General features: G+C 35.5%; 1 protein-coding gene across 3 annotated transcripts; it reads left to right on the plus strand.

The window, feature by feature from the left end:
• The first annotated feature begins 35,755 nt into the window (after nucleotides 1–35,755).
• Nucleotides 35,756–43,722, plus strand: LOC149774958 (uncharacterized). Of its 3 annotated transcripts, XM_089944615.1 has the most exons (8): nucleotides 35,756–35,860; nucleotides 39,180–39,195; nucleotides 39,802–39,843; nucleotides 40,508–40,552; nucleotides 41,084–41,116; nucleotides 41,674–41,760; nucleotides 42,264–42,412; nucleotides 43,560–43,722. In XM_089944615.1, exons 1-7 carry the CDS (start codon nucleotides 35,813–35,815, stop codon nucleotides 42,392–42,394), a joined length of 402 nt encoding a protein of 133 aa, XP_089800741.1. In that variant the 5' UTR covers nucleotides 35,756–35,812; the 3' UTR covers nucleotides 42,395–42,412; nucleotides 43,560–43,722. The 3 variants fall into 3 exon arrangements, with proteins under 3 accessions (XP_089800741.1, XP_089800742.1, XP_089800743.1); XM_089944616.1 differs by lacking the exon at nucleotides 41,084–41,116; XM_089944617.1 differs by lacking the exons at nucleotides 40,508–40,552; nucleotides 41,084–41,116.
• Nucleotides 43,723–72,089: the final 28,367 nt, after the last annotated feature.

Here is a 72,089-nt window from a genome sequence, read left to right on the forward strand (position 1 = left end):
CTCTTCATCAGGATTGTACGTACTAAATCCATAATGACAGGTTGAAATGCTGCTAATGGATGCCGCTGAAATTCTGTATCTCAAATGTATGGTGATGACGAGTCAATCGAAATTGTGGTGTCAAGCTTATCTCTAATGTTTTGTACTTTGTCACGGAAGAAATTTGCAAACATGTCTGAAAGGTCGACTGGAGAGAGGGTAGTTGGAAGTGGTGTACATTTGTTTCTTGACATTAGCTTGTTAGTAATCTCGAAGAGCTCTTTGCAGCTGAAACTTTCCATGATCTTAGTAATCTAGTGGGCTGATTTTGCTGCATGGACTATATTTGTGACATTCTTTTTAGCAGCTTCATAGATTTGCTTATGAATAGTGAGTCTGGTGGAATGCCAAAGCCTCTCCGCTTTAGAGCGGTCTCTTTTAGCAGTGCGAAGCTGGTCCCTAACACTGTTATACCATGGAGAACACTTTACTTTTGAATTGATACTCTGCACTTGGTAGCTGGGGCATGTTTGTCGAGCAATGAACACTGGCAGTTATCGAGTTGTTCTGCTGTAGGAGGTAAGCAAGTTGTTAGGTTGGCTTGGATGTCATGCAATAGTTTGGTTCTATTTATCATACGGAGGTTTCTCTTAGCAGCAGATAAAGGTGGAGGGTTAGAGACTGATACGTGAAGATGGCATATAATGCAGAGGTGATCTGATGCAAGTTCGTGGGATACCAGGGATGACCGTAGAATGTTATCATCAGGTCTATGAAGAATCCAGTCTAAATTATGACCATGTTTATGGGTGGGTTGGTTAACTGACTCTTTATGGTTGAAAACTTAAATGGAATCTAGGAGTTTTTATGTGTCTGGGTTTCCGGGACAGTCAAAGTGAAAGTTGAAATCTCCAAGAATAATCAGGTTGCCACCTATCAAATTTCCATACTCTAGCAGATTCGGAAACTGCTCCAAATAGTTTCAGTCATCTTGCTTTTACTACTAGGAGGAAGGCGGTATAGGCAGAAAAATAGGACTGACCTTTGCTCCAGTATGAGTGTGGTTTGGACTAGCTGAAACGATTTGTGGTCGAAATTGAATATTGTAGTGTGATTAAGACGTTTGATCATGGAGTTCTTTGTGATTACAGCAATTCCACCTACGCGAGAGTGGAGGGGAACGACTTGATGAAGTAACAAGTGAGTGTGAGATCCGCGCACTTGGGCCCTCGCCTGATGTTTTTAGCCATGTCTCTTCAGGAAAAAGACGTCGTTGATAAAATTAATTATTTGTGTGCGCTTTTCCGTGGTCCTACTGATTGGACATTGAATAATGCAAAACGCAGAGGTATCTTTTGGATAGTTAACACACAGGTTGACGATTTAATAAAGATTTGAATTAGGTTATCTAAATTAACTGTCGATTTTTAAAATTTTTATAATCATCAGAATATATTACTACACTTATTATTGTTGTAACAACATCAACGTCCTTTTGAATATTTTCAATATTTCTTCCATCAGTCATATATGTAACACTGTCAAACAATGCCATAATATCATAACAAATGCTTCGGCGGGTTAGAAATATCTACTTGTATGTTGAACTTGTAATTCGATTCTTCCAGGCTGGTTTGGTTGTCTTGCGTCGTAAGAATAAAATTGATGATCACGTATAGATTCATCCTTGAGAACTGGTGCGTCTATATCGAACGCTGGATCGGATATACATTTAAACATTTTATTATATTTATCATCGTCTAAAACGAAGACCACTTCATGCTATCATACTAGCAGTTATATTTTTTTCTGCTTCACCAGCCACCTCTGATCCCATCTCCCTAAGTTGCTTTATAGGTTTAGGGCCATATATTTATGGATGACGTCCCTGAGATTTGTATGTGGGAAGTATATATTTATGGTGAAATGTCACCTAGCTCTGTGTACATATAATATATATTCATGGCACAGGACAGTGACGTCTTCTGATGTCAAATCTAGGCCAACTATTAATCGTGTGCTAATAATAGCAGGGAGATAGCACATGTAATAGTCCATAGCTCTGTATTACTGTAACAGATTATCAGTGAAACAAATATTACAACAGATTTTTTTGCCCAAGGAAGCTGTTGTCAACACTGTACGTTCATGTGAGCAATATGGTGGCCGTTAATTATAGTTGCAGTCTCACAGCTGACTCATAACCAGTTGCTGCTGACTAACGTACATATGTATGGATAGTACTAAGTGGAATAAAGTTCGATAGAGCTTTGTGTGGAAGTGTAGAAGTATAAATAGCAATATGCAGAGTTTTCCAAATTTTTCAAGAATTAATTTTCTGCAGGAATATACGTGTTGATATGAAAGTGTTCTGACATATCACATATTTACATGTCGTTCCCATTCAGTAACATCAAGTTTCACAAAATCGAGCTTAAACTAGAGTCTGAATATACCTCCCCGTTTGTTTGTAATTCCCCCTTTCAATTTAAAAAGCAAAAGGCACAAATGGGATCAAATATGCTCAGAACGTAATCAGTTCATTTATTAATTTATAATTTCAAACCTTATTATGCCCAGGGGTCCCCATCACAGTTGTGATCTGCGCGTTTCACTTAAAACGAAGTTTTCAGTTTTAAAGACGACCATGCTTGTCAGTCATTTGCGGTTCCTGGACAAGTCCATTTTCAGCGAAGTGGTATAGGCAGGACTACACATGCATGTACATAGAAGGAAAATACTATGTTGTCTGCTTCCGATATTTACTATGTCGAATCAAGCAAACTAAAAGAATGACAAATACAAATTTGCCTTTCCCTTGGATTTAGCATGCAGTGTAATTTCTATATTCATGAGTGGAAAGAGAAATAAAACTAAACTCTCAATATTATGGTAATTTACGCAATTATGAGGCAGTTACCGAATTTGATGAACTACATCACAGTGCTGTCTAAGGAAAAGAGACTCCCCCATAGTGTGTGCAATATGCTGCCGTGATAGTATGGAAAGACCGTTAAGCTTGAAAGGTGCGGAGGACGTTAGTATTATTGCCACTTGGGTCACAGTCAGGTTAGAAATTCAATGAATGAAATGACTAAGTTCTGTGCACTTTCTTATCACATTAAAGGTTTATGTTACTGAAATCGATGGCGGGGTACAAACAAACGGTGAGCTATAACTGTCTATTAATACGCTGACAGAGTCACACTTGATTATTAGGCAACGGAGGGTGTGTGGTCAAATATAAAGTAAAGACGGAAGTGATAGGACAGTCAGAAGAGTGATGATAGGAAAGGCAAAAATAAGTAAATGAGTGTCAGGGTACATTTTCGTCCTTTCATATTCAGACCAATCCGGCTACCATAGCGTCGATGAGATAAGGGACCTCAACCGGCATAGCCCTGAGAATCACTAGGTCTTACTTGTAGCTGACTAGTTAATTAGAACGTGATTTTGGAATGCTCCTCCTCGTGAGATACCAAGTCAGGATTCAGACTATAGTAAACAAGTTCTTTTATCAACGAGAATGTCATGTATAGAGCCTTATCTTCTGCTGGGGGATATATTGTATCATCAAGAGTGAGAACTGTACTAACTTGAAAGGGACTAGGCCGATAAATCAGCCCTTCACCCGAGATGATATTGATTTTCGGGTGAGGGCCTGATATCACCTATTCATTAAAAGCTGCAGTTATCTTCATCCAAATTTGGCTGCATACATTGGTGTACATGTTATACACTTACCGGTATTTCTCGTGGCTGTGTAGCCACCGTCGGCTGAAGGGTTCTTCTGGTGTCATGCAGATTATATTTCCTGAGCAAATCATGTGTTTGGTGACTTGTAAATCCACCTGGAATAGCACAACCATCTGTCCTGTGGCCATTCTGAATTTCTCGCGAGATATGGCTGTTACCAATTACCTGTATATGTTTAACGTGTACGCGGGTTTGTTCCGGAACAATTTGATTGCAGCGAAATTGCACATTTTAATAAATAGGTGACATCAAACCCACAACATCGTCCATCAGTATCAACACAGATTTGTGGGGTTGATTTATAGGACTAGAAAGGGACGATCAATTTACTTTTCGAGGGTATCAGGAACTGACACAGACGTATTTAATTTTCCTTTCCTTGCCTATCTGATTTTGAAAAAAGGGAATCTTTTTATTTTCGTTCTCTGTATGGAATAATAAACAAAACAAGAAAAAGCACAATATCCTTGTACTATAAAGTTGATCTTACTCTTCTGGTCTCTCAACACTGAATTTGTTGAAAAGGAAATGGAAGAGAGAGAGAGAGAGAGAGAGAGAGAGAGAGAGAGAGAGAGAGAGAGAAGCGAGCGATCTACTTCTTCGTTAACCCACTCTTTAATGACATTAGTGTGAACTGTTTGTGACATGGGACTATAATAGTCAATACCGTCGCATAAGGGCTGGTATCGTTGCTTACAATTAAACTGTCAGTCATAATATTATTTTATACTATGTGTATGACTGATCAACAGTCATACGATGCCCTGTGCATCAAGCTCATTGGTGGAACGGGATAGAAGCAAGTTGTCACAGAAGATTACGAATGAAAGAACGAACAGCTGTTTTGGACGAATATAATAAACAACTTTATAAAGAATCCTTTTGATTCTTACCAGTTTGATAGAGTACGTCTTGCCATCTTCCAAAAGTTAGGTCACAGGTGCATTAAGTCTCGAAGCAATAAAATCCATATACACACCAAATTAAGCACCAAAACACCGCACTATATCAGTCGCACCGGGCTTAAAATATTGCACTTCTGCTGGCATCACCAGTTTACCCTTACTACAATTTTTTAAAATTAAAAATCACTAATAAAACTAGTAATTATTTTTATGAGTCGTGTTTATAGGTATACGAAATTTACAGTGATACTGCACAGAAGAGATGTCCTCATTAGATGACAAACAATCAGAAGTAACGCGCCTCCTGATTGGCTAAGAGTTTGAACGCCAGTCTGAAGCCCAAACAAGACCGCAAATTGTGTGTACTATACACACTGAGTGTACGTGTCTGTCAGACATTACCGACGTTGTGAGGACTTTCACAATAACACGTAATTCAACTCTTATGATCATTCTCAACCATTTGCCGACGAAACATTTTGAGGACTGGTTTGTAAGTCCTCACAATGTAGTCCAGTCCTCAAGATGTTGGTGTGAATTCAAACTCAGGTCCTCGCCAGTATACCAAAAGACACACACACACACACACACACACACACACACACATATATATATATATATATATATATATATATATATATATATATATATATATATATATATATATATATATATATATATATAAGAGAGAGTGAGAGAGAGTTTTCGAATGTCTGTTTGTTACAAAGAGAGCTATTTGTCTTCATACTTTGTTAATTTTGAAGCTATTTGGTTATTTTGTTTTGCATGTTAATGATGATGTAGTAGAAATTAACGGATGTGTTTACATCGATAAGAATAAGATACAAACTGTTTGGAAAAAATCATGTGGTATTGACTTCCTTTATCGTTTGAAATTTCGTCTCTGGTTAAACTCGTTTAAGTGTTGTTATCAGATAATTTAGTAATTTGTTTTCTTTGTACTGAATAAAATATTTCGATTGCTAGATAGTGATTTGTATGAAGTACTGTAAAATTGAAATTACTCATATGATGCAAAATATGCGATATTTGCTTGATGAGTGACATTAATTCACATACAGCAAATAACGATGATGAATTGAAGGTCTTTTGCGGACAAACGACAGTTTAAATTTCCAAGCAGGTTTGACCCTAGCTAGACAGGTTGCTCTTTACCTTCTAAAATCAAAGGATGCAAAAACTAATATATACAGCCAACGTGTTAGCTAATTCACCTTAAATAGAATCATGATACATAGGTCAATCCGCGTGTAAAATTGCGTGACAGCATTGTTTTTCAACATGTGATAGATGATACGAAAGGACAGTATACGCGATGGAGGAAAAACCTTGGAGAGAGTTATCGACCTACCAGAAGTACATGCGATCGTTCTCCCATACACACTTTGCCAGTGCGGTCAAACCACACACCGAACTCCTTCCGATTGAGTGTTGGCTTAAGTTTAGCTGGGAGAAATACATGTAAGTAATGTATTGCAAAACAATTAGTGGACTCACCACATTGTCACATTTGTCTAGCTTACAAAAGAACCCATGCTAACAGAGATGAGGTGTTAGTGATCGGTAAAGGCAAGTCTCTTAAACCACTGGACCCCACGGACCCCTATGTACACAGAATGATAGCATTAGTGACAAGCTAGAAACCATTGTAAGTCAGTCTAAAAAAAATATTGAATAATATTTAATAAGATCGACCGTAGAAATATACTCCCTATATAGATAATAATGTATTGTATAAATATTACAAATTGCTAATGAAACATTTCCTTTAAATGAACATGACAATTGTAATGAAACGTTATTTATTGCAAATGAGTTATTATATAGGTTTGTCACTGTACAGGAAGTACACAACACATTTCAAAATCTAAAAAACACAATACAGCAGCAGGTATGTTAGCAGCCACCTCCTTTTTATGACAAAACAGAGCCTTTATTTTCGAGTTTTCAGTGTGTTTTATAATCTACTGTATTATTAATACTTTTCTTGGGTTACTAATTTTCACCGATTTCATAGTTAACGAGAACGACGAATTTAAAGACCACGTTTAATAAAGAAGCCCTCTCCTCCATACCACCTTTATTTTTTTACCGTGTTAAAGATCAACTAAGTTATTTGATAAATCAAAGTAATTTCTGTAATCTGGTAGTAACTATTAGCTTTAACATTTGTTTTTCACTGGAACCCTTTAATAAAGAATTATAAAACGTTTCATATTGTTTAATGGACCAATTTATGTTATCTGGTTGCTGTCATTTCCACTCTCGGCCATAGATCGATATATTATGAACTCAGTACGAGAGAGAGAGAGAGAGAGAATACACTCGGTGTTCAAACGCTAACATTACTTTAAATGAAAGAAAAAATAATAAATGAGACTATTAAACAAAAATTAGGTTTAATATCGTTTCAATTCGGTTCTTCATTCAAGTGAAACTGTTATCGAAAAACTGAAATCTGCGTATCATTTAATACATGCATACTTAATTCCATTAAATATTACTAGCACTTTTAAAGGACAATTTCTAATTCAACGGCATGCATTTGCATTAATTTCATCGGAGTAGTGAAGCTCGCACTTCACTGATGACTGGACAGAGCCGCTGAATCGACATCGTTTTAGTCAAATTTACTGGTATATATATTGTAAATGTTTGTGAGTTAAATAAACCTAAATCTTTAGAATTACACTAGACAAGATTTCTCAAAGCTACAAGGCTCAGTTCCGATCTTTCATATATTTTCGCCAGAGCCGCAATTATCTATTTATCATGCAGAGTCTTGATTAATGAAATGTTATGGTTCACTAATAAAGTACAAGTGATCTTTACAATTGTTTTTATCTATATGAAATGTTTAGCATAACAATTGCGAACATGTGATTTTCATTCTTCATTGTTGTTTTTATTTATGTTAAACTATATGATAAAATCTAATGGTTCAAGTGGCAGGCTCAAAGAAGTTCCAGCATTGTTTGCTATTTAATTTACAATTGTTGCACTTTAATAGGCTATGAGTAATTAAAATGGTGCCAATGTTAGCTAATTACTTTGAGCATTGCGCAGCTGGTCAAGTATTGTTCACTTGTGGAATATTGTCATTATCCAAAACAATTGCAATTAATATTGAAATTTACAAGGCTTAAGCAAGTCTGTTAACGCCAAGAACGTCAGAAAGTACGATGCTGAAACTTTATGGACAGCATAACTGGGTGAATTTTGCAGATGGCATTGCAACACATAGCCATTTTAAGTTTTAAGTAGGTAATTTTGCACCGGGCTAAATCCGGGGCATGTTTAAAGAATGCTCGTATTTAAATACATCTGGTCGGGACATTTATTGATTCTTAATGGTATCATTTCATAACTATGTTAGGCAAAGGTGGCCGAGGGGTGACGATCGTGGATTTTGTTTATCAAAATGCTAAGGGATGAAATGTCATAGGAATAGTGTTGAACTTGTTAAAATAAATGTCATATACTGAAACATTGCAGAGATCGGATAATCAACAGAAGTGGAAGACAAGATGTAAAATGTTTAAAATAATAGCAGTCGCGTGTGTTGATAGTAGCGTTTAGAGAAACCTGAATTCTGGTTTTCCCAGTATATGCCTGGTATTTTATAAACGTTTTTGAGCGAGGCAAATGGTCTTGGCTCCGGGGCTAAAGTGGCCATCGTTACGTCGTCTAAACGACGGTAGTTTGACAGTCTTTGAGAGACACGTAACCAGAAGTGTAAGGATACGTCTCAGAGTACTGTATCTTAATTGCCTACAAGAGAGAGAGAGAGAGAGAGAGAGAGAGAGAGAGAGAGAGAGATAATAATATATATTCATCTGATTTTCTATAGTGGATTCTACGGTGTGTCGCATAGGCTACATATAGGCTACATATAGGGACTGAGTTCAGATCCGATTTATTCTTTGGAAGTAGGAGGAGTAACGTGTATGTATTGCATTAAAGAGGTGAGGCCCTTATATCATGAAAAACACATTGGTCTATGATTGACACGTTTTGTCTTCCTCTATCATCACATTTATCTAATATTTCATTATTTATACTTCAAAATGTATCGGCGAGCTGCAGCTGTATATGATTTGTGCGCCATCAAATTCCAAATATTGGATATTTAACAAAGTATGCATGAAACTGATAATGTATTGCGATTTAAATTAAATGTAAACTGATATGCAAGAAAGAAAAACTTAAATAGCAAAATGGTAGAATGATTAATGATTCAAAGTGGCAGCGACAGTGACAGCTTTTTCACATGCCTGTATTTGCCGAGCCACATACTCCAACCCAAGTAACAGAGTTGAGATGACAATGATCGGTAAAGGCGAGCGCTTTAGACCTTTGTCCAACCGAAACTCTAATGATAGATGTTTTATCCCTGAACATGGATCAATTGGTCGGTAGTAACGAACATCTTAATGTCATTTGCTTTCCGATTAGAAGAAGATCGAAAGATTTGTAGAACAGTCGTCGTCTAGGTTGCAAACAATTATAAATAGAGATGTAACATGTGTGTTAAAAGAAGAATCAGTTATGACGTAAATGCAATTACAGCAGAAAGTGAGATAGTGACAAATATATAAATTCATTGTCTGTACTTCCACATTTCGAGAAAAGAAAGGAACTTAATATAAGTGACTTAGGGTCTTTCCTGGTCAATCACTCTTAGCACGCAAACAAGATTCCGTCGTGGCAGAACATAGCTTCCATAATACGAAAATGTACTTTACATAAGTCGGGTGCGTTCCTGGTCAAACATACCTAGTTGTGCTCTGACTCCTCGCAGGCAGGTATAAGAAGACAGCGAATATTATAAATTGTGTTCCCACAGGCAGAATGGTCTTGGACAATCGTGACTCCTGTTTAACGAGGTAAGACGTATATGCAGTTTCACTTTTATAAAATAAAATAAAATAACATCAACAGATCAATAATTATATAACAATATTAGAAAAGGACGAAAGAAAAATCTAGATGAAAAGCTCGTTAAATTATAGTGCCTACTAAAGACGATTTTGTTGTCTTATGCCATTATGACAGATGACTTGGTTGTGAATATTTGCAGATATTAAATTTTCAAGTCTTTACAGATCTAGAATGACACTAATAATTTGAAAGGATTTATATATAATTTTTCTCAAAAGTGATCTGGTAGCTCTTTTAACAAGACCGCTGCATCTACAAACGGTTTTATACATATATTGAAGTTGTAATTTTTGGGACAGCTAAAATATTTGAATATCAAAAATTGTTTTTATTTTCTTTAAAACATAGCAGGTCATTAAAAACATTGCAAAAGTTTCTAAACACATCTATATAAGTCTACGTACTCTCAGGTTTGTGATTCTTCTCCCACGTCAAAGTTCATGGTGACTGCTGGGTTCAATACCAAAGTAAGCTCACGTGATTTTCAAAGTTGGCGGTGTTTATTTCGCTGTATAGGTTACAAGCTAAATAACAAAATTTGAAATTAGGAAGAACAAAAATATTAGATAGAAGATACGTTTAGAATGAAGCAGTTGTGAAGAAGCTTTGAGACTGTTAATGTTAAAGGCAGGACATCGAATTGCAGTTTGGACAGAATATAATTTCTCAGTAGTTTGACAATTTCCATGCATTTTATAAAAAATTAGTTTATTAAAATATTGTCACTAGAGATGACTTGTAATTATCAAATGAAAAACTTGCTAATAACATTTCATATTTAATTCATCAAAATTTTGTAAGGATCGTGTGCATTATGTCAACATTAAATCCATCTGGAATTTATTCGGGCGTGCACAATTTGTAAAAAAGTGCTAGTTGGTAATATGCATATCATCTATTATTCCCACGGTCTTTGACATATAAACAATTTCTATAATTGTTTTAAGAGAGAGAGAGAGAGAGAGAGAGAGAGAGATCATATATTATTGTTGTCTGTTGAGTAGATGATATTGTTCCTGGCGATTTGAACACGTGTAAGCAAGACAACGTTTTAACGAAACCGATTTATGTCTGCAATAAACATAAAATAAGAGCTGTTTTTATTCCCGCCAGGTTTTATTTATATATGCGTGTGTTACATATGTGTGCGTATGTGTGTGTTTTGGAAGGTATGTGCGTTTTTTATCGAATATACTAGTGGATGGATAATTTATATCATTAAAATATATCGTGATAATATAACAAGGTTTACTGTTTTTGGCAATATTTTGTTGGACAATACATGCGTAAGTAAATATACTTAAATTATATCTTGTTTCCATAATTTGAAATTTACTTTACAGAGAAATGTCTTGGGCCTTATTTGGATTATTCTGTATGTGCTTCGTGAGGTGGGTCATTTTCTCCCTCTGATCCCCTCTCACCCCTCTCACTACATATATGTTGATATTAGTGATATGGATTAAAATATCAGATACACAATTAAATCTATACCAGCACTGATACCTACTATAGTTATTTCACTGACATTTTGTCTTCCTTTAGCGTAACGTATCGTTTCTCTGTGTATTTAGTGATACATTCTAAAGGTTTACTATTTTAAGTAAAAAGAAAAAGTCATTTGGTGTTATCTTTACACATTACATTACTTTTACTCTGTACTTTTAATAAAGTCATTGTCATCAAAGCGCCTGTCAGACATTTGCACGTTATGTACTGTAAAACAATCGTCGTGTGTAGTGCGATTATTGTGTCTGTTGTTGTTACACACATCACTTGTCTGTACTCTTTAATTGAAACAATAGCTTAAAATTGTAAAATTCTGCCAACAAATAGCAGTTTCTTTTCGATGCTGACGTTTTACACAAAGAGCTTACTGTGTGGTTTTGAGGAAAGACTGTATGGAATATATAATACCTTTCGCGTACAATATCTAGCGACTAGATTAATGGACTCATCCTTCTACATGTAATCTAATAGTTGTTTCGAAAGCCCCTTTGAATGCGTTAAGGAGGGTGCGGTATGGTAACTACGAGTCTCGCCCCTTTCGTGGTTAAATATTTTAGTATATCAAGTCTTGCTTATCGTCAATGCAAGTTGTTTGCTTTTCCCATGCAATCATTTTGTTTACCATTGAAATTTGCTCACATGTCAGATGGGAATGGATTTAATCACATTAAATACATTTAGGCATTAAGCAAATGAACGTGAAGTTATTTTCATTTCGAGTTGTTAAATAAAACGATGTAATTACTTTTCTTTGGCTCATGGTTTAATAAAAAAAGAAACAAAATGCAAACTAAACAAATATCTAAGTGTATACTTCACTTGTGTTTGAATAAAACACTTCCATTGAGTCATCCAGATAGAAAATGTTCTTTGGTTTGTATAGTGTCTTTTGATATATTTCTTATAGTTCTAAACCGTTTCCTTTATATGCATTGTAAAGTTTATTTGTTCATAATCAGTGCGCAGACGACAGTGTTTAAAATCTCATTTTATCATCACTTTCACTTGGTAATAACTGTAATAGAAGGAGTCGAGTATGCTACATATAGATTGGTAAAATTTCACCTTGAAATCTGTTTAGGTATCAAATTTATTAAAACTTTGAGAAGCAAGTCTAAGGAAACATAATTTGCTTTTCTGTTATATTCTAATCTAGCTTGAGATCGACTCAAACCAGTGTAGGAGCTACAACGACGAGTGGTGATACAAAATCATCCACATAATCATATTCAGGCTATGGCGATGTGGCATACTTTCTGTTCCAAGTGATGGATATGCAGATTACACGGGACAGAAACGTTACAATTACTGAATACGAGAAAACGTGGAGGACGTATGACACAAACAGTAAGTCTATCTGTCTGTTTGTGTCTCTGTCAATGCCTTACTGATTTCTGTCCTTCCTTTTGTATACACACATGCATCGTTATGTTTATCTATTATCAGTATGCCAGTCATTTCTGAGGTCATCAGCTGCTCTAACAACATACATACATGAAGCATAGTGTTTATTTTAAAAATGGAAATAGTAACTCTGTCTTATTACAAATGCCATTTTGTATAATATTGCTGTTCCCATATTGATCATTTTGCAATGAATCGGGAAAAGATCGCTACTGTTACCATGTGACCTCATCCGACATGATGTGCCGAAGTAGAAAGAAACCCCTCAAATTGGAATAAGTAAAACATTATCCTTCACGTAACTGAGAGACCATTAACAATCTGCGTTCAAAGAAATATGAAGACCACAAACAATTAAATAGGCAGCATGCCCCCCATCCCCAATCTCCACTTATAACAGGCAAGATATATTTTGTCACCTCGGATTCTCTTTAGAAAGGTATAAATGGAGATTGTCTTAGAGAAGGTAATGTCTGCATCATATATCTGGAGCATCAGCTGAGACTATGAATCAATGCATCATACACTTTAGCTTTGAAATATTGTCATCTAACAAATAATTAGTGGAAATTCATGATTGGTCTTTAGAATCGATAGCATACAGTTGAAGCAATGTTTATATATGCACATTTGTTATTTTTTGTTAAGTCAATACTGTTGGTATATAAAATGTTCTTTTGCACTATCATCTAGATATTTTAATTCAGATTATTGCTGGACAGCGACAAGAGACGCTCCATTTATCGAATACAAGAGACAAGTACAAAAGCATCGAGTAGACACTGAATAAGGACCAAACTATGTACTTATATATATAAGTTTTCGGTTACAGTTGGATTCTGTATTCAGTTATTCACCTAGATAAACTGGTTTCTTTAGTTTCAATATCCGACAATCCTACAAATTAAAGTCAATGTTTATTGACGATTTCGCGTAGGTAAGTAGTCGAAATGTAAGCAAGCTGACATAATTATCATATGATTTGGCTCTGTGATTGTGACTCGTGTGTAGTCTCTGATGATTCAGCAGTACTTGACAGTTGTGGAGAACAAAGTCGATCTAGGAATGCTATTGGGAAAAAGACAACTATATTTGAATGATGCTGATCATGATTCGTTTGGTGCTACAACATATGATATTGTTATGCATAACAGCGTCAGCAGTTAGCAAAAGACATATTTCAGAAAACATATAACCGTACTAGTTTTAGAAATGTATCGATTTTGCGAACGAGCGCTCAGCAGCAATGGAAGATGATAGGAGAAGGATTATTTTGATTTGTAAATATACAATTAGTAAATAAACAAGGAAACATTTTCTGATAAAATGCAAAATAAATAAATATCCGACATTGAAAACCCAGGGAATAAAACAGAACTGACTTACAATTTATAACGTTTTTGGGATCTCATCAAGCTAGTTGGAAGACTTGTGAAGTATTATAGCTACAGGTAGATTGAAATTGAGACTCTTGACAATCGGTTTAGCATGAGATTGTTATTGTTTTGGAAACATTGTTTTAAATGTATTTGTTGTTGTTGACTTGGTAATATACATTTGTATTTATCTTTGCTATGGACATTAACCTAACTCTCTTGCAAGTTTCACAGATTCATCATCATCATCATTGGCGACTCAGTCGCGAAAGACCATGCGAATAGCGCCCTTGGGGTGTTGTCTGTCTCTGTTGGCACCGTCTGCTGTGACTGTGCAGGCCTATACGTGAGTGACAGTCCCTATTGCAATCGATGCAGTTATACTGGGAAGTCTGTGTTACTGTGGTTGCTGCCGCGTTCTTCTTTCTCTTACGTTTCTCCCCCGCCAACTGGCCTCTCCTCGCATCAGCGACTGATATGCCATTGTTTACCGTCAGTCTCCAGGTGCCTAGGTCCTCGGCCAGCTCTTCTCAGCCATCGGGTGAAATGTTGCATGCCTTCATGTCCCTCTTGCATACATCCTTGAAACGGAGTGAGTGGCGGGCGACTCTTCTCATGCCAGTGGCCAGCTGTCCGTATAGGATATCCTTTGGTAGCCTTCCATCCTCCATGCGTCGGACGTGTCCCAGCCATCGAAGGCGGCGTTTGCTCAACAGGGAGTACATGCTGAGGGTACTTGCACGCTGCAGGATCTCGCTGTGTGGAACACGGTCTTGCCAGCTGATTTTCAGGATGCGTTTTAGGCACCGTATATGGAAGGAGTTGAGCCGGCGTTCTTGCCTCATGTAGGTACTCCAGGTCTCACTTTCATATAGAAGGGTGCTGAGAACGCAGGCCTGGTAGACTCGGACCTTGGTGTGCTCTGTCAGCGCGTTGTTTTCCCACACCCTCTTCGTTAATCGAGTCATGATGGTGTTTGCCTTTCCAAGCCTTCTGTCCAGCTCCATATCAATCGAGAGAGTGTTGCTGATGGTTGACCCCAGGTAGGTAAAGTTGTTGACTGCTTCCAGGGTGACACCGTTGATTTTGATGGAAGGGGCAATGGTGGTATCTTGCACGCTGACATTTGTTTTTTTCAAGCTGATGGTGAGACCAAACTGCATGCAGGCATCAGCAAAACGGTCTCCCAGTCTCTGGAGGGCTTCCTCGGTGTGGGTCACAAGAGCTGCGTCATCTGCAAAAAGCATCTCCCTGATGAGCACAGCTCTCACTTTGGTCTTTGAGCGCAGTCGTGCCAGGTTGAACAGCCTCCCGTAGGACCTGGTGTGTAGATATATGCCATCTGTGGACGTGTCGAAGGCGTAGGACAGGAGCAGGAAGAAGAAGATCCCAAAAAGTGTTGGTGCCAGCACGCAGCCCTGCTTCACGCCGCTGTTATTTGGGAAGGAGGTTGAGGAGGATCCATCATACAGGACTGTTCCCTTCATATCTGCATGGAAAGAGACTATCATGCTGAGGAGTTTTGGGGGGCAACCGATCTTACTCAGAAGTTCAAAAAGGCCCTTCCTGCTGACCAAGTCAAAGGCCTTGGTGAGGTCGATGAACATCATGTAGAGTGGTTGACCTTGCTCTCTGCTCTTCTCTTGGAGGTGTCGTAGGGAGAAGATCATGTCTGTCGTCGACCTGCCTGCTCTGAAGCCGCACTGAGATTCGGGGTACACACGGTCCGCCAGCAACTGCAGCCTGTTGAGTATGATGCGGGCTTACACTTTACCAACGATACTCAAGAGCGAGATCCCTCTGTAATTATTACAGTCACTGCGGTCGCCCTTGTTTTTGTAAAGGGTCACAATTTTGGCATCGCGCATGTCTTGAGGGACTACTCCCTCCTCCCAGCAGAGGCAAAGTAGCTCATGCAGTGGTTTAATCAATGTTGGTTTTCCACGTTTGATGGCTTCGGGCGGGATGCTGTCACTACCTGGTGCTTTGTCGTTTGGAAAGGAGTCGATTGCTTTGCTGAGCTCCTCTAAGGTTGGCACTTTTCGAACTCTTCTATGATGGGCAGATTCTTTATGCTGCTGAGGGCTGCATCGGTGACTGACGTTTCTCGGGAGTTTAGCTCTGAGTAATGCTCCAACCATCTGGTCATCTGTTGCCCACGGTCTGTGATCTTCTCTCCCATCAGAGATTTCAGGGGAGCGACCCCTTTCACTGTAGGGCCTAGAGCCTTCTTGATGCCACTGTACATACCTTGGATGTGTCCGGACTCGGCACTGCGCTGGATCCCTTCACACAGTTGTTGCCAGTACTCGTTAGCACACTGTCTAGCAATGCGTTGGGTGTTACTTCGGGCACTTCTGAGAGCAACAAGCGTCCGTTCATTAGGGCATTTTTTGTAAGCTATGAAGGCTTTTCGTTTCTCCTCGATTTGTGGTTCCATCCTTGATAGGTGTGCACTGAACCAGTCCTGGCTGGGTCGTTCCTTCTTGCCAAACGTTGACATAGCTGTACTGTAGATGGCACCCTTCATGGCGTTCCACTTGGCTGTAGCGTCGTGCTCAGGCGGGTCCTGGAGAGCCTTGTCCAGGGCGGACACATACTCCTCCACTTTGGCGTGGACTGACATCTGCGTGGTGTTTATGCGAGGACGTCCTTTTGGTTTTGAATTGTGTAGTGTATGTGGCTGTAGTAGTACTCTGCTGCTCACGAGGGCATGGTCGGAGTTGCAGTCTGCACTGTGGTAGGTTCTGGTGGAGAGGACGCTGTTAAGGGCAGAGCGCCTGGTGATGACCAAGTCGAGTTGGTGCCAGTGATGAGATCTGGGGTGTTTCCATGACACTTTGTGTTGTGGTTTACACTTGAAGAAGGTGTTTATGACGCACAGGCCATGGTAGGTGCATAGCTCCAGCAGTCTCTGACCGTTTTCGTTGGTCTTTCAAGTGCCATGATATCCGAGGCAGGTAGGCCAGGACTCGTGGTCTTCACCTACTCTGGCATTAAAGTCGCCCAGAGAACTGATCCTTTGCGTCTTCTGACGACGTGAGGGTTGGGGCGTAGACACTGATGATGTTGACAGGACCTGAAGCAGTGGTGAAACGGATGGACAAGAGACGCTCAGTGCCCCCTGTGGGAGGTTCAACCGAGGCCAGGAGATTGTTTTTGATGGCGAAGCCCACTCCGTGCTGGCGGGGCTCCTCAGGTTCTCGACCCTTCCAGAAGAAGGTGTAGTTTTCCTCTCTGAGGGAGCCACTAGAGGCGAGCCTGGTTTCCTGGAGGGCAGCTATGCTTATATTTAGTCTGGTGAGTTCTCTATCGATGATGGCCGTCTTTCTGGTGTCATCCACTTCTCTGAGGTCGTCGGAGATGCCTGTACACATGGTGCGCACATTTCAGCTTGCAAATCGAAGAGTTGGAGTCTTCTTTATTGGTTTCTTGTTTCTTTTGTCTGGTGTGGAATTAGCGTCTGCTTGTCATGCTGAACAACACACTGAGCTCCAGACACCCACTGGAGCAGGCAGACGATGACGGGTCAACACCTTATTGACCGGGAGCTGCCCGGCTTGAGGCGGGCGATAGTTGGCCAGTGGGACACGATGATCCCTCCCACCGTCAAAGCTGACCTGTGGCGCCCCTTCCCTACGCGAATCGGGTGGGACTTATAACCCGTAAACTGTCAGCTTCCGTGTTGTTTCCTCACTCAGTAGCGAGACTGGAGTGTCCTCTCCAGGGCGCAAGCCTGGGCGTGGAGTATGGAGATCCTGGGCTGCCCAGACGTCAGGATCCCCCTCTCGTCCTTGCTGGTGGGGTCCAAAGGAATGCTGAGCATGACATTTGGCACCAGTATGGATGCAGGAGCTGCCGGAAGGAGGTCGTAGTCGACCCCCAGCCGCCTTAGGGGCTCCACTCCGGATTTTCTGTCTGGGTTTACTCCCGAAGATATCCACAAGGCAGTGGAGCCAGAATCCAATGGATGGGACTTGGTAGGTTTTGAATCAGAATTTCCTTCTCCTAGATGAACTGCCTGACAAGGCTAACGAGCTTCATCTGCACGGGTTTGGAGTCAGAGTTTCCCTTCTCTTAGACTGGTTGCCTGCCAAGGCTAACGAGCCCAGTCTGCCCACCCAGTTATACCGCCGGGCACTCGGTCGCGCCACACAGCAGACTCTGTTAAAACAGGGGGCCTCGCGTGAAGGTGCTGCTGTGGACACAATAGTGTAGGAGAGGCCATAAGCAAGTAACCTCCTCCCCCACAAAGCGAGACAGTGGTCCAGCGGCGATCACTACACCTGGGAAGGAGAGGCTATGAGATACGCTTCACTTCCCTTTGGCAAGCGGGACATCAGGCCCAGGCCTCGCACACCCCCCATACAATTAGTAAATAAACAAGGAAACATTTTCTGATAAAATACAAAATAAATAAATATCCGACATTGAAAACCCAGGGAATAAAACAAAACTGACTTACAATTTATAACGTTTTTGGGATCTCATCAAGCTAGTTGGAAACATTGTTTTAAATGTATTTGTTGTTGTTGTTGACTTGGTAATATACATTTGTATTTATCTTTACTACGGACATTAATCTAACTCTCTTGCAAGTTTCACAGATTCAATATGTAATATAAGCGAAGACTTGCTCCGCCATTGAGAAATTATCAATGTATTTTGTATAAACTTATGCTGAAAAAAAAGCGTTGAACGTTTGACTCCGTAGAGCTGGCATGTGTTTGATTTTCCGTTATATCTACGTGGGAGCCTTCTTTATACTATTTCCAACACAATATTTCCATGGCACTGGTACTTGATTATAAACCTCGCGTCACAAATGATATAAGACCATGTTGTAATGTAAAATGCATCGTATGAAGAAAATTTGAGGGGGGTCAGAAAATAACCTTAATACCCTAAATTCCTTTTCATGAATTTGTTAGAATTGTAATATTTTGTCCCGAAAACATTAAAATTATAACCACGTAAATCTAGCCCACGTGTACAAAAGTAATGCAATAAAGACAAAATCATAAACATAATGAAAGGCTTGTAGCGAAAAAACATTGGCGCTGCGGAGCGTTGAATATTTACTGCTGATGAACAAATGCCAAGTTCAATAACAAAAATGTTCCTTGATTGGAGGAGATAAATAAAAACAAAACCTTCATCTGATAGACTGATATAACTCTCTATAGTATGGCAATTATTTAACATTTATCTGTTTATATTAGATCGTTATTAATTTCAACCTCTTAAACATTTAATTGGAGGTCATAGCCAAACTAGTTATGTCAAGTGAAATTTCTACCCAAAATAAATTATAAAATAAAAATTCTCCTCTCTTTGTCTCTATCTCTTTATTTCTCTGTCTCTCTTACACATAAGGGAAATTCTTGAATGACTGATATATATATATATATATATATATATATATATATATATATATATATATATATATATATATATATATCAGTCATGCTAGAATAACCCTTATGTGTAGGAAAAAGCAGTAAGTTCTTATTTGTAAGAAAATCAAACTTTCATAATAAATGTCTAAATTACGGAATAAATGTGTACGTGTGTGAATTTGATTTTTGCGTAACGTTAACGATGGCTGCAGTGTAGCAGTTTATAGCGATGTCTAGCATTAGGGTATCCTGCCGTAGACACTTAGCATGATGTCCCACCCAGTCACATCATCCTGACACCAGGCAGACCAGTCCTAACACTAACATCTGAATGCTGAGCGGTTACCGAGGCAGCTGTTAGTTCCATTTTACAAGTCTTCGGTATGACTCGTCCGGAGTTGGAGCCCGCAACCTCCCACACCCTAGGCGACGTTCTAATCACGAGGTCACAAGGGCGAAATAAATGCCCATCTGAGAGTAATATACCGAAATTAAATATATGCATCAGCCAAAGGTAGAATTTCGATTTTTGTTATAAGGAAAGCATCCGTTAGATATTGACATAAATTGATTTATTGTATCTTTTGTATTTCAGAGGATTATTACTTTTCTCTGCAGGAAGCCAGACACCTCTTTGTGGATAATTTGATATCATCAACTCCAGAGGCAGAACTTATATTTGGGAATGTTAGTCTCACAGACAGATTAGAAATTGGTCTACGTTTTACTAGCTATGATATGAATAGTAAGTGCAACAGCATGTTATGTTCTGTCCCACTCTCCACATCTATGCGCACACTAACAAACATGCAATATAATTTAAGAGATAGATAGATAGTTAGATAGATAGATAGAAAAGAACTTTCTCTTGTATTGTTTTGACTGTCTGGATAAAATGTGAACTAAAATGCAAATGTCATGCGTTTAGGAGTTTTTCTAGATGTAGTGGCAACAAAAACAGATCGATCGGTTTCAAGTTAATGTTTTCACCCAAATATATCAATCAGTGCTTTGCTCTTGTATTTTGATATTATTGTAATAACACTGATTTGTTTTAAGTACCTATATGTCTATTTCTGGTTATATTACTATTATCCGGTCTGAATTTTAATCCTCGATCAATATAATGTCATCATTTTCTCATCAAAATAAATCAATCATTATCATTCCTTTTTTAGGCAACAATTTATGTTCTGTTTTACTTTTAAGATTCTGATTCTTTAAATATATGTATATTTCAGATGACGAGATTTTAACCATATCCGAATTCGAACCCCAACACAGGAGACAAGTTGATTGATTAGGGAGGACTTAGACGCCATCAAGAAAATCTAAAGACTAATCACATGTGTAATTTTACTTATACTACTACAACATCCTTACAAGACAACTTTAGAAAATTTGAAAAATATGTTTGCTTCTTGAAAAGTGCATACATGAGTCGAGATCGTCAGTTAGTTAATCTGAATCACAAGGAAAATTAAGAAGCTTATTTGACTACCAGTCAATGTAATATTTGCAGCAATAGACATTTTTTTTAAGAACATCATACATTTCTTATTTATAACCAAAGAAATACACATATCTGTAACTGATCAGCCTGACAAAAGCAACTAGAAATGTGCGGTGCCACATACGGTGTAGAAAGCTTTTTCAGGTGAATTAATACTTGTTTACATCTTTTGGAGTATGTTCATTGCTTCTTTCTTCAACGTTAGTTTGTGTTTATGACCTGAGTGATTATCTGTTTATCTAAATGTATATTTATCTTGATGTAGTTCCCTCCATCCATTCAATCATATATTTACATGTATTTGGCTTGTAAATGTAATAGTTATGCACATTTTTTACCGGAGGTTCCAGTAATAATGAACTTGGGTCATAAATCTCTGATTATGAAACCTAAATTCAAATTGTTCGAGGTGTTGCTTCATTGTTCAGGCCAACACGTTTCTCCCACCTCCTCTTCTGTCAGTGGTCATGCTTCTTGGCAACGATCCATTCATGATTGTTGCAATCACAATGCCAGATACTCTGAATTAAAATGTATTTTGTTATGCTAAAGTGGTCTTGTCAATTATGGCGATTCTTTGATAATATCAAATTGCAGTCATAGCTCTTCCTAAGTTATAAAACCGTAATGCTGTTTGCCCTTGTGATAACAATACGGTATCATCTAAATACCGTTTGAACTGTGCAAGTTAGAGCAATCGCCCCAGATAGACCACGCAGACAGTGTCACAAGCAGGCTGTAGCGCCCTTCCTCCTCCAACACTCTCATTATCCTAGGTTTAATTTATCCATCCATCTCCGTCTGTTCAACACCAGCCTGGTCTGCATTCCCTTCTAGTCCAAATAGCCCATCTTCACAGTCTACCTCCTTCAAACCGTCAATATCGTCTGACCTGTGCAAGGAATTACATTTCAAAATTTTGTGATCAGTGTCCGAACCAAAATTAGAATAAAATTTCTTCATATAAAAAACCTGGAAAATTTAGCTTTACCATATCATGTCTCCGATACTCCTCTAATTTTTAGTGTCACCTTTGCACTATAGCGAACTTTAAGTGAGCATGTGCTGTACACCGAAAGTGGGCCACTGTGACCTAGTTTCCTGGATTTATTGAGAATTGAAAAATGGTTAACATTGTGTGTGTGCTCTCATTCCTCTACTTTTTCCTCTCATTTTACTGTCCGCTTGAATCGTGCCAGGAAGAATATTTGTTACTAGATTTAGGAATTGGGTCGTAGTCATGACACTTGCCATAAACCTTACATGTGATTTCTGACAGTCGTAAACATACTTTACATTAGAGGAATGAATTGCTACCTTTATATAATGTGATTTCTGTAATATCATTAGAAGATTTGCGAAATACAACCGAAATATTTTCTTCTGATACATTCTTTTGAGGAGGTGGAAATTTGTAGTAGGACTGCTACTTTCCTAATAAATTTCCCAATTTATACAGGCTCAGTATAACTTGTCGTAAAATACGTTTAATAGGTATATTTTGATAGCTTTTTGAAGCCTGGCTAACATTATGCTGTCTATCTAGGCAAGTATTCTAAATTTTGATTTTTAATTATGATGAGGTACAAATAATATTGAGAATAACCCGGTAAAAGAAATTCCTAATCTGCAAATTTAATACCGAAAACAAAGATGTTTCATGTCTCTATTTTACCAAGGGTTAATGACGATATATTTGGAGAATTTGCTGTTTTGAAAAATATAAGTATTTACAAAAATTAATTTTGTCCTGATTGAAATGTACCTGCAAACTGTTTCTCATTAAGGTGAAAATTAAGAGATACTTATTGGCCAACAGATATGTGGGATTTTGAGAATATTCTGGAAATGCATTCTACTTTGACATGACTGATAATGTTTCTTATTTTAATTATATCCTATAGTGTATATATATATATATATATATATATATATATATATATATATATATATATATATATATATATATATATATATATATATATATATATATATATATATATACATACATATATATATATATATATATATATATATATATATATATATATATATATATATATATATATATATATATATATATATATATATATATATATATATATATATTGTGACCCATGTACAATCTTTTAAGAGAAATAGTGAGAGATTGATAAATCGGTATAAGGTGTATGATTCGTTGGAATATAACGCCACCAAATAGTTGTATAAGAGTTACATTTCATTATTGACACATGGGCTGTTTGATAATGAACTGGTTTTTCTCAATTGTGTTTATATATTTTGTCTCTTATGTTTCTGACATGAACTACAAAAGCTCATGTTAGAAAAAAGGTTGGAATTCATCTATGAGAGACTCGAACATGAATAAAACACATTGAATCACTTAGCCAGCTTCAGATGTCGATTATCAGATGGTTTGATTTATTAACAAGCGAAACAATTGCTAATATTTGTAAATGAGTGGAGAAAAAAGGCGAACAGAGACACATACATACATTTCATAGATACTTACATGTAATGCAATTTTGTACGATTATAATTACATTTGCATTAATTCAAATGACAGTTACGTTTGCATAGATAGTGTTTCTTTCTTTTGCATGCTGCAAAACAAAACAAAAAATATTGGCCAAAAAAAATCACTGAAAAACTACGACCTGAACGCATCGCCTTAGACCGCATTATAAGTATAGGTGACATTTGTATTTGAAAGATGAACGTGTTTTTGGAATGGAAATACTGCACGATATTGGAGGTGCAGTATATTCATCCAAGGAAACGAGTTCATATTTTCCCATAATAATCCAGTAACCTTTTTATTATATGCTAATTTTTTAATTCTTGCTAATGCTTAATTATATTAACAAAATACACTACAATAAACCCAGTAACTGAATTTATGCCGCATTCCAAACTAAATACACAAGCGCAGATTCATCATTACACAACGAGAACATTATTACTGAGCACATTACTCCGTCCAGATAAATTTGAACTGAGTCGCGCGCTTGACATAACTTTCGAAAGAAAATGGCGTGTCTAGTTAAAATTGAAATTTGGAGCCATATTGTGAATGAATGCGCATTGCAACAACTTTTCCATTTGATCTGGAATTAATAGATTTTGGTATTGTTTTCGATCCTACGAAATTTCGTCATTATGGACTGGATTTATATGTGACAATCCGACATGAAATACATCGGATTGAAGAAACGAGGGAGAAGCGTGTTGACATCTGCAAATGTGATTCTGTTTCTTTCATTGAACGTTTGACATCAGAAAGTGGAAAAAATATGAAGTCTTTCAATTGCCATTATCAAATTGACGCTATGCAATTTAATGCTTATTTCATTTTGAGTGCAGTAAGGAGGATGTAACTGCACTTGCATTCGAAATTACATTACAATTTCGAAATGTATAATCAAGATTGAGAACCTATGACATGGCTCATGTAATTCGGATTTGCAAAAGTAATAAAGTACATTTTGAGGAAATTCATGATTTAAAACTGTAAGTATATTTTTTGCTATTCTTTTCACCAGCTAAAGAAGACAGTATATGACTTGACATTTGTAAATTATTTGTAAGGACCCTTTCATGCGTCTATTGTATCAATCCTAAACATTGCATCAACAAAGTTAATGCGGAATGTGCCAAAACAGTTGGTATTGGGCAGTCCATGAAACATCTGTTTTAGTTCATTCAGATACAAATGAAAACATCCACAACGTAAAGCGCCTACTACGCGAGTGTACAAAATTTGTTTACAAATCGAAAGTGCTGGCGTCTGCGTCCAGTGCTTGTTAACAATAGAAAGTAGTTTCTTTATACAAGAAGTTGCTAAATGTGAAGATACTGGTGCGAATATGTCTCCTAAGATTAACTTACATGTCGTTAAAAATCCGTGATTGGCAACTTGGTTATACACGTAGAGCCGCGCGCAATATTTATCTAAATGAAATTAATTTATCTTATTTGCCAGTCAGTAGACATTGATAACATTATGACCAAGGAAATTTGAAACCTAAATATGACCGTTTCGTGCAAGAAAGTTTCTCTCTGAGGTACTGACTGCTACTAAATATATTCTTTGGGTTAAGATGTCAAAATGTATTGACTATATATATGTAATATCTAGATTCCTGAATAGCGATTGGTATGGAGCTATTCTTGATATGGTTCATATTGTGTGGATATCATGATCTCTAAACACATGATATGTTTAATACACTGAATAAGATGAGTTCGAAACACATGATAGGGTTAATACAGTGTAAAAAGGATGATTTCGAAACACATGATATAGTTAATAAAGTGTGAATACGATGAGTTCGAAACACATGATACTGTTAATACAGTGTGAATATTGTGAATACTAGAATGTGCGTTGTCATTCAATGGACAGGTATGCATATAAACTGCATATAAATTGACTTGCGTACACACAATTTTGTATACGTAGAGACGCAAAGAATGACGGAAAGATATATAGATGTTACAGTTTATACGAGTATGTCTGTCCAGGGTTGTCCCATTTCTTATCAGCCATTTTGACAAGTAGATGGTCTTCAGTTGTATTGAACGGATATAAAAACAAACAGAAACATACATAATAGCTACAAGCAGGCATGCTTCGAAACGTTCAGTTATGCGCATTGTCTTCCATGAGAGAGAGAGAGAGAGAGAGAGAGAGAGAGAGGGAGAGAGAGGTTGTGTCACGTTTGCTCATCATCAGCTCTTAAGTCGTGTATAAACTAAGTTATTATTACAAACCATGTTTGACGTCTGAACAGTGTCGAAGGCTAATGTCAATCCATTACGCAAGGTTACCGTGACCAGAGAGAAGATCTGGCATCTTGGATCGGCACAGGCGTTAGAATGAGCGACTTCCTACCTATGTGCTACAGCTTTGTCTTAATATCAGAGGAACTCGCGAGGAACGGGGCTTGTTTTTAATCCGTCCCCACATGTACTGACAGCGAGGTTGATTGAATCGGGTCAAAACGACATCCTATCGGAATTTAAATGGAAGGTGTGATAACAATTTCGCTCCGAATTATATCGTATAACTAGCAAGCGAAAATTTCGTCTCGCCTAGGAAAATTGCTGTGCAATAGAGGGTTGCTCCGAGAGTGCCAGTCGTAATTTGGCCGTTAGACGTAGGAGATTCTAAGGAAAGACAAAACTTTGTATCTGACCACACTAAAAAAAGTGTCACCATTGAGTACCATAAAGTGTCTCATCGTCTACTGATCAAATTTGAAAAAGGAGGAAAAAAGTATACGTATTAAATTTTGACCTGAATTGTGTAACATTTTGGGTGGATAATTCAATATGGTCACGGATAAGCAGACTAAAAGGATTAACATAGCAGACATTGAAAACAACGGGCATTTTGCGAAGTACTTTCGTTTCCCGTTAGAACTGAAGCAAGGACCGAATTTGATCTTTGTGTACTCCGATGTGGTGGAGTATAACGTGGTGGGACACACCTCGGTACCGTTACTGCGTGTCATTCCTTTCAAAGTGGATTCTGCCACGACCAGTGACCAGGAAGGTGGAAACACTTATCACGTTCACCGCGAATTTGTACATCCTCATTATTTGCCCGTCAGTAAGTCTTATTTGGACACTATCAACATTGCTATAAAAGGAGATCTGGGACAACATATTCCATTCACCAAAGGGAAAGTCAGAGACACAACTAACAGGGAGAAAGAAGAATGGACAGAGAAGTACAGACTTCAGAAACAGCAGAGAGAGAGAGAGAGAGAGAGAGAGAGAGAGAGAGAGAGAGAGAGAGAGAGCAGAGAGAGCAGCAACAACAACAACAGCAGCAACCTGAACCTGACATAGATTTTGTTGACTGTCGTGTCGACACCAAGGAGTTCTTCGTCTCTTTCCGAAGAAGCAGATCTTATCCTGTGAGAAAGCCTATCGTCAGAGGAGGCCTCAATCTTAGACCCTAAAAGATTGGTATAGCTTCAAGTTCACACAAAAAACCCAGCTCTTTTCAGGGATACCCCATACCCTAGAAAAGAAATAACAATCCTTTGCCTCTGATAGGTTAGAAAAAAAAGAGAAGTGGGTCTATAAGCATATGAAGTCTTTATCTTGGTTAAAAAGTGCGTGTATAAGCATTTTCTTTAAGGGGTTAATGAACTTTTTTTAAAAATAGTGATAGGTAGTAAAAAATGTGAGTGAGTGTTTCTTTTAGGTCGGCGCGTTTTTAAGTTATGATCTAGGTAATGTAAGTTTTGGGTCTTAGAGGATGTTTTCCTTCACGTCCTTGCTTTTCATATAAATACGAAACCGCTCGGCAGACTAGCAACCCTTGTTGATTGATGAAGAAGGAAAAAATGAGCAGCAGACTAGCAAGACTGTTAGAACTCCAGATGCACCTGGAATATGTCAGGCGCCTACTGAATGAGCTGGCAGCTGAGACCATTGTTGAAAAAGGCAGAATGATAGAGGATGAGGAAGAGAGAAGGAAGAAAGAAGAGGAAGAAAGAAAGAGAGGGATCAGGTCTCACATAATGATGAGCCCTGTTTGCAAGGTGACAGCTGAGGCAAGGGCGCTTCCACAGCACCACAATCTGTAGCTGTACCACAGCCACAACTGCAACAGGAGGTAAGGATGCCAATTCATCCTCGAATTATTAATAGGTGAAGAGAAAGGGAAGTCTTCATTATTCCAGAGACAGAAGATTGGAATAGTGAAGCCACTCAACCCGCCTCTGCTCTCCCAGTGACAAGGGTGAATTGGCAAGGAGACTGGAGTCGGAGATGCGTGTGCGGTGCCAGACCAGGAAGGTGTCAGCATTAGATCGGTGCATCTGGAGTTAAATAAAAACAGCCCTTTTCAGGGATAACCCAAACTCTAGAAAAGAAACAGTAATCAATTTGCCAATGTGTGAACATAAACACTCACTCATTTCCTGGTGAGTTTGTATTTGTGTGTGTGTGTGTGTGTGTGTGTGTGTGGGTAATTGTAAGCGCTCTTGCACGTATGTGGGGATAGTAGATTATGGGTTTGATTTTGCTGGTTTGCGTGTGTGAATAGTATAATTTGGTTATGATTCTTTGCTGCTTAGCGTGTGTGGATGATAGATTATGGTGTTTGATTTGGCATTTCTGCGTGTGTGAATAGTAGAGCATGGGTTTAAGTTTGCTGCTTAGCGTGTGTGAATAGTAGAGTATGGGATTTGATTTGGCATTTCTGCGTGTGTGGATAGTAGAGTATGGGTTTGTTATTTTGCTGCTTGGCGTGTGTGGATAGTATCTAATATGATTATGTTATTTGTCTAGTCATTACTGTGTAAATAGTAGATAATATGAGAAAAGAAAAGTAGGGGATGTTTTCCTTCACGTCCGTGCTTTTCATATAAGAATTCATAGCGGAATAAGCAGACGAGATGGAAGTGTCAAAATTGTTTAAGGATTTAAGAACTATTTACTTTTGGATGGTCGATGGGGAATATGTTATTGAAAGAATTGAAAGAGAATGGAAGTTAAAAATCAGTCTTACCTATGCCAACGCAATTAAATCAGCCAGATAAATGATAGAAGGACTAATATAAGAAGGAGTCAAGAGATTGAGAGCGTTGATAAATCCCCTCCCCCATGTTAGAGTGGGGACAATACAAGAGGCCATGGACAAGGTAACAGAAGTAAGACACTATTTGGAAGAGATAGAACAACGGTCAGAGTGGTCCTGTGTCAAAAGGGGTAATGAAAAAGTTAAGAAAGTGGAAGAACAGATGAGATGTATCTTAGATAAGGAAGTGAAGAAGATTAAGGAGAGATGGCTAAAAGAGAGGAAAGAACAAGAAAATAGAAAGATAAAGGAAGAGCTAGAGAGGCTGAACCTTAACTGGATGAAAATGCAGAACAAGTTCAGAGCCATGGGTCACCCTGACTGGTTACCAGAAAAGGAAAAGAAGAAGAAGAAAGGAATTTTGGGAAAGATAATGAGATTGTGGAAAAAATGGAGGAAATAGAAGCAGCAGCAGCAGCAGCAGCAGAAAAAGAAGAAGAAGAAGAAGAAGAAGAAGAAGAAACTCAAAGGCCCTTTTCAGGGCCAATCGTATACCTCGAAAAGAAATTGACTTTCATGCCTAAATTTTAAATGTTGTATCAGTGTTTTGTCTATTGTCTGTGTTCTATCCATCTCCCATGTTCCATTTCCATTGTCCCTAGACAGACCCATTCCATTGTCTCTCTATAGTCCCACCCATGTTAAAATTCCCCATGTTAAATTCCCATTGTCCCTCAACAGTCCCATTCCCCATGTTAAATTTCCATTTTCTTTGGAACCCATGACATGGCTCATGTAATTTGGATTTGCAGAACTAAGAGAGTACATTTTGAGGAATTGAGGATGTAAAACTGCAAGTATAGTTTATGCCTTTCTTATTATCAACTAAAGAAGACACGTTCATATGTTGTCACTAGCATGCTATTTGTAGGGACTCTAGCAATTTTATGAGCTGTCTGGTGTCTATCGCTAGTCTAAATCCGAAACTTTGCATCAAAAACATTAACGCAGAATATTGCAAGGCACACATGTCGTTCACGTGAGTGCAATATGAAGGTGTGCAATATCGTAAAATATTGCACGATTCTGACAATGTAATGTTAACGGAAACAAAAATCAGCAAACAATTATAGGTATTTTCTTTGAGAGAATAATGGATATACTTCATCTCTTGGATGAAAAACGTTTTTTCTTTTGCGTGGCTTTGTCAGTCATAAAACATTAGCCATTATTCACTCGGAACAAGCAAGCATACTCTCTTTATTCTCAACTGTCAGACATTACACTTCTTTTAGTGTTTCTGTGTTAAGGGCCAACCGTTGACACTGGTGATTCACTTGACTCTATCAGCAAAACAAACCCCCCAACAAATAAACATCGTAGTCCGGACATTGGCAATCGTATGTGCAAAGATTCGAATTTGCATACGTATGTCCTGGGGAGCTTTTCATAATGAATTGTTTTTCACGAACACGAAAAAGTAAAACATTTGAAATAAGTGATATTTATGACAAATATAAAAATAACGAAATCAGTTTTTTATTTTGAAATGTCTGCGGGTTATAAAACAGACTATTGTGTCCTGACACTGTTATTTTTGCTATATTTTTGCTTCTTTTTAAAATACTTTTTACGATGAACTAGGCAGTTCATATTGCGCGAAGAGTTCAAGAAGAACGTCAGTAATAACAACAATATCTACATCGATGAGCTAAATAAAGGTGGAACCTTTAGAAAATGCTGCTCGTACAGCTGAATATTATTTGCTGACTCACAAAGTTTCATTTGTCAGTAAGTCTTCTTCTCAACAGTGTTTTGATTAAAAAACATTCCAGTCTCATTACAACACTTCCAAAAGTCAATCTGACACAATGTTTTGGAATCAAACTTCTAACAGTACTAACCAGATATCCTTATAGCTTCCCGTGTACACTTACTACAAAGAAGAAAGGGGTCTTTTTGGTGATTACTATGGGCATATTGGAAAATAAACATGAAAATCAAGAGTCATTCCAAATGCTCTTATGTCTCAGAGGTCAAGGTCGCTGTAATGTATTGAAAACAATATGTTTGTTGGGTCAAACAAAACCCAGTCTAATTTTATTACAGAGACTCATGGCGCATTCATGTCTTAAAGCTTTGTTTTACTTGTCTGTTATTTTGCCAAGCGTTATAACTATACAAATATTAAATGACACAGGAGCATCTCATAGACTTTTATTATCATGTAGTATTCCTTAATAAGTGAAGTCTTATACAAGTGAAATTCTTCTTATTCAAGGAGTAGTGTGCGGATATTTTAATGTTCCTCTCCAATGTGTATTTTTGTGAACATACTGCGATCTCGGAGTGCTATTACCCTAAAGCGATATCACAAATGGGTAACAAGACTTCCATTAGTCAACAAGCAATAACTAATAAGATCACATACAAGATTGGATTAAAGCCTTCCGATGCGATTTCACAAACGACTGTCACCGACACGTATAAAATAAAAAGTACTCAGAAACAATTTTGTTCGGTATTTATATGTAACAGGAGAGGTAAAAAGAGAGAGCGAACTGATTTTCCACAACAGTCAGTATTGGTCCATTCATGGGCGGCAAACTATCCATGGGAGGCAAAGCCGACTTGTCTACGTCCACCAAGAAGGGTGCGAGAGCAATTTCAAGTCGTTCTGGGAAAAATGGAACTACTGCCAAGATCTATTTTGTTGTTCTGGTGCTTCAACGTCAAGCACGCGGTACCCGTACGCGTGTGTTCGCAGTTTAATTAGGACATAGCCATCGTTCGGTGTCCAGCGGTGACAAACTCACCTTGTTACATCCGTGTACACCCATGAAATGTTTCTAAAGCCGAATCGTATTTACCTGCATGTGTATAAATTTATGTGGATTACATATTTGCTTTTAGTCAGAGGTTTAAGAAAAAGTTGCGTGCATTCAGTGAACTTCTGCAGCCAGTCAATCGTTTTGGTTGCGGTGATGTTTTTCAGTTATTCTAGAGCGATTTCAAAGAAATACCCACAATCGCTGCTGCTGTATTACTCGTTTACGTGTTTTTGTCTATATGTGTAGAGTCAATCTTTCAAAACCACTAACAGGCAGAGACTGTATATTTCCCTATGCATAACGATTATTATCATGTATATACATGACTTATGTACCTAGGACAGCAGGATCATAACCGTCCAAATTTGTTTTGCTGGTAAGAGCATGGCGGTGGCTCGCTATCTAAATTCCACCACGGATTCCATGTTCAACAGACAAATGCTGGTCAATATCATTGAATAATGTCAACTCTACTTTGGGTTTTAGCGCATCGAAGGCTATTCCCTACGACATAAATTAATGCGCTGGATCGTGCGTGTATACCCGCTGTGCAGCATATCTGGGTTCCTCAATTCGTTCAATGGGCAGTAACACATCGATGCGCAAATACAAATAGTGATAGTTACCAAGATTCCGACAACTAATCACCGATGAAATCTCTTTCGGGGGCTACTTCTTTCATTATTAAGTGGTAATGGAACCCGCACAGGTTATGAAACACTACAGGAGTTTTTATTATATTTGGCGTAATTTGCAGCTGCAAATAACATGCTTTGTGTACAGTCCATCCTCCTCATGTGTGGTCTTGAAATGTGAACAACACGTTCATAAATGTATTAATGAAGAATTTATGGAGCATCTAAATTCCATTGATAAAATTATCAAGTTCACCTATGACATGGAAGAAGATGAGAAGTTCCCTTTTTGATACTTTTATTTACATTTAAGATGACGGGGAACAAAATTTACGATTTACCATAAACCTATCTACACAGACCAGTATCTGAACATCAACGATCAGCTTGATCGCAAGAAATCAGTGGCGAGAACTCTTGCATCGGGTGAAGAGCATTGTTAGTATTGAAAAAGACCGTGTGGTGACGGATGTCAATCATATTTAGAACTCTTCAAGGGCCAATGGTTACAGAGACTGGAGGTTTATGTTTCCTGTCAAAGAACAGAGATATAAAGCGGATGGAAACTAAAGTGAGAAAGATGTGTGACTTTCCCTTTACAATATACTGGTAAAATCTCCGAAATACTACAGAAAGTCTTAAAAAAATATGCAACTAATGTTATCCACAAGCCCTAAAACATCATCCGCTCAGTCTTGGAATATCCCAAAGACCACACTCCATCGCATAAGACGTACTCGATGATCTATCAATGTATAATAAACTACACTGGGGAGTCTGCTAAAAGACTTGAAACATGTAAAATATGACTTGCATACCAACAGAGAATTCAATTTGAAATCAGCTGGTGACCATTGCAAAGAATCAGGACATACATTGTCTTGGAATATCAGCAATGTATTTGTTATGGGGATTGGTATGGAGATTAATATCGTAAGTAGAAAAATAAAGGAGGCTAATGTAATCACGAAGGGGAAGCCAGTGTTGTACCGTGATTCTGGATTGTAACTCCCGTCGTTGTAACAGAACATTTATTTGACCATGTGACTCCATTCAAGACTTCATTCCTCTGAAGAAGGCCTTGTGAAAAGGTCGAAAACTAGCATTAAAAATCGTTTTTGCTACAGAACGTTCACTAGTGTTAGTTTTATATACTGAAAATGGCTGTAGCAGGTAACGCTATACATTCTAAAAATGCTTAGCGTCCATTAACATCTTGTTAAAAAATCCAAAACACTCCACAGAAACATGCTCATAATATCTATTCACTTGCACATATTTAGTTGCAAAATTATTTCGAGTTCTATTTCTGATGTAATTATGTACAATAAGCAACCTACCCATTTATGAGTGAATACACTTAATGCATTCCTGCTTAATGTATCCCATGTATAAAATTAGAATGCTTTACGAAAAGTACATATACATCGCCTATACAGTTTAGGAAGTACACTAATGTGTCATGAAATGTATCTAGAAGTATAAATTTTGCTATTTTATCAAAATGGAAAACCCCACAAATGACTTGAACATGAGTGTAAAATCAAAGCATATAGCACAGTGACTCTAAATAAAACATACTTCCATAGGTTCAATACCACGAAATATTTCGTATATAAGATGCTGATAATTGCTGAGCAGATATTACTCAACCTTTTTTCAAAGTGTAACAACAACTGATATACCAGAATATTTAGGGAAATGGGCAGGCACTCATCAACTTGTCAAGCTTAACCTGTTTCTCAAACCAGCTTAGCACAAAATTTGTGTTTTTATACAAAAATTGTCCCCTTATGCATGCATCATCATTTTGTTGAAAACCCTTGTAAATAGCCAGAGGGATCTATTCAGATACGATACGGATATATCTTCAATCAAAACTTTACCACATCGTTAATTGTATGAAACTGTTTAGTACTAGGTAAGGTTACATTCCACAACCTTCATAAATTTAACCATCTGACAAGTATTGCGACGGTCACCTTTTGCGATGGTCACCTTTTGCGACGGTCATCTTTTGCGATGGCAATTGAGACATTTTTAATCTCTACGAATTATATAAAATTATCTCTCTGTCTAGCTAATGTTTGCATATTATTTAAAAGTGAACATAATTCTGAGATCGTTTAAATATATCAGTCGAGCTAACAAACGTGCTTCAAGAATAACCAAATTAATGTATCTTTACCATTTTCCTGTTCTGTGATACGAATTACCTACTACATATTGATACGACTCTACAGTATTAAGCTAAGAAACAGACAAAGCAAAACGAACAAGTTTTCTCAAATTCAACATACAAATGTCTTCACAGAGAATGCGATTGCTTGTTCAATGTGAGTAAATGCACTAAGAAAACTTGAAAGGAACGTGTGATGTAAATCCGAAAACGATCCGCAAAGTTGTATCAAAAATATATTTATTGGTAACCGCTGTTATCTACATGTAAAATATTAGAACTCTCTCAAAGGAAATATTATGCCATTATCTCTCACTGATCACCTGAGTCTTTAAAGTAGACGCTTTTTTGATCAGAGGATTTAATCTCTAAATTAGACACAAAAAATGTAGATGTAATGTTAAATTTTTGATTTCCTGTTCCTGGAGAACTGATCAGTTTTAATGTTCCTAACAAAAGTTATAAAAAATAGTTCTGTAATATCATAATCAAATTGTTTCATTTGGACAAAATACACATTGCCCATACTTATTTTATATCAGTCTTTGTTTTCAGGTACTATGTTTAACCAATCCATGTTGCTATATTTTACAAAGCACTTTACATTATAACTTTACATAACTGAGTGCAAAAGTTTGAAATGGTTTCAACATTTGATACAACTGTGTGATACAAATAATGGTCACTACTTCTAAATTGATATTGGTTTAGTTCTACGTTATGTGATATGTCATTTGATTATGCTGATATTTTTACAAATTAATGCACCTATATTGCATTGTTTTATTATCGTTACATTTAGTAAAGTGTGCAAGGGCTACGTAGCGCAATTACATTTAAATTAATCTGATTATATGTAGTATAGACGTAAACAAATAACTTAGCGCCCATTTACTTTTCTTTCCAATCCAAACACTTCAAATAAATACGATCATTATACACAATTACTTGTATACATTTGGATTTTACATCTATTTGCTCCAGACATATTTGGACAATTAATTCCAAGTGTTTACTACTTAATTCCATGTGTTTACGACTTCGTCAATTTCTGATGTAATTCCACAAAAAGAGTGCATACCCCTCCAAAATTCTATGCACCTAGCGCACTCCTGGTTTAGTTGTTGTTGTTGTTGTTGTTGTAGGGTTCAACGTCATTTTTCAGCACAATATAGGCTATACATGGCGGCCAGTATTAATGGTGGAGGAAGAACCCGGACAAAACCCGGAAAGAACCACCGGCCTACGAGAAGCTGCTGGCAAGCTTTCTCACATAACCACATTAACCGAATCCGAGACTCGAACTGACGCAGACAGAGGTGAGATGGCAGTGATCCGTAACGGTGAGCGCTTTAGACCACTTGGCCAATTCCTGGTTTAGTAATTCCAGATATCAAAGTTTTACGCTTTAAAAACATAAGATGAGTATGGCCTGTAAATATCATAAAGTATACTTGTTTGACGTGAAGAATTTGTGGAGAGAAAGAATTAGCAGCAAATACAACATAGCTGAGAAATAAACTAGCTTTATCAGTTTGTTGTTGCTTCTATTTCGTATTAATTTATTCTTGTTCGCATAATGGACATTATACTTAAATTAATTTTAATATCAATATTCCGTCGTATAGCAACATTGTCATGCTTTACTTAACTAAGTAATCGGAAGTTAAAAGGAGAGCAAACAGAGGGTTACATACGTCATTTCGACTAGTTCTTTTGTAGCCAGGTTTATCAAACTAGTCGGGTATATAAATCTAGGTGGTGCATTCAAACTCAAAAGCCGTGAGGACTATTTACGTGCTGCGGCTTTTGAATATTTTCACCATGGAAAACAAAGGTTATGTGCTCAGTTCTTGCCTCGTCTTGTTGATGGTATGTCTAGTCTTATTATTGGTACTGAACTAGTTCGCTTTGTTTAAGATTTGATTTTAATAACATACATTGTACATGTGTATTCGAGGAAGGTATTTTATTTCATTCCATCTATATCTACGTTGCGATAAAATAACTTGTATACCTTTTTGATTTCAAATAAGAGCTATTTGTTTAATTGTTCCCACCTTGCTGTTTATTTGTTAATATATTATCTCATAACTCTTATGTTCTGAATATAATTACGTTTGTATTTAACAAAACAATGAATCGTTTGTTTATGCGGTGTATCTGTGAATGATAAATCTTAGGTAATTCATACAATGGAAGTATCCTGTTTAACTCATAGAATACACAGCATAATGATTAACGTTCTCTCACCATGCATCTTGGCATGTGAGACAAGTTATTATTATAATGTTCTGTTTTGTTAAAGATTGTAACTAAATAGTTCTTGCACAGATTTCTATTTTTATTGTATAATGTAATATTGGTTTATTCTGGTGAATCGTGTACATGCTGGATAATCATATTGATCTAAAAATAAAACTCGGAAGGCGCCTTCGTCAATTAACAACAAAATTCTATTACTAATGGCTATATTGTATTACAGTAAAGTTTGATTTAGGAACATTTTCTCGGTTCTAAGTTTTTTTAGCTCTCTATATTGTCCAAGTCTCTATGTTGTTCTTTTTCTACCATTTTCCTTTTCTCTTTCGTCATTGGTTACGTTTTCGTCCTCAGTACGCGATATACAATTTTATAAAAAGCGTTCGTTTTACGATACTATACGATTACGTAAATTATTTGTCTTTCAACAGGTACAGTGATTGTGCATTTTATTTCTGTCGTCGTGGCCAGATTGAGCTTTACATTTAAATGGTACAGCATGAATATTATTAAAGTATTAAAGGTGGAGACTATCCTAAAATACTGAGATCAGTTATATATAATATATGTACACATATAGAGGTCCAGGATATAACCGTGAGGAATAAACATTCTCTTTCTTTCTCATAATAATGCCCTCATTAGTGAAGGAGCGAATTAGAATTTAGAAATGTCTGTGTCTTCAACATATTATAGGAGACACAAACGGATAGATATATTACTTCCGGCTGGTTAAACCCATATCCCAAGGTAATCTATTGAATTAATTGAAGTCTATAATTTTGTACAGACTATGCGATATTAAAATCTCCTCGTTTATCATTGTAGTAATCATATGTGATTTTTGTTTTTGATTCCTGTCTATTTGCAACATATTTCGACATATCTACGAAACTAAACAGCTAATGTAGAGGTTATTCTTCACATATTTCAGAAATTTGTTGTAATAAACAGTACGGACTGTGCCAGTGTTGAAACAGCTATTAAAGACTCAGAACCGCCTATTGATGATACTCGAAGTGTAACGTTTTGAACATTGTTAATGTATTATATATCACAAATTACGTTTGTAAACTATACATCTCTTTATGGTATAAAGTATGAAATCTTGAAGCATGCTAGAAAAATAACGCGTGAAAGAGGAGTCTAATTTAGTTAAAATAATTCAGAAACTACGAAAACAAGTCGATGAGGAAAATCAAGAGGTATTTGCAGACCTGAATGAAAAGGACAAACTTATTTGTAAAATAGAAAGGAAGCTGAAGAATGTTTAACAGAGAAAGATTCTATGTGAAACAAACTTCAAAAAGGTCTGAAACTAAGCATCCATTCTGGTCTGTAACAGCCATCAGGTGGGGAATTAGAAGGCAAACTTTCTTCAGATGAAATCTGCTAGACGCTACAATCAATGTCAAATGAAAGAGACCTACTATTTCTTGATATTTAGTGGAAAGTTCTAAACCTTTTCTGGCCCGTGTTTACGTTGTTTTCCATGATTTCATTAAATAAGGCTGAAGAATCAGGTTGGATGTAATGTACTTTAAAAGGAGATTTAAAAACAAATATTCCCAGAGAAATAAACCCTTGCAATAATAAAAAATTAAAGACAGAATATTTCTCTCCGTACCATTGTCAGATAGTTTCAGGATGTATGTCCAGTGGAATGTCAGCTGTTTATTTTAGATACTTAAATTGGCTTCACTAAAAGTCGATATGTTTGGGAAAAAAATCGATTCATATGATCGTCTGCATAATGCAAAAGCGAATAAAATCATTATTGTTTAATATTAACAGAACTTATAGTGCAAGTATAAACTGATAAGGCTTTTCATTCTGTTCTTATTTCCTCTACGTCCTCAATATATCGTCTTGTTTACTTCTCTTTTGAATTAGTTGATGGTAATTCACTTGATTAATAATCTTTGCAAAATTGTATAAATCTCTCTCTCTCTCCCTCTCTCTGTCTATATATATATATATATATATATATATATATATATATATATATATATATATATATATATATATATATATATATTAATATAGAGTTTGAGTGAATTATTTACTAGTTTTTAATTTTAGTAGATGTAATACGACTGTCAATTTTGTAATGCATTATACTATTTGTTTAATGCAAATGCTGATGAGCGGGCTTACAACACATTTTGTAAAACTGTCCATGAGCCTCCACCTCATTCCATATGCTGTATTTAAAATTGCCTCTCCCTGATCACGTTAAAAAAACTTCGTCCACGGTTTGTATTATTGTTAGATAAGATAATACTTAGATATTAACGACAAGGTGTTTATCATAATGGTTGGATTTCGTCAAAGATTTATTCACTGGTAGCTAGAAATCAAAGTGAAGCTGCAAATATTACAGTGGTCAGATTAGGATGAAAGAATTTAATAAAAACAGAAATTACTGAAATAATGTTCCCGACCAGTATACAGTTACATGTGTTTTATTATCCGAAAATGTGTCTTATGCAAATTTCGGAAATAGCTAAATGTTTCCGTTGCAAAAATTGTTGAATTGATCTCCTTTAGGGTTAAATGTATGTAAAATAGATATTCATATCATTGATAAAGTCACTTTATCTTTTGCTTTCATTATTTCTGTAAGGTTGTGGATACATCGTTTGTATTTCAAAGGATGAATGTGAAAATATTGTTTTCGAATCACGTAAAAAATATGTCGGACACAGTTTTTGTTATTAGAAGGCAAACGAATCACTGAGCGGAAGTAACACATTTTTATCATATCGATTCCATTGGATCAAAAGTGTCGCCCATGGTGTTCAGATATCAGATTATTGGTGTAAACATTAAACAGTTTTCTTTTAGTGGATTGGAAAGCTATATAACAAAATGAAGAAAACTTGTTGAAATAATTGTCCGGACTGGTGTATTATCTCATATATTTCAGGTTATGGGCAGTGAAGGTAAGATATGTTTTAGTATTGTTTGCCGCGTTTATTTTTGTTTAAAATGAAACGTAGAAAGAAAGTGACAAGATGCGATTCAGATAAAGTTACTGTTATATTTTATTTTAGAATAATATTTACAATCCATAACATTTTTACCAACATGAACACGCTATGATCGCATTTTTGATATTTAATTACATTTATCCACGTAAATAATGCACTTTTAATGCTTCCTGTATTGGATTAATAACTTGAAAATCTGTATTCTTCATATTTTTGGAATATGAAGGTCATGATGAATATTTGCCTATGGCATTGATAAAATAAATACGAGATCTCAGAATGAATTGTGATTTGCCTTCGATTGAAAAATATATTAGCTGTGTGAGGTGTTTTGTATTCTCCGTTTATTGTAATATGTAGGTAATAACGCCATAACAACGTAAAATGGAGTTCATAAAGCTCCGATGAAACAAAAAAAAAAAAAGGAAAAAAAAAAAAAAGAAAAAAAAGAACATAAAAAACAAAAATCGGGCTTTTCATTCCGATTTGGAATTGTCATTTATACGAAATGGAATCTTCATGAAGCACTTTTATTAAACACATTCCGTATAATTTCAGGTTTTGCTGTAAATGGTACGGCTGGTTCAGTATCCTACGGCGGTATGTCACATTTGGAGTGTTGGTGTTTGGAGACATAATGTTTCTTTTGATGTCATCGAAATTATTGATACATTTTGTCTTTCAATCTAAACATCCATAACCATAGAAGTGAAATGCATTTGTCAATAAGCTATTGAAACTTTACTTAGATTCTCATTTTAAGTGCTCTTTGTTGACTAATAATTGTTTGATTGCAGCATAGAAAGTCTGAAACAAAACACCGTGCATATTGAAATACAAAAGTAATATTGTGCATAATAGTTCACAACTTGCATCAAGGACATCTGGCATTTGTGTCTAGATAGGACCAGGGTAAGTTGCATTTCCATCAGAGTCATAGATCAATGCTGCTCCATAATGTGTTCGGGTATTTGTAATCAATTAATGTGAAAATTTGCTTACATTGACGCCTTGGGTGTCATTGCTTACTATTACGCAATGACCATGAAGTATGATGTTGAAAATTCCATCGAATGTGTTGTTATTTAATGCGCGTACTATTAACGTCAGACTGATTTGTAAATAAGTAACAAAACGAGTCTTAAAAAGTTGGCACCTGATTCTGAATATTATAAATTATATTACACATCATTTGGTATGTTTCATACACTTTATCTACATCACATTTATTATTGTCCAAAATGTAAACTTTAATTTATTACAGGTAACCAAACTATTGCTGCTGGGGGTGGGCTACCATTCATCACTGGTACATTTTCATATTCACTTTTGCAAATATATTGCGATACGTTGCTTATGCTTGTTCAGAGACATATATTCCTATGCTTAAGTGTAACAATGACGACTGTTATTCATTCCATTCAGTTAATGTTTCTTTTACTGAAATAACATATGAATTTTATCTCACAGACTCTTATCTAACATAATCACGTATATACTTTCACTAAATACCATAACATAGATGTGCTAATTTTCTAAGGCAATGTGATAGATTAAAAGTAAAAATACCTGACCATAACACGTATGTACTGTTAAAGGATCCTAAAAAGATATGATCCTACGTCTTTACTTACATATACTGGTTAAAAAATATACTTAACTTTAATAGTTACACTATATCAACAGTGGCATTTCATAACATAAACAGTCAACGTTTTCTTGTTTGTCTACATTCTTTAAGTTGCCAGTTTGTATTAAGTATGCACTATGAATACCATTCCTAACATAAAATGGATATTTTTAAAAGAAACAATTTCATTAGTTGCATTCAACTCAACAGCAAATGTGAGCCCTGGAGGTGGTTACAACAATGGTACGTTACTTTTCCACTACCAGTCTGTTAAATTGAAAAATATATTTGGCTACTTGATACATTCTAATGAATCATATATTTAACTTTCTCAAGTGCTCAAAAAACCTGTTGTGTAAAATAAGTCCATTAGAATAATTCTTCACACTTTGTTTCATGGGATTCGCAAAATGAATGCTGTTCGCTATTTTCCATTGTAATGAATCAACACATTTTAACTAACGTGTATAATACATACCTTCTTTAAAGCAGCAAAAAAAAAATAACCTTACCAGATACCTCTCGCATTTTCTCAAATTGTAACTATCAGCGAAATATATAAGCACAGTTTAATCTAAAGAAATTGTAACCGGGTGTATTTTCGACATGTTACATTGTTGAATGGCAAAATGTAACCAATTGCAGCCATCGTTTATGTACGTTGTTACAATCAACGCAAATAGTGAACACATTCTACATATTATTGTTCAATTTACAATGGAATATTTATGCTGTTTGCGTCAGACTACATTTTACAGATCATTATCTTAACGTTATTATAAGGAATTTAAATATTCTAGGTAACACCACATTGCCATCTGGAACTTCGATGTATGGTGCACAAAATAAAACATCATCACCGATCCTACGTCCTCTAAATTACTGGAGTAAGTATGCACGGGAAGATATTCAATTTCTTCTAAAAGGTATCCAGTATCAAAACCGAAATTTTGTATTCAGAGAAAGATAATTTATGTATACCGTTAAAATCTATGACAACAGGAACAATGTCATGAGAAAAATTACTTTTTCTCCTGTTCGATTTACTGGCGAAACAACTGAAATGTAAATTTAAATTATAAATATTAAATTACCTCCTTTGATTGCAAATTCATGGTTTCCCGGTAATTTGTGGGTGAAATATATACTCTCGCCTTCGTTGATGACTGCTTGATTTCCATGTTGATTCTATAATTTCAAAGTTCACGCCATTGCGCAGAAGAAGTTTAGCATAATAATTAATATATTTGAAAATTGTAAAATGCACCGATATGTTCTCTGCTATTTCCACAGGAGGAGAATGCCATAATTGGCCCAATTTGTCTAAGGAATAATGGTCCAGTTTTACAAACATCCATTTCTCGATGACTGTCTTTTATGCGATTTTTAGGTCTGTCAAGGAGCAGCCTTCTATCTGTATTACTTAATCTACAACAAGAGGCAGAAACTCTGGCCGACACTGCCAAGAACATGTATGACCACGTTATCCACAGTGTCATCGTAAATGATGTTAGGAAGTGACGTAGATTGTAGAATATGGTAATATGCTTCTCTTTTCAATTGTATGTCTTCTAGAAACATTTTAGGCAGGCCTGATATACTTTATTCAGATAAAGAAAGCAATTCCTTCATTTTAGTACTTATGTATGTACAAAGATCTTGAAGGAAGAGTAATTTGCTTTCTTTCCCCGTTTCATCTGACTATGTTTAGAAATTCAGTGTCCAATCTCCGATAATATGCAAATTTTCTAATTTTCATTTATATTAATATGTGAGTATTCTTTCTCATTTCTTTCAGGGTCGCTTTCTTATGGTGATTTGGACTTTACGTTTTTGAATCAATGTTTCACACGATAAAAGCAATTTTTAAAATAAATATAGCACGAGAAGTTTGCACACCAAGTACATTTTCCATCATTGCTCTTCTAATATACCCAAGCTTAAGAGATACGCGTTAAATAAAACAACACACATTTATCTGACTCTTATAGCTAAATAAGGCCGTTAAAATATTAGTATATACAATGCATTCCACTTATGGCGCGTTCCTGTGTGTTACTGTTGCTGTTATTGGGGACAACGCCATTTTCAGTACAATATAGGCTATACATTGCGGCCAGTATAAACGGTGGAGGAAGAAATCGTGAAAATCCTCGGAAAGGAACCATCGATCCTCGCGATACAACTGGCAAGGGTTCTCACGTACCGACATTAGCCGACTCCGAGACTAGAATCCACGTAGATAGGGATGAGACGGCAATGATCCGGGTCATCTTCATGCTTACTATCCAAAGCTTTACTGAAAAACAAATAAATTCATTAAGTGTGTATTTATTCATTTAGCGTGCTTTTGATTTTTTCACGTTTTCGGCTTTCGACCAATCGATTTGTAGGGAACGACATACCTTAATTTGTTTTTATTTGCACCATGGTTTCTTCTTTGTCAAGGATCATGTGCGTAGGGGAAAATTGCTGACAGGAAAATATTATTATAATCTAAGCTTTTTAACTTAAAAATGATATCCATCACTGAAACAAGTATTTTTCCATTAGATAGTAATGCGTATTCTTTGTTGAAACTTACATCATCGATATAAGTATTGAATATTTGATAGATATCCAAAATAACTGACATTTTATTTATATCTCTATATAAATAAGTATGCTGTTGTATTTTCTATTGCAGATGAAACTAACAATTAAGTTCGTAATGAACAACGACAGCAGAGAACAAAAGTTGGAGGTGATGGTGATGTCCCGAAACAAAATCAAAGTGAAGAATTAGGACAGTGATTTGTTTCTATTAACAAAATAATGTGTAGCAATATATGAAATATAGTTAACTTTTTTCTCGGCAGCTTGTTGCTTTTATTTAGAATCTTCATATACGTTTTGCAGCTGATTTTTTTTTAAAAACAATTATATAATATATGACTTGTGTGAGAACTGCAAAAAATCATGAATTCGTTTTCAACGGTATGTTTATAGCCAAAATAAAATAAACAAAATATTTTATTTAGACAGAGGAGCAAGCTTCAATTTCCAAGTAAGTAAAGGGATATTGGTTTTTATTCTCGACTCATCTGCATCTTTGTTTCCAAATCTAATAAGCAAAGTAATTAAAAGGTCTGATACTAAAAGCCGATAAGGCTGATTGTGGTGCATAACAAGTCAATCAACATTATTATCATGCTTAAACAGTGTCCAAAATAAAATTGATGAATAGTGTGAAGTCATTACAGTTTGATGGAAAATAAACAAATATTGAAGGAACCGAAACTGAAGAATTTGAAGAAGATTATCCGTTTTGACTTTATTTTGATTGCACTCAGTCAGTTTTGTCGTGCCCATTTATTTCTTCGATATAGATAGAACTGCATACCATGCGCATGTTATGTCTAACTGGATTTAGGAATGGATAAACGTATGTGTGAAAAGGGTGCAACAGAGGTCTTCCTAAAAGGAAATAACGGAACAAATACGCTACACATGAAAATAAATCGTTATAGCACCTAGGTGGTTAAAACTTAAGAAAAGTCGACAATATATATATATATATATATATATATATATATATATATATATATATATATATATATATATATATATATATATATATATATATATATATATATATGTGTGTGTGTGTGTGTGTGTGTGTGTGTGAAAGGTATGTTATTATGTCTGTAGGTGTAACTATAGGTGTATGTATGTAACAAGGTTTACATATGGGTAGGTAGGTAGGTAGGTTGGAGTGTAGGTATGTAACTTTATGACTATGTATGTATGTATGTAACTATATAACTATGTATGTATGTATGCATGCACTCATGTACGTAGGTAGGTAGAGAGAGAGATAGGTAGATAGGAATATAGGTAGTTAGGTTGTTGATATAGGAAAGAAAAATGCGTTAATTCTAAAATGGTAATGAAATTGTGAAGAATAAAAATACGATATTGGTGAAATAACTTTACATATCAATATAATTATTTAATATCCCCCACCTCTCCGTCTCTCTCACTTTCTGGCAAACGAAATGTCATATCCAACAAGATGATACTTATTCAAAGCAATGAAACAAGTATAATACATAAAATGGAAACAAGGAAATAAAATACATAATACAATGAAACAGACTTATATAATCTGCTAAGCTCGATAGAACAACTATTTTAACAAAAAACAGAATCCTATGAATATTTATATTCTGTCAGACTCAGAAAGTAGTTGGTATCAATTTGCTGGACAGGTGGTAATTTCGAATACTGAATATAGTCTGAACCCACCAACCCTTCACCAACCCTCATTACTATTTACAACCAGTCTTCCAAGGAAATGTGCAAACATCGGTATAAACAATACTTTTATATTTTTTTCCAAATAATTTATATGATACATCTTGTCTGTGAAAATTTAGCAATTAGTTCAAATTAAAATCTAACCTGTAAATTTTGGAACTATTATCTCATTTATACGGAAGTCAAATAACGAAAATAAAAAGGTGCTTTTCTGAGATTCGAAGTTTAGATCCAACGGAGATAATGGCTTACACTGTCTAGGCTGAGTTTACTAATCAACAAACCCTTATTTTGTTGGGGGTATAGTTTTAGAGAAAACGAAATACCGTATACACATTTACACAAGACAGACGCTATTTACCATGTTGCATGCAAAAACGATACCATTCTACATTTGAAAACGATCATATGATTGCAAAAGTGTTCAAGCTACGTTAAAAATCCAAACACACACACACACACACACACACACACACACACACACACACTTGCTTCTGTGCTCCACGTAAATACAGTACTAACTGAATAAGTTCCTTATTTAAAGAGCCTTGGCGAGGAAAAACGTTAAATTATTTAACCAGTTTGATAAAATTTATATATCATTACATTGCATTTAAGATTCTATTTCAGATGGATTTTCTTTTTTTCATGGTTATAGTTCAGATAGAAAATAGAAGAAATAATTTCGTTTATTCTGGCTTAGAAGATGCATCTTTCTATTGTTGCGCTTAAACATTGGTCCCTTACTCTAACTAAATTAATAATGAACAGTTCTAAAACCGGTCAGTTTTAAAAGTAGAATTGCTTACAAATAATAATTCAACGAACAACTGTTCTCTGAATAACTAGAACATTTGATACGGAATAACACAACTATTCACCACTATATCTCTAATGAAAATTCATGTTTAAGGTCACAAAGTTCACTCGGGTTAGGTTAGACGCGCCGTATGCATTAATGTCGATGAGAATGTTTGCAATAGTTCTACTTATGTCTCGTAATTTCCGCTACTACATATACATTATTATGTGCAGCGGTAAATATGTCATTATTGTTGTTGGATATTCATACGAAGGACGATTACTGGATGCCGAGCTTGTACTAAATATGGACGACAATTATACTGATTATAGAAATTCCAGATTTTGACGTATTTGAGACCGAATATAGGTTAACGCTCAAAACATGCGAGTCATAGAGTGATATGGTAACATGTTGACATACAAATTATTAAAGTGCACATTCTATTGAAAAGGTACCATATATGTGATCAACAAATAGCTGATTCACGTGCATGTGTTACGTGTCTTCGCTAAAGGCATTCCCACCCCGTTCCTACCTCATACCCTGTTATTATATAATCATAGACATTATAAAACTTTGTTGATCCATATATTTCATATAGTGGACCAATTTCTTATCTTCTTCTACAGTTAACATCCTCTGAGGCACACACTGATGGGTAACTATAAACAATCAATATAAGTCTTTCACGAATGTCTCTAATCTCAGGAAGCTTGTCATTTTAGCTGTATTGGCTACTGAAGAAGCTCAACCAATTCTTTGTAGCTCAGCCATGTTAAGATACTGTTATTTGAGTACATAAAAAACAAAAGCTAATATGTTTCCAATAATTCTGCAATCTGGTTAGATATAAACGATCACGTGTTACTGATCAAACATTAAAATACAACGATACGTTGTGCTTACTAGTTTTGGTTCCAAGTTACCGGGTAAGTTTATGTGATGCTGTACATAAAAGAAATTGTAACACCATAATAATAACAACAACAAAGCCCACCGTAGTGATTTCCGACAAAAATGTGCAACACCCTGACTAAAATAGCCAAGAGAAGTTTAGACAGTGTAATTACACAAACATTGATGCATTCACCCCTTTTTATCCTCAGAGTCTATCATTTTTTTGTCTTTAAAATAACCTTTCGGAAGTGACGTAATAAATTCGCCATCTCTAACTCGACGACAATTCGTTTAACATGATTTTAACATACTTTTTGTATTTATTTGAAAGGTTGTATGTTCTTTGGGTTTTTAGCAATTATTCATTGTTATTTTATCGAATTGCACTTCTAGTTTTCACCAGATAACAACTATTGTTCTGTCATGCGGTTGAAATACATTCATGTCAGATCATGAATATTGTGGCATTTGATTTCTTTGGCTGGAAATGTAAAGACGTTTCAATAAAGTTCCAAAGTACTTATATTCCAAAATAGTTCCAATTGTCTGATAGGTGATTGCTGAGCCTTCCTCTTCGATTCTGACAGACAAGGAATTTTACAATGCACCTCACCGCTCATATGGCTGCTGTAATTATGTTTGAATCAACCAACGTAACATACATATTACATTTTTGAAACTTAGCTTACGTCGTTGCGTTTAGGTTGTAGTCGAATAGATTTTAAACACCGGCTATACATGATGTTGCATGGATTCAAATACCTGATGCGGTGATCAATTAAACACTTACCTGATACAACTCTCAATATACTTTTAAACATATCCAATATCATTTCGAAGACAGCCACCTCTGTTAAGTTTCCGCAAGAAGCAACAGTGCTAAAAGTACTTAAACCTGGAAAGGACCAAACCGACCCTTCTAACAATCGCCCCATATCATTATGAAACTATATTTGAACAAACATTGAACAGGTAATACATTTGAGACTTCTCTGGAATCCCTAGACCACGATTTTACTATCTGATATTAACTGCATATTGTAATGTCAGAGAAGTGCAGAAGACAGCTTATACAGACTTGAGACATGAAACATTTAGGAGAGAAGGTTACACCAAGAAAGACCATATGAAGTGTATTTAAAAAATCTTAATATTTTATTTTAAATGTATAGTTTTATTTAACCTGTCAAAACATTTAACGCCGATGAAAGCAGGACAAAATGTACCGTAAAATAATCTGCAACTGCACGCGCAGCATGTCGAACAACGCAAATATAAGTGTATGACGTAACATTGCTGTATGATAGTTACGTACAAATGTTACAGAAAGGGAATATTTCTGCTACTAAGCAAAGTTTATACTGCACAATCCGGGCACTCTAGGGGTAATCTTCGACTGCTATCATGGATGACTTGAATAATGTGGAGGAATCTATGTTTCTGTCATGACCTACAATTCCGAGGTGATTTTTTTATCGTTCTTAAGAAGGTGACGTATCTATGGATGAAAACCCAAGTTCAGGAAGACTTATTTGATTGGTTAGAGGGACGCGGCTGCTGTGAAAGGTAAAATTGATAGAGATAATCGATATAGCTTAAGACACCTCATAGAAGTATGTATATAACTAATGACATAACAAAGACATACATGATGTCCTATTCAGCTAGCTATATGGGGCTTGTGTATGTGTGCATTTAGATCTTCACTTTCATAAAATCCCTTTCCTGTGGCAAATGAGCCATCACTTTATTTTTGGAATTGGATTTTCAGTATGCTGCCAAACTACATTCAAACTCATCTTAATCCGCACATGATGTTGTCTTGAGGCCCCCAAAAAACACGTTGCACACTCGAAAACGAAATCAGTGTTGAAAATTTAGCAAAATTCTGTACTTTTATATCAGCTCCGGAGTGTCAGAGCCTCCAGAAATAATTTGAGGTTCTTGTGAATTCAAACATCCTTAACAAATCCTATCCTTTTTCATAGAAAATTCAATAAAATCATCGAGTTTATCCTATCTGCAGTTTCAAAGAACAAATTATTTAAAAGCTGAATATAAAGGAAGAACGGTAACGCGATGCCTTAATTCTCTAATGTATATCAGATAAACAAATCGGAATGACTATACAAGATTAAGGAACATTGAAACCATTTTAGTTTGAAATATCTTAACAGTTATTGTCTAACATGTTATTATTATTGAGTCAATCAGCAGCTAGGGCATGCATTATATCTCATCTGGACAAAGGCAATCCCAGGATTAAATGATATTGACGTGACCTCCATTCAATACGTCGTTGGTTTAGTTTGACCAAAATAGTTGTTGACATAAACTTGGCAATCGGCTTTGATTTATGAATGGAAATTTCATAACGTATTGTAAACTTACACTGCCAATGCGACGTGACCTCACCGTCAGAGTGCGTTTTAGAGTGTTAGAATTAACAATCATAACAATATTGTCATTAACTAAAATGAACTATATACAGACTTTATTATAAAAATATATTTGTGATTGATATTCGAAGCAATGTAAAATCTTTCAAATAATTTCCTAAAATGTGCTATTAAACATGCATTGCTTCAAAATGTCCAAGATTGTCTCATGTGGTACATCAGCATACGTTCTTCTCATAGAGTTAACATCCAAATACTGGTGTATCGCAGAGTGGAATTCAACGGACCCGACATTAATGTGTTCCTCTATCCATAGACATAGATTTACACTCTGGATAAAGTTCACATTTCCCCATTTGTTCCCAAACGTGACTTACATGCTGAAGTGTATAAAATATTTCAAGTCAAACTGTGCCATTTTCCATTCGGAAATGGATTATTGTATTCTCTTTCTTTACCGTTTCTACCATTGTTACTTGACCGCAGGCACAACAAAACACTTTATATTTATAATTCACGAGCATATCGTGTTTCTGTGTTATATGGATAGCAAAGCGTTCTCAGATTTGAGATTTCGCAAGACTTCAGTGTGGAGCGCAGTCTGAAAAAGCCCTAGAAATATTGAATTTTTGAATCAGGTCAATGTAGTTCTAAGACTTGAGTATGGTTGTACTTTCTGATGTACAAAATGAGGCTTTTCCCACTGAATGGCTAACTCCACTTCCCCAGTAATAACAACTCCGTTTGGATTCAGTTTTGGTGATGTGTAAGCCAATTACTACAATTTTAATGTCAGTTAGGATAACTCAGACTCCTTTTTAGATATTGTATGACTATATATCGGTGATTTTAAGTTTAGTAATGTCAATGTTCAACTCTATTTTAGTGATGTCCAATGCTGCTTTATGGACGTGATTTGTATCTTTACATATAGTGACGTTACATTATAATATCGTATCAGTTGTGGTATTCCCATGTGTGGCCTGATATTCACTTTTAGTTATAACGGTTTTTCTCTGATGTGTTTACATAAATTTGCTGTCATGATAGAAAACAAAGAATTATTTGCAAGAAAAATAAATTTGGTTACATTATTCTATGCATGCATTGTTTTCCTTATCGTTGGTTTTGCTGTCATTATCGTCAACAGCAGCTGACACAAGATGGAAATCTTTGTTGAAGATATGTCCAAAAGCAAACATGTTGAATGGTTGCTTGCTTAAAGTACTACGCATAAGACATACATATCGAACACGAAAAGAGAGTGAAACGCATTCGAAGAGAGGAAGCATATCAATAATGTTAAAAATATACATATTACCAAAAGGATGCAAATAAATGTGACAAAAGAAAGGTATAATTCTTGAATTAAGAAAATTATGTCGATATACTAGTGTTACTCACCGTATTGCATGTCCTCAAGGTGTTAAATGTTCTGCATTCCCGAGATTGGTACCTTGATTAGTTCATAAGAAGCGATCTTAATACTATTTTACAGAGACTTATAGCTAGGCATAGACAAAATTCAAGTAGTAAGTAGTCGTCTTTGTAAGGGAATACAGTTTCAGACGGTGTTCTTGTGCTCTTAGATCAGATTTGAATATAGCATCCACTGTTGTTTTGGTGAAGATTTGAAGGACGGAAGGATTCAATTAATGTTTGTTTTGCATTATTGTAATAGAGGTATTTTGATTTTAACACTCATACGTCTGTTTCGGACTCATAATTTTAATATTGGCTACCATCTTCAGTAAACAAGTTTAAAAAATTTTGACAATTTTTGAGACCATTTCATTAGGTTGTCGCACACTGCTTCATGGATCTTTGAATCAATAAGAAGGATGCATGTTGTCTTCAATTCAGATAGTTGCAGAGCATAAGAACAGAACATAAGCGGAAACAATAAAAGATGAAACCACCCATCAAATCTAATGCATATTCAAATACTGTTGTGGCATTTATTATTAGGAAATCTGAAACTTTTCTTGCCATTATCATAGGGAATGTGACTGTCAATCAAATAAATGTTGTTCTTTTCCTGGAAAGTCGTAGAGCTTATATTAAAGCTCTAAGACATTATGATAATCTGGCACTATAATATGCAAGGTTATTTCACAATGAATATTAAATATAATTACGTTTCTAATTCAATAGCTCATATTGAAATGACAAATCGTTAATAATACCGTCTTAATAGTCAGTGGGGTTCCATTTTTGAATGAAGGATGCGTTCTGCATAAATTGCGTACTTCTGACAATGCGAGGTTAAAGTAAAGTTGTTTGCATTTGAAACATGCAGAGTGCAGAAAATGTTTGCATTCCTCTATGCCACTTTCATGTATTTGGCTGCAATTCCTTTAAATATTGTGCTTGCAGAAATTATACATGTCATCAGCACACAGCTGACAATAATGGATGATACCATGTGTTCCCAAAAGCAGCTAGAACCAGTCCGAAGAAAACTACATTTAGCAGTTATTATAATAGGGAGATAGACTTTTACCCGATTGATCAATGCAAGCTTCTGAACATGAATTGAATGACTTACAAAATATATAAATGGTAAAATATATTTTCGGTTTGGTTCGGGTTTTCTACAATTTAAAATTGACATTAAGGAGAAGAAAATGACCAAGGAATGCTAGCAGAATTTTATGTAGTTGCAGATCTGAAGAAAAATTAGGTTGTATAATCTATAACCCATAACACAACTGTCAATTTATATCTAAGAAAAGGGAAATTAAAATCGTTTTAATAATGCATAATATTTGGAAAATCATTTTGAAATAGGCAGGACAACCAGCGACGAAACCATGGCACATTCTTAATTTGACAAAATTAAACCATATGCAAAGCATGAAATTATAGAGTGCAACCATCTTATTCAGAGTCCACCCTTTCATTCTTTCAGTTGATAGCGTATTTGGAATTTTCTGTTCCAGTGCATCTATGCTTCTTTCCCTAAGTAGAGAATAGTAATCGTTGTCATTTGAATTGATGAAAGCAATACTTATAGTAGCTGACATGAGTGTATAGCTTTATTTAACTACGTACCATTAAAATCTACTAGATCATGCACGAGAGGTTTCGTAGGTGACTAGAACCCAACTCACAAATGAGCAAAATGAACTAGTTATGTATGTCACATTGATCAATGACGTAATGTATTTGGGGTCAAGAGTAAAAAAAGAGAATCAACACCCAAGTCACCTTTTCGGTCACGGATTGTGCAATTACTTGTTCTTTTAAAATCTCTCTGGAAATAAGTATGTCCTTCACTTTGAAGCAGCCATATATGGTGACACTTTTAACTTAACCTAATAACGTGGGTTTTCGTCATCAAAATTATATATGTGTTATTGCTATCAAGAGTGCATTGGCCATGTATAAAGAGAGACAACAAGTTGCACGTGCACAGCTTACGAAAGCATTGATTAAAAATAGTGGCTAATCATTACTGTTCCTTTAATCGCATGAGTAGTTATTTAGACAAATATTTAAGAGAGAGAGAGAGAGAGAGAGAGAGAGAGAGATTGTATTATTCTCGTACCGAGCACAAATTCGTTTCACTTACGGTACCGTTAATAAAAAATATTGTCAATTTAAATGTTTTGAAGAATATTTATTAACCTTAATCTAGTGTCATCTTATGGTCTCAAACAAAACGTCTAAGTCAAAACGTCAAGTAGTAACCCCACGATCAGCCTCTTATGAAGCTGTAGAGAGAATCCATAGGGAATTTACTTTTGTCATAGTATACATGTCTAGAAATTTTACAACATTTGAAAACTTCAAGGACAACTATATACATTCATAGGAACGAAAAGGTGGTAAATGCATAATACACATAGAGTGGAAATTTGAGAGCCATTTTCATTGCCGTATTTAGTAAGTATTCTTACTGATTGATTCTATTCATCACTTTTTCCGCTATATTATCATGATGGAAAGCAAACAAAGCATTTTTTGCAAGACAAATAAATGTTGCTGCTTTCAACGTTGCTTGTACAATTACACATTTTCATCTTCAACGAGGCTTCCTAACTTTATAGATTTCTATGATTTTAGTATGTAAAATACTTTATAAGTTATCAAATGTACAATTAACCAGAAAGAAGCCAAATATACGTAAAATTAGTATGAAACCTATTTCAAAATAATATTGATCTTATGTTGTAGATATTGCTAAACTTTGAATGTTCGATACGGAATGATGAAACGCCCTATTTAAGGACTAGTAAATTTCCGATTTCTAAAACAGTTCTCATGAAGTATGACCTTGAATTTCTTATAAACTGTGTAACAATCAAGGAAATAATTTTCTTAAATAAATTTCACAATTTCTTATATGGGACATGATGATGCCAGACACTAACAAGACATGAAGTAAAAACTTTACAATGTACGGAAGGGACATTGCTCTAAATGCGTGCTGGAATGGCCTTGCTTCCCAATGAAATATTAATATTGACGTTTTGTGATGTAGCGGAGCTATAAATGCAGAGTCTGGAGTTTGGAATGCAATCATGCTCTCTCCAAAAGCTATACAAATTAGAGCGATTTAGAACATTTGACTGGAATTGTTACGGGGTTTTTGCATATGTATTCCTTCCCTAAAACGGTTAGGATGTAAGTATATTTCCAAGTTACCGAGCCTACGCGTTCAAGACCTTCCCAACATTAATACATTATTGAACTTAATGACGTAAAAGTGTAAAACATTTGGTGAAGCAAGCAAACAAAATCCCCTTTGGAAATGATTTTCTACATTCATCATTATTTTGGATAGCTGTTTAATATAATGCAAAATGGTATCAAACTATTCTACTACTATGCATGTTCTACCTTTATAAAAAGGGGTATCTATATGTGCTCTTTTTGGACCAAAAGGTCACCAATGGTCAAATGATTAATTGAACTGGTAGTACCAGGGCATTCAATTTATCAACATTCGAAAAATTTAAAATTAGTATTGAGCATTATTTTATATGACGTCATGGCTCATGGCGAAAATTATTGCTACACACTAATCATTTGTGTGTGTGATAAAAGTGGCGCTAGCTTTTTAGAAAAGTAAGGTGGTTGACATGGGACAACAAAACTCATATTATTAGAAAATATAAAGGTATGCATGATTAAACGATTACCAGAATATCGTTTAGGTTGTCCACGTTCACAATGTAAAATACGCTAAAATCTACGTCCGTGCCATTTATTGGTAGCTTGCAACTCTATAGCTGTCAAGTTTTAGTTGCATATAAATTGAATTTTCTGCATCAATCAAGCATACAAAGTTTAACATATACCAAGATGTCCATTGGAACGTGCATGCATATAATATAAAGTGTAACATTGAACTAAACATTTAATTATGCCTCTAGGGAAATGGGAAAATCTTCGTCAAAAACTACAACTTTTAACCATACTTCTTCATTTTCTAAAACCTCCAAGACTTCCAGTGCAGTTGATAAGATGCACTCTTGTTTTCCAGAATACAATTTTAATACCATCTTACACATATGCAAATTAAAAATGCGCTCACCCATAGCGGAGAAAATAACACAATACAAGAATTAAGTACCAGTGTTTTTTTCGTCTCCACTTCTTAAAAAGGTAATTGCCATTCAAATGTTTCGTGTCATTTATGATATATATGTCTTTTTCTGATTACTTTTTCGGTCGTTCTGAATATTGGGATGAGAGTCAATATATATATGTATATAAGAGTTGCATGCAGGAAGTCGACACACAACAGCAACATAAAGAACAAAAATCAGACTATGGTACGAAGTCTTAAAGGTAAGGAACGATAAGAGAAATAATGAATAAAGTGTATCTGTTCAGTGCCATTATCATTTCAAATATCATGTATTATTTTATTTAGCTTTGCAGACAATATTCTACCTCCAAAACTTGAATGCTGACAAAAATCTTAAAATTATGAAATAATAATGATAATAATGTGTATCACAGACGTGCAAACTACGAAAGTGCTGAATCTGCATTAAAATGCAACATGTGGTACTATTAGTATTCATCTGGTTCCCATCTGATGAATTGCTTTATGGTGGAATAGCATCTGGTTCCCATTTGATGAATTGCTTTATGGTGGAATAGCATCTGGTTCCCATTTGATGAATTGCTTTATGGTGGAATAGCATCTGGTTCCCATTTGATGAATTGCTTTATGGTGGAATAGCACCTGGTTCCTATTTGATGAATTGATTCAGTACGCAACGTCACGGTTATATATATATATATATATATATATATTATTTCTGTTTCTTTTCCTTGTCATCTATCCAAAGCGTTGATAACACTGAAAGTAAGTTGTTTTCAAATACTGATGTTTCACATGAATGCTTCATTTGTCATTTTCTCGTTCATTATTATTTATCATTCCATTGTTTTTTTAAGTTGATTAGTATAAATCTTTTGCTCTTGATCATTCATACGATGTGCGTGCATGTATGTGTGCGTGTGCGTGTGTGTGTCTGTGAGAGAGAGAGAGCGATATAGAGAGAGGAAAATAATATGAATGTCTATCTCGAGAAGCAAACGAGCGGTCTGAGCCTTTTTGACAATACCAATGAAAGTGTTCAGTTGCTGTACATTTAATGTTGTTTCTGACTATTCAAGTGTGTATGTTACAGAGAGAGAGAGAGAGAGAGACAGAGACAGAGAGACAGAGAGAGACAGAGATAGAATGGACATTGCAAAAAGAACTGCAGAGGCTGAAAATGTTTTTGGAATCTATCTTATGTATCCTCGCGATTTTTAAGTTGCTGGATTTTGAATGTTGTATACCATTTTCTTTAATATTATTACTTAAAATACAACATTTATTTATAAATGAAATTATAAGCGAACAGTTCGATTGCGTGCCTACCCACTGGTTGAAACTTGGGTAAACAGTCCCGTTTCAAAATCTTGATGAACCTAGCCTTATTGACATAAATCTTTATACTGTGAGATGCTAAGCAAGATATTTCGTTTAAACTTTGGTAAAGAATGAATATCAAATCTGAAGAAGAAAACAAACATTGAAAAATTTCGTTATGGAACCTTATGTAAAGTATGATTTGAAGTAAATAATACAGTCTTCTATAATGATTTTAGAGCTGTAATTGGAGACCTTTTCATTTATTATTTTGTTCTAGAATTTTATAGTTAGCGTGAAGCCTGCACAAATAAAACACCTCTAAACGTATTTTCGGATGTGTCCAAAATAATTATCAGTTATTTTACCCTTTGTCGCTTTACATTAAACGTATCTTTACATAGACACAATGTAGTGCAATCTTCATATATTGCCAACGTTTGTGAAGAAAATATTTCTGTGATATGATGCGTGATGATGGAAGTGGAGGGTCACTTTTAGTGAGAACTACCAAATTATATATTTTCATTCAATCACCGTTCTCAAAAACTTTGTTTACCATGTTTTGTTGATGTGTTTTGAGACGTCAAATCTTCAATATGAGTGAGACAAAAAGTAAACCGGTTTCAGAAAATAACATGCTATAAACAACTGAAATGATGTATAGATGTGACTACAATAATCTTGGATTCAATACAATACTACCGCGATGATCTTTTACGCCAGTTTTGAACTGACTACATGTAACGAGCAACAAACTAGTCATTTAAAATAAACATTTATATATAATTCTAGATAGTGTAATGCTATGACTAGAATTTGTTTGTTTTTTTTTTTGTCTTGAGATTATATTCAAACTGTTTCTGCACTTTCCTATGGATATATTATTTTTAACAATATCATCCCTAATCTTGTAATACATTTTTGTGATTACTTGTTTTATTATTGCCACTCGGTCATATGGAAATATTCCTTAGCCCGAATTAATTAGCCCACTACTAGGAGCAAACGACAAGGTGTGAAGTATTTGTGAGTTTCCATGATGCCATTGTTTACTTTTGGTGAATTAAGGTCAGAGCCGCATGAATGTCCCTGTCGTTCCATAAAACCTAGTGGTGTACATTTGTTGTTTGACTCCAGACGCAGTATTTATGGTTAGAGACTGGTAAATGACACAATGGAATAAACAAGAAGGGACTCGGCAGATACCGTTGATATTGCCATGGTGGGAAATGTGATGCAATTTTACAGGCGAAATGTGGCCCTAAACCATGACTCGACTGCCCTAAGGTATCGTAGTAAAAATTGTTTCCTGTGTTTAGGGAAGTTGTATAGTTGTACGTTGAGAAATGCTGATGGTACAGAAAGTTGAAGAAAAGAAACCATGCAGATGTGCGATTGATAGACAATTGTAAAGTTGTGAGATCTGTCGTCATGTATTGATTAGAGTAAATTTATTTATGGAATGGACACGTCAGGCTTTCTAATTTACGACAGACGTTGTTTAGAAGTTTTTGGATAAGGGGAGACTTATGATTTCTAGCGGAATCGTGCCAAGGTTTGAAACTGCTCGGTCGAAGTAAATACCCCTGGCTTGTAACTATATTGCTTTATAGTATGTGAAGTCATATTTCGATTAAGTGATATGCAAGTAAGTTATTTTAAAACTTCGTCCAACTTCAATAACCAGGCAAATACATGCGTTTTTCTATGAAAATTTAAATTATTAAAATGAATCTAAAGATTAACCATACAATTTACATGGGCTTGGTTGGAAATATGCAGCAACAATTAAGTAAAGAACTTGGAATAAGATCAGGATCAAGTAAACCTAACCGTGTAGAAATATGTCTCATGTTTTATAAGTTGAGCTATGTTTATGACCTGTCATTGATAAATGGAGCAAGATATATCTCATCAATGGAAGGGCTGAAAGCAGATTATGAAGTCACAATAATGGATATTTAATGCGTGGAAATAGACATGTACATTACCAAAGCGCTATTTTCATTTTCCGGCAGGTTCCTCGCATTGATCATCATTAGGAGTTTTAATGGGCAAACGAATTTTGAAGCATCGCAATGTACCCTTGCACTATTGTGGAATCTAATTGCATGAACATGGATCATAATAGTCTGAAACAAATTGTCAGCGTATCTTCTCCAGGATTTGCACCACCAAATAGGTTTACTGTCAAAGAGACTCCTTGAGTCCTTTATCGCAAATAACAGGACCAAGAATATTATCAACTTGATCTAGTATAGATTTGAATTGTTCACGCTACCTTTTCAACATCTCATGGCTTTATATTTATTCGGGTCGAATTGTAGTAACCATTGCTATATGTTTTGTAATGGAATGGGTGCTTACCTGGTTTCAGTTAATGGCCAAATGCAGGTGGATTCAAGTGTATTCATAGACCAGCATCTTTTCGGGAAATGAATTTTACAGATAAGTATACATTAGAGAGAATTTTGCCTGTGCGTATGCATTCGATGATTAAACATATTTAAACAGATGAAACACTCGAGTAAGATTCGCAGTGAGAGAGAGAGAGAGAGAGAGAGAGAGAGAGATTCACTGTTGCTATCAGCACGAGACCACAATATAAAGTATTCAGCAAGTGTAACAGTTTTGTCCCGTTTTATCTGCTCATCAATCAATTTGAACAGAAATATTCCTTTATCTGACTCTACTGAATATAATCAGAATGATTGTGTACTGCCTCTACGTGTCTCACGTCCTACCTTTTCCCGTGTCCATGCGAACATACAGTATAACAGTAATATGAAATTGTATTTTCCTTTTTAAGGTTCCTTGCATAAATATAACAAAGTTATTGACTAATTGTCTTGGATTTATCATTGTTTCAATATTTGGAAAGTATATTGACCCTAAAAGAATTTGAACGTGCCACTTTTTGTGGAGTTATATGTCGCATTCGCAAATCAATTTATCCGCATCATTGTCTCTAGTAGATTCTGTCAACGTATACTGAGAAAATTTGAGTAAAAGGATGTCACATATTGATATTTGCATGAAAAGTAGAGAAAATATAAATTTATATATGTACTAAGGAAAATAATTTAGAACCATTAGATCCGAAAAATATTTTCATGAAATAACATTTTTGATCCTAACGTCTAACAAACAGGAACTGTTTGTAAATAGACAAGACAATAAGCACTATGGATTCGGTCCACATATTCGCGCCAGCTTTGGCTTGTAACCCGCTGGTAATGAATAACATATTTAAAGTTTTGGATCACCTGTTTTGCCCATTGAATTGCAATGCTTTCTCGCTGGTTGCGCGTGGAGGGATTATATCTGTTTAGGACTTTGTCGTCCATTGAGCTAATTTACTTCTGAGATCAAGAAGTGATTTCTTTGTTTATGTCGTAAATTTTCGTTGTGGAAGTGTTTGTTTCATGCAGACAAGGTTTAGTCTTTTCTCGGAATGGTCCCCAGACACTTCGCACTGAGAGCTGAGTACTTATTTACATTCTCCTTTTCCAGTACACACTGTCTGTTGCTTAACTATTTGTTATGCTTATCTCGATACACTTATACTAAGCGATTGCATCCGTAAAGAGCTACACCATCATATGAAATCCAAAAGAGACACTAAATTGCGCCCGGATTGTAATATTCTTGTTATTCTACAATGGAGATGCACGGCGTTGGGTGCGTGCCTAAGGTTAGACTTTTCAAGGGTGATCTTAACGTTGTACGTAAAGTGAATTAGGCATATATTTTCTTTCTATTGGTACGATGAAGGCGCTTATAAGATTTTATGATTAGCATCACTCTTGGAACGTAAAGTCCAAAACGTAGTCGTTGGTGCCATGATAGAGCGTATTGAGAAAGGGAACGTGAGGAGAGATAATAGTTTAGACTGCTTGTACATAACCTATAACAACATATAGGCGTAGCAATATAATGCAATTCTGCTACGCTATGCTGATAGACACACCTATCTTGCCCTCTGGAACAAGAGTATGCGTTCATTGGTCGAACAAATACTAATACCACTTATACAAATCGTTCAGAGGTGCTATTACAGATTCTTGCAAACATATCGCCGGCCAAGATAATAACAACAATAATGATATATATAAATAACTTTTCGCAGTTTCGTACATTATTTCATTTTATCGTCAAAATATATCTGCATAGTTGTATTTATCACCTATGAAAATAATCCGTATCATATATATATATATATATATATATATATATATATATATATATATATATATATATATATATATATAGTGTTAATAAAAATAAGGAAATCTTCACCAACAATGCTACGTTGTTCTCCCTTTCTCATGTCACCCTGTTAAAATATTTCGGGCAAAAGTTACATCGTCTGTGCTACTGGATTCTACTTCTGCCATACGGTTCCGCAGCAGTGGACTGTTTCTTTTCAAATCTAACTTTTGCTTCGCTTTTCCACAGTTGGTTCTCTACGATTGCACTGTAATGTTCTGTATGTAACTGTTTTAATATTGGCGGAATTCGGTTCCTCACCTTAATGAACTGAACTGTGATTTTGTAATAGTACAATATGGGTTATGAACTTTCTACAATTGTTTACGTACTAATGCACTGAAAGTTATGTATCTGTTTGGTTTCACACCTCCCTACACTGACGCTTGACGTCTTCAATATGTTCATTACAGAATGCCCCCTCGAAAGGACAACTGCAGAAGATACGCAAGAGGCAATGAAGAGATCCGAATCACCAAGGCAGTGGAGAGATCCAGATCATCAAGGTCCAAGATACAAAAAGAGGCGAATAGAGCCAATACGGGTGGACACGAATCCTCAATCTGGATCATTTAGTGAAGTACCTTGAGCTGTGACAGAGGATATCAACAATTTATTTCATTAGCTGGTAACGTTACTCAAGCGTTCCGCGGAGAAAAGTCAGATAAGTTGTCATCAACATTGGACCCTCCATGCCAAACAACGAAGCAATGTCCCCATCCGCAGTTTTCCGTGCCATTGTCGAAAACATGGCTTCACTAACAGTTCGCGTTACCAATTAGCCAATTAAGTAAGTCCTACCTCGATGGTCTTTCTCAATCATCATTCGTGACCTCGTCAGTCTCCCCATCTGTCTTAATAATGATAAACTTAAGGCAAACATATGAGCGGGATGTTTCTGCACTCGTAAATACCTCTCGGGTTGCGGGTTTAAAAGTTCAGCCCAAACAGCACAATACTCGTCCAGAACATGGCATTGTCCATAAATTTCATCTTCTCTAGCCAAGGTTCTAATATGTTAACCCTATCAACACCTTCTCGTATTAAGCACTCAAAATTTATTTTAATTTTTTGAACACTGTTCCTATTTTATCGAAACAAGGGTAGCACGCAACTTGAATAGACTTTTAAATAAACAATTTGCTACTTCCGGCCTGTATTATTGCAAATATCTCTCATTAACATAAACATGTAAAGGCTTCTCTCTGGTACCTAATCATATCTTCCATGTTAAACTTACAAAATCCTTTTAAAGTATTATTTATTAAGGAAGGCAACTCATGGAATTCACTAAATGTCACTCGCAAAAAACAGTAAAATATGTGTTCTTCAATCCGCCAAGGTGTAGGTAGGGTTGACATATAAGAACCTTGGCTAGCGAACATACCTAAACTCAGAATCGTGACACTCATAATAAGACAGTTGGTTCTAGCTTGGAGCAGGTTTAATAGTATTCAATGTGATACACCCCACTGGTCGGTACCTGTCTCCTCCATCATACGGAAGCTGTGAATAACATTGAAGAACGACGTGCTGATTGGAGACAAATCCGATTTTCATTCCTTGAAATTTTCCATTTGAACCTGGAACCACAATAGCTAAAATTTCATATCTGCAAATAAGCCCGTAATGACAACTTATATGTATGTATGTATGCATGTATGTATGTATGTATGTATGTATGTATGTATGTATGTACGTAGGTATGTACGTAGGAATGTATGTATGTATGTATGTATGTATGTATGTATGTATGTATGTATGTATGTGTGTGTGTGTGTGAGTGTATGTATGTATGTATGTATGTATGTATGTTGTATGTATGTATGTATGTATGTATGTACATACCTACCTACATGAGGTACCCGAGTTAAACAAGCTTTTATTTGTCGATTTTGTTTTCATGTTGGTTTGTAATATTGCCGTATGCCTAGGGACCTATAATGGTTGTTATCTCTTTATAAAATTGAAATATTTTTATCTACTTAGAGGTGCAGCCACGAAAGTCCAAACCTTTCTGTGTGTTATGTTTACTTGCTTTTATACCTGCTTAATCGTAATATGTTATGATAGTCGATTGACCTTGTTGTTGGTACTATTAATAGGAACGTACACAGGCCGTGTAGCTTAGAAGTTTCTTTCAAAAAGGTCAAGCATATAATTCATGTACATTTATCTAAACTTAGATAGCCTTTAAACCAGGTTTTGGTGCATTGAATAGGATAGTGCAGGAACGTCCCCAGATAAACAAATACATAAATGAAATAGTTTATAAGACCCATGAGATAATATAGTAGTTCTCTCAACAATCTACAAATCTATCAATACCGCTGTACCAACTTTTTATTCAACCACTTCACCGTTAGATTTCAGGCGTTTGACACAATTCCTGTATTTGCCGTCTATGGAAAAAGTCGTAGATTTCGACGTAGTAGAATTAGTACTGCAGTGCGTATTCCTGTAAAGCTCAACCTCACGTTTCCTGCAAAGTAGCTAACCCAGCCCCATTCGCATAAAAGTCTAAACGTTAAAAAACAAATGTTTTTTTTTTTCTGTCCGCAATGAAACTCATTAAGAAGTTTGACACAGCCAGCCAATCCAGCCGATCCAGCTATTATCGGGGAATCAAATTCAAATACTTCATTGGACTTGCAATGAATTACTAAACGTATAACAATTAATCATTTACTTAATTGCATATAGATCTAAGAGGCAATCTCCAGATATTTTCGCTTTCATTCTTTATCATGGGCACCGGAGGCTCGAACGCGTTCGTGCACATGGATAAATAAATATAGAGCTTATTATGCCTAGAAGATGACAGAGGACATCACATGTAACAATTATGACGTATCAAAGATATGTGGCCGTGTTTATAATGTTATATATGGGTCTCAGTTCTTTAATGTAATAGGTTAGAAAACTCTACAATTACCTGTATAGGTTAAATCGGCAGTGACCGGTTTCTGGTTCTGAAACATATTCTCATATCAGATTCTCTAGCATCGTGGTCTTTTACTGTGAATATCTAGACAATACATGAAAAGCATATACACACTCATTCACTCTTTACTACTTATGCGTGATTTCAACAATTCCTCTAGTGGACTGAAATCTTCGGGTTCGGCATGCAGGATGGGATATAATATGATTTGTATCAGACGATTTGGAAAAGATGAACGTAGAGCATATATTCACAATCTTGCGATATAAAGTGTCGACACTCTATGGTCATGAACTAAGAAATAGAAAGAAACAATGCCAATAGGTTTTGCAAATCGTAGAAAACAATTTAATTATGAAATTCATCAAATGAAAACTCAAATGAAATGTATAGTTTATTGAATTGAATCCAAAATAATCATAAAAATAATATTCAATACCAAGACAATCAACTGCTGCGAATAAACGTCCAATACTTAACTCTGCTGGTCTACCAAACTTCATGACGTCAAAATGGCATTGTCAAGAACACCTTTGGACAATCATCAATAGTCCCAGATTCATATTTAAACCCAATGAGCACATTCTCATTCCAGATAATAATCCAAACAAATTTTTTCTCTCAAATAATTAGTAAATACAACATGACATACAATTGCAGACTTGATGTTATAACAAGAATAGAATAAATAAGAGTAAAATAATATAAAAAATAAAATAATAATAATAATAATTACAAAACTAAGAGGTGGGAACGCATTTTGATATTAACCTTACGTGACATTGCAAATCGCCAACATCGTAGAAGAACCCATCAGACCTAACCCATGCAATTGGAAAAAAATTAATTATTCATGGAAGACACCTGACTGACCTGTCCAATGGGAAATGACCGCATACTTTGTCAACATGCTTATAGATCTTATGAAATACACATTCTTAATATCTTAAAATAGGAATTATACCCGTATACAGAATTTTAGATATAGATAATATCTACAATTTACAATCCTGAATACAATTTAAAATATAGATTTATATAACAAAGGCATTGTTGACCATTAGAAAAAATGAAAAATATCGTCTGAAAGAAGAGGAGCTAATAAACTATTAAGCTGGTATTCTGCTTTGTATTGGTTACAAGTGATATTGTACCGTGGTTAGCTATTATGTAGGAAAACTTCGACAAAAAAGGGGAATTATTTTCTTAGGGACTACGAGAGACTGAAATAACATCAGACTGGCTGAACAAGTGTAGTTCTGCTTCCGAAGCGATTGGATCTTAACAGGTTCAACGCAGTTGTAACGCAAATTTTATTTCTTTTACCTTCTTTCTCGCCATCGTATATTAATTAAGTTATAGAGGAACCACTCCAAACAGTGTATTGATGATAATTAATACACTTTTGGAAAAATAAAACTATGTTTCTAAAAACAATTATTTGGAGTCATAAATATTGCTTTCCTGAATGTTAGCATCAAGATGGAATACAAGCATGAAAATTCATCAAATCCACTTCCAAAGCAATTTTATCCTTTCAAATTTTCTCAAATGTATGTGTAGTATATGCATGTACCTCATTATATATGGACAGTTTCCATATTTCATTTTATAACGTCTCCAAAGGGAAAACCAACCGATCAGATGCGGTCATGAGGTAATGCTTACATGAACTGGTGATGTCTCCTCATTAATATGCCATATTATTTTAAGTTTTACCCGAGTTGTTTCCTTAATTGCAGAGTATATTATAGATGAAATAGGGCGTTATGAATACATTATCGATACTTGCAGCACAGTTTCATAAATGGCTACATTTTGTTAGCTGCATCTAATAAAGAAATACACATTCCATGATGTTTTTCAGCAGAAGATAAGATATACATGGTGGCCATTAAACATGTTGGAGAAAGACCCCATGAAAATCCGGGAAAGAACCACCGACCCACGAGAAGCTACTGGCAAGCTTTCTCACAAACCCACATTGGCCGAACCCGAGACTCGAACCCACGCAGACAGAGGTCAGATGGAAAGTGGTCCGTAACGGTGAGCGCTTTAGGTCACTCGGCCACTCGAGGCCCAATGATGTTTCTGAATTTATGTGAATTGAAATTGAGCCTGAAAAGCGAGAACCTTCTTTGCTGATTCAGGACGAGTTAGGTGAGGGACAGTCATATGACCAATATTAATGTTAGTTCTCTTAATATATAGAATTTGCCCGTTTCTAAAAGTCTTCCAATACTTGAATATGCTCAAGGTATCAAATACTAAGTTTATTATGTATGAAACACAACTCATTCTGTCCGACGTAGAAGTTTGTGTCTAGTGACATTTATAAAAGTCCACCTATCATGGTAGTGCAGGTTTAATTCTCGAATTGCTTCGTTGAACAGAGTAGCACTGTCGAAAGCTTATATAAAGGTTGTCAGATAAATAGATGGGTTATATCTTAAAGTTGATGGAGTGATTTTGTAAATACTCAGATCTTGAATGAATCACAACGGGAAGGAGATCATGGAATGGAAGAAGTTAGAAAATAAGTTGGGAATATTATATTGACAATAATTGCAAGCTAAATAATAATTATAACATTGTTTTCGAAGAATAAATCTAGAAATCATCCAAATCTAATTAAGGTCCTATTATTGTATCATTAACGAATTAATTATTTTCAGCCTTGTGTCTTTCAGAAGAGGTATAACAGTGTAGTCGTTGAAGGATGTATTTTTATCAGCGTTATAATTTGCAAGGAAGATCAAAATATTGACATGGTTTGTATCACGAACATTTGCAACTCTCTTTCCAAACAACCCAAAATATTAGTTGATATTCTCCAAGTCAAAAAAGTACGTGCTGTTCTCGCCCGTATCTTGCTCCACTTAATTATTATCTTTTTAATAAATACGAATGCCTTTATTCAGATTTCTGATGAAGCAATATCTTACCCCTTAAGGAGATACGTCTTTGCTAATTTTGTGTTAACAGGTGTTAATAATTTCCAACATAATCGTTCCAATGGAACAATTCTAATTAAGTTTCTGCTTGATTTTGTATGTTCAAAGTGACTTTCCATTAAAAGTCTAAGGTATGTTTAAACTGTTAATCTCGAAAATTATTGTTTAGAAAAACGTTATTTTGATGTTAATACGTACGACACGACACGCACGTTCTTTTTTTATACTACATTGTTTCTGTACAATCCATCAACAGCTCTTGAATGAGCCATCATAACAAACTTCTTCCAACTTTTAATAAAGTCTACCTTTGCTAGACATTTGGTCAAGATAATTTCCGAAACCTTAGTCAGGGGAAAATGGAAAGTAATATTGGGAACATAATCCATGCATCGCTTACAAAGATCCTGTAAAATCCTTAAAGCATTTTAGGGGAAGATATTACACGTTTAGTAAGTGGCAGACCGCAGTCGTGTCTACCCTGACAAATGCTAGTATTTGTGCGATGTATTTTTAGATACCTACCAGTAGTTTTCATCCTATAATAGGTAGTGTACTATGTCTAGTGTATCGGACGCTCTGGTTAAACGACTTACCCACAAGATTGTGTCAATGGTATATGATAGCTTCATGAATTGGCCTACGCAATATGACATTTCATAATGAACATTTCATCAGGAATTAAGATTAGTCGTGCGTCATATGGCTATTAAAACTAATCAACACGTAGAAAAACATACTTCAACAAGGCTCGAGCTCACCCAGTATTTTAAATATGCCTAACATTAATGCCATAGAACATTTTCAAGTATTTGAGTGATAATATCTGAAGAGTTGAAGAATAACGTTGAAGAAAGCGAATAATCTCATATAATTGTTACTTTAAACCCTGCTACATATATAAGGTTCTATAGAGGAAACGTCTTAAATAGATTGATGCCTGGGGGAAATGCTAATATATTTGTTCTGCTCTAATATCAAGAACAAAAATTAGACGACGTCGTGTGGAACATATGATGTGACGATAAGGTCAAGATAGGGTCCTGGATAATGTGTAAATAAGACACGTACTCATTCAGAAAGAAAAGTATTGATAAAAGCTAAAAGGTCATTAAATAACTGGCACGAAATTGATCGGAATACCTATAACCAACAGATCCCTAATGCACATACATTGTCTAGCACGATTCCTACCACCTGGAAGAATTTATTCATGAGATTAGTAACGCACAAGCACAAAACCTTTATTTTTCATTTGCAATGGAGTAACAAGTATGCCGACCTCTTGGTTTCTATCGTTTTTCCTTCACAATGTATGAACAGTTGAAATAAAGTTCGACTATCTGTGACAACAATACAAAATTCGTTTGAGTTGGCTGGATGTGTCTGAGCCCTCTCTGTGTTGTGGTGGTCGGAGTAAAAACGTTTCAAGCACTTTTGCTTTATTAAGTATTATAGTAATGTTAAAGAATGTATGATAAAGTGTGCATAGAAAAGTTATGCCGTTATAGCAGCAACTTTGATATATATTTGTATACCTCTTGAATTTCTTTTATTTCTGTATGCAATCTTTATTGAAGCCACTAAAAGTGGCCTGCAGCATCAATCATGATTACGTTATCTTTGCTTCTCTAATTCTGAACTTATATGGACGCTAACCTTGCAGGTTCATTCGCAATGCAATTATCTTTCTCCGCAGTCTTGCTGTCCCTCATGCTGTAAACTAACATATAACCATAAACAATTATTTAGCATGTACAATTTCCCTGAAGTGAGCTAGATGAACATACATCTTAGACTGGTGATCCTTGCAGAAATACATATTATTTTTATGCTATATGTTGACACAGGTGTCACATCAAAGGAGTGCTGCTTAAATGTCACAAACATTATTCAAGTACTTTACTTTCTTTCACTTTGCACCGGCTACAAGCATTAAATAATCTGGGTAAATCTAGTTCGTAATATACTTTGTGTGACCTTTGTTTAATCCTTTCCAATTGTGACGGTATAAGTCTCTCGACATGAAGACAGCTGTAGCATATTTTGAAGATTAGAGTAATTAAGCGGAAGCAAAAATAGCGCGGCCTGGTCAGCCCTTTTACTTTTGATGGAAAATCATTGAGGTAAATCTAAACCAAAGAGATATTTATGTGGAACTATTAATAGCTATTAACACGAACCTATGTAAATTAAAGTCACTAGTAAGAGCCACTGGTACATCTTCAGATCTATTATTAAATCCTATCAAAATGTCTACATTTATGGATGAAATATATATATATATATATATATATATATATATATATATATATATATATATATATATATATATATACTGCATAATCGCAAAACAATTATTGATTATGATTTTAACAGTAGCATAATCAAATATGTTTGTAGCAATGTAGCTTTAAATACCTGAATAATATGGATATTGATCAGAATACAGGTGATACAACGAATGTTTGGAGAACGAATGACATCATAAAATAATAAATCATAACAACTTTCGAGATTAAAGGAAGGTAAATGCCAAGAGATACAACCGCACTACTAGTGAAATAAGCGTACTGAGTTTCATAGAGATATAACAAAATGCCCGAGAGTTATGCGTTGCTGCCAATTCGGGATGAACTGAAATGAAATGAAGAATATCACCGACATAATATGTTCCCTTCTTCTATCAAATTGTGACACATAGTCATTACAAAAATATATTTTATTACTGAAGAGGTGTCTTCCTAAATGAACTAACAAAGCGAAGGAAAACGTTATAACCAGAAATCAGAATTGCAGATAAAAAATGACCAACTTTGTAACCAGAGAAAAAGATAAAACAACCATAAGAGGTATTGGTAAAGTGACACAAAAACAAGCACTAGATTGTCCAATCGTGCATATAAATATGCATGCCATATCATAATTTTCTGTGTCCACATATTAATAAATGGATGTTTACCGCGTTTTACATGTTTAAGACGTTTTCATTTGTAATAACGAGCTACGAGAGTTTGGACGCATAAACTGGTTAGCAATATATGCAAATATAATTTCACTGCACGGAGTGGAGTGTAGCTTACGTGTGTACTCATGTCCACAAGCCTCTTCAGACAAAACAATAGTAATATCGTATATGACACATTACGCTTGGATTCTGTACTTGATCAAAAGTAAGACCGAAAATAACACTATAATACTTTCTTCTCTTTCGCAATTGCAAATAAAGTTAATTGTAGACGTAGTCACATATATGGATATCACTGCACTCCACACTGAGATGTAAACTGTCCGCAGCTGCAAGTCAATATCAAACACTTACTTAAAGTGTCAGTGTCCTCTTCCATAAAGTGTTGCAGAAGTACCTACAATCTTCGGTTATAAAATTCTCTGTTCCAAAATATATCTTATAATTTGAGATTTATTCATCCCATAAAGAGCTACAGGAAAATCCTTACAGTCATTAAAGAATCATCAGAAATGCATAAATCTAGGTAATAAATGCAAAACAAAGATCTGTATTTTCAAAATGCAAATATTTAGAAAAGACGTGTCGAACTTCAACATCAATATGAGCTAGGGCGATTCACGTTTCTAGATGGAGCACGGATAGCCTGTCGATGTGCCTGAAACAGTACATAAAGATATAAACAACCGAGGTGTGATAGACGGTCCGATGTATGGACAATCCTAATACTTGATGCTCATACCACTTGCATGAAAACTAAAATCTTTTAGTACATCTATAACCACTTATTTATTACACAAAATTCCTGTAAACCATTTCAGAAGCTTTTGAAGTAGCGGTGCTAACGAGTTTCCTTAAGACATGGACTTCCAAAAGGCCACATTTACTTCAGGAAGATTGCCTGAATTAAGCCATAGCAAACTGAAGAGCATTTCGGGCCTCTAATTTTCAAAATGTGAGCAAAATCTATCACATATATTGAGGAATGGACCTGCGTACTGTGATAAATGTTAGCACCTTTGCAATGTCTGTCTGTAATTTAAGCACCCATCAATAGTTTGTCTTTTGATACCTCGCAGTGGAGTGTCCTACATAAACAGTTGTGAATACCCTCACACAGGTTAGTGCAAAGTAAAGTGATCTCTCTCTGTCTCTCTCTGTCTGTCTCTCTCTCTCTCTCTCTCTCTCTACATATATATATATATATATATATATATATATATATATATATATATATATATATATATATATATATATATATGTCTGTGTGTGTGTGTTTTGTGCGTAAAGTTCGTTCATGATTGTAAATTTTGAGGGTCATTTTGCAAGCAAGATATTACATAGCTAACTTTTGTCGATTATTGCAGATTGTGCTTTAAGATAATGATCATTCCTAAACAACAAGTTTATTCGATTATAATTTCAGGACATTAGTTTTGACATTTGAAGAAAACATTGTCTACATTATTGTGTTCGTAAGTTTGCTAAAATGTAAGTAAACGGTCCAGACATTTGTCTACGAATTTCAAGGAAATTTCCACTGTGAATAACTCGCACCATAGTGATTTGATTTTGTACTAGGCTTATATATAAGTCTGAAGTAAATATAAGTATTTCTTTACTACTTTAAGTTCAGCTACATAATCATTTTTAGTTCTGTTCAGATGTTATCTGAGAAGAGTAATATATTTAATAATTATTCATTTGAATTACATCGTGATTACTGACGTTATGGACAAAATCACTAGTTTGTGATTATTGTGAATTCATTCAAATACGTTCTGGATTATATTATTTTGATACATTAAAAAGGTCGTCCGATACTTTTGTCACATCAACACATTCAATAGTGGAATTCATTCGAAGCACTTAAACTATTATATTCACATGACAATAAGTTCGTTTAAACTTTTTATTTTGCATTATAGGGAAATAAAAACTTGTTGAATTTTACTAAACGTGCTGGTTCAGCTTATTGTATTACTTAGTTTAAGACCATAGAGACGCACCAACGTAATAAGCATTTCCATAAACCCCTTTGTTGTATGTACTTCAGCAGCATTTAAACACACCACAAATTTCGCAGGCTAATGTTCATGCATTTTCCAACAGATATATGAACTTTGCACCATCAAGCATTCTCAAGCATATGAGTAAAAGAGGCGAAGAGGCGAATAATAACTGTATAGAAGTCTGTCACTTTACATCGTTCATGACAAGTCTATATCAAAACAATTTATACTTTAAAAATCCAACCATATATATGTGGGACCTCCGTACAATGGGCGGAGAAATAGTTGCAGTGAAGACCTTAATTAAACTGACCAACGCATGGGGACAATACTAATATACTGGTACAGCACTGTGAAGCAGATCTAATTATTTTTAAGGTACTGGTATTAGCCAACGTCGCCTATAATCATTACTTTCAAATATTTTCCTGACCTATATGAGACGGTTCTTCATAATCCACCAAAGGTGAAAAGGCCGTCGAGCTACCTAGCCTGAAAACAACAGGTTGTTGTATGGCCTATACACCTTAATAGAACTAGCGAGTATCTTGTATACGAAAAAATTGTATTACTCAATGTTTGTGAAAGGCATGAGTAGCGCATCAATATTGACACAATAGTGACACAAATGTTCATGCTAATGAATTTATGTCATGATCAGATAAATTGTTGGCATGGATAACTTTGTCACTAATTCAAGTTCGGCAAAAGTACATCTTAGACTGGTCCTGTTGGTATATATAATTGTCCTTACATCTTAGACTGGTCCTGTTGGTATATATAATT

Source organism: Sinohyriopsis cumingii, unplaced genomic scaffold (assembly GCF_028554795.1).
Source record: "Sinohyriopsis cumingii isolate HCF-2022 unplaced genomic scaffold, ASM2855479v2 utg000066l, whole genome shotgun sequence".
In the NCBI taxonomy this organism is placed as follows: domain Eukaryota; kingdom Metazoa; phylum Mollusca; class Bivalvia; order Unionida; family Unionidae; genus Sinohyriopsis; species Sinohyriopsis cumingii.

What these genes read in the sequence shown, in the direction of transcription:
- LOC149774958 (XM_089944615.1), top strand. Translation starts at nt 35,813, where the DNA reads ATGGAAAACAAAGGTTATGTGCTCAGTTCTTGCCTCGTCTTGTTGATG. An exon ending in TGGTTCAGTATCCTACGGCG is followed by an intron (nt 39,844 to 40,507) that starts GTATGTCACATT and finishes AATTTATTACAG; the next exon opens with GTAACCAAACTATTGCTGCT. An exon ending in ACGTCCTCTAAATTACTGGA is followed by an intron (nt 41,761 to 42,263) that starts GTAAGTATGCAC and finishes TGCGATTTTTAG; the next exon opens with GTCTGTCAAGGAGCAGCCTT.